The following is a 70091-nucleotide window of genomic DNA, read 5'->3' on the forward strand; positions in this document are numbered from 1 at the left end:
GGGGGGGTGGGGGGGGGGGGGGGTGGGGGGGGGGGGGGGTGGGGGGGGGGGGGGGTGGGGGGGGGGGGGGGTGGGGGGGGGGGGGGGTGGGGGGGGGGGGGGGTGGGGGGGGGGGGGGGTGGGGGGGGGGGGGGGTGGGGGGGGGGGGGGGTGGGGGGGGGGGGGGGTGGGGGGGGGGGGGGGTGGGGGGGGGGGGGGGTGGGGGGGGGGGGGGGTGGGGGGGGGGGGGGGTGGGGGGGGGGGGGGGTGGGGGGGGGGGGGGGTGGGGGGGGGGGGGGGTGGGGGGGGGGGGGGGTGGGGGGGGGGGGGGGTGGGGGGGGGGGGGGGTGGGGGGGGGGGGGGGTGGGGGGGGGGGGGGGTGGGGGGGGGGGGGGGTGGGGGGGGGGGGGGGTGGGGGGGGGGGGGGGTGGGGGGGGGGGGGGGTGGGGGGGGGGGGGGGTGGGGGGGGGGGGGGGTGGGGGGGGGGGGGGGTGGGGGGGGGGGGGGGTGGGGGGGGGGGGGGGTGGGGGGGGGGGGGGGTGGGGGGGGGGGGGGGTGGGGGGGGGGGGGGGTGGGGGGGGGGGGGGGTGGGGGGGGGGGGGGGTGGGGGGGGGGGGGGGTGGGGGGGGGGGGGGGTGGGGGGGGGGGGGGGTGGGGGGGGGGGGGGGTGGGGGGGGGGGGGGGTGGGGGGGGGGGGGGGTGGGGGGGGGGGGGGGTGGGGGGGGGGGGGGGTGGGGGGGGGGGGGGGTGGGGGGGGGGGGGGGTGGGGGGGGGGGGGGGTGGGGGGGGGGGGGGGTGGGGGGGGGGGGGGGTGGGGGGGGGGGGGGGTGGGGGGGGGGGGGGGTGGGGGGGGGGGGGGGTGGGGGGGGGGGGGGGTGGGGGGGGGGGGGGGTGGGGGGGGGGGGGGGTGGGGGGGGGGGGGGGTGGGGGGGGGGGGGGGTGGGGGGGGGGGGGGGTGGGGGGGGGGGGGGGTGGGGGGGGGGGGGGGTGGGGGGGGGGGGGGGTGGGGGGGGGGGGGGGTGGGGGGGGGGGGGGGTGGGGGGGGGGGGGGGTGGGGGGGGGGGGGGGTGGGGGGGGGGGGGGGTGGGGGGGGGGGGGGGTGGGGGGGGGGGGGGGTGGGGGGGGGGGGGGGTGGGGGGGGGGGGGGGTGGGGGGGGGGGGGGGTGGGGGGGGGGGGGGGTGGGGGGGGGGGGGGGTGGGGGGGGGGGGGGGTGGGGGGGGGGGGGGGTGGGGGGGGGGGGGGGTGGGGGGGGGGGGGGGTGGGGGGGGGGGGGGGTGGGGGGGGGGGGGGGTGGGGGGGGGGGGGGGTGGGGGGGGGGGGGGGTGGGGGGGGGGGGGGGTGGGGGGGGGGGGGGGTGGGGGGGGGGGGGGGTGGGGGGGGGGGGGGGTGGGGGGGGGGGGGGGTGGGGGGGGGGGGGGGTGGGGGGGGGGGGGGGTGGGGGGGGGGGGGGGTGGGGGGGGGGGGGGGTGGGGGGGGGGGGGGGTGGGGGGGGGGGGGGGTGGGGGGGGGGGGGGGTGGGGGGGGGGGGGGGTGGGGGGGGGGGGGGGTGGGGGGGGGGGGGGGTGGGGGGGGGGGGGGGTGGGGGGGGGGGGGGGTGGGGGGGGGGGGGGGTGGGGGGGGGGGGGGGTGGGGGGGGGGGGGGGTGGGGGGGGGGGGGGGTGGGGGGGGGGGGGGGTGGGGGGGGGGGGGGGTGGGGGGGGGGGGGGGTGGGGGGGGGGGGGGGTGGGGGGGGGGGGGGGTGGGGGGGGGGGGGGGTGGGGGGGGGGGGGGGTGGGGGGGGGGGGGGGTGGGGGGGGGGGGGGGTGGGGGGGGGGGGGGGTGGGGGGGGGGGGGGGTGGGGGGGGGGGGGGGTGGGGGGGGGGGGGGGTGGGGGGGGGGGGGGGTGGGGGGGGGGGGGGGTGGGGGGGGGGGGGGGTGGGGGGGGGGGGGGGTGGGGGGGGGGGGGGGTGGGGGGGGGGGGGGGTGGGGGGGGGGGGGGGTGGGGGGGGGGGGGGGTGGGGGGGGGGGGGGGTGGGGGGGGGGGGGGGTGGGGGGGGGGGGGGGTGGGGGGGGGGGGGGGTGGGGGGGGGGGGGGGTGGGGGGGGGGGGGGGTGGGGGGGGGGGGGGGTGGGGGGGGGGGGGGGTGGGGGGGGGGGGGGGTGGGGGGGGGGGGGGGTGGGGGGGGGGGGGGGTGGGGGGGGGGGGGGGTGGGGGGGGGGGGGGGTGGGGGGGGGGGGGGGTGGGGGGGGGGGGGGGTGGGGGGGGGGGGGGGTGGGGGGGGGGGGGGGTGGGGGGGGGGGGGGGTGGGGGGGGGGGGGGGTGGGGGGGGGGGGGGGTGGGGGGGGGGGGGGGTGGGGGGGGGGGGGGGTGGGGGGGGGGGGGGGTGGGGGGGGGGGGGGGTGGGGGGGGGGGGGGGTGGGGGGGGGGGGGGGTGGGGGGGGGGGGGGGTGGGGGGGGGGGGGGGTGGGGGGGGGGGGGGGTGGGGGGGGGGGGGGGTGGGGGGGGGGGGGGGTGGGGGGGGGGGGGGGTGGGGGGGGGGGGGGGTGGGGGGGGGGGGGGGTGGGGGGGGGGGGGGGTGGGGGGGGGGGGGGGTGGGGGGGGGGGGGGGTGGGGGGGGGGGGGGGTGGGGGGGGGGGGGGGTGGGGGGGGGGGGGGGTGGGGGGGGGGGGGGGTGGGGGGGGGGGGGGGTGGGGGGGGGGGGGGGTGGGGGGGGGGGGGGGTGGGGGGGGGGGGGGGTGGGGGGGGGGGGGGGTGGGGGGGGGGGGGGGTGGGGGGGGGGGGGGGTGGGGGGGGGGGGGGGTGGGGGGGGGGGGGGGTGGGGGGGGGGGGGGGTGGGGGGGGGGGGGGGTGGGGGGGGGGGGGGGTGGGGGGGGGGGGGGGTGGGGGGGGGGGGGGGTGGGGGGGGGGGGGGGTGGGGGGGGGGGGGGGTGGGGGGGGGGGGGGGTGGGGGGGGGGGGGGGTGGGGGGGGGGGGGGGTGGGGGGGGGGGGGGGTGGGGGGGGGGGGGGGTGGGGGGGGGGGGGGGTGGGGGGGGGGGGGGGTGGGGGGGGGGGGGGGTGGGGGGGGGGGGGGGTGGGGGGGGGGGGGGGTGGGGGGGGGGGGGGGTGGGGGGGGGGGGGGGTGGGGGGGGGGGGGGGTGGGGGGGGGGGGGGGTGGGGGGGGGGGGGGGTGGGGGGGGGGGGGGGTGGGGGGGGGGGGGGGTGGGGGGGGGGGGGGGTGGGGGGGGGGGGGGGTGGGGGGGGGGGGGGGTGGGGGGGGGGGGGGGTGGGGGGGGGGGGGGGTGGGGGGGGGGGGGGGTGGGGGGGGGGGGGGGTGGGGGGGGGGGGGGGTGGGGGGGGGGGGGGGTGGGGGGGGGGGGGGGTGGGGGGGGGGGGGGGTGGGGGGGGGGGGGGGTGGGGGGGGGGGGGGGTGGGGGGGGGGGGGGGTGGGGGGGGGGGGGGGTGGGGGGGGGGGGGGGTGGGGGGGGGGGGGGGTGGGGGGGGGGGGGGGTGGGGGGGGGGGGGGGTGGGGGGGGGGGGGGGTGGGGGGGGGGGGGGGTGGGGGGGGGGGGGGGTGGGGGGGGGGGGGGGTGGGGGGGGGGGGGGGTGGGGGGGGGGGGGGGTGGGGGGGGGGGGGGGTGGGGGGGGGGGGGGGTGGGGGGGGGGGGGGGTGGGGGGGGGGGGGGGTGGGGGGGGGGGGGGGTGGGGGGGGGGGGGGGTGGGGGGGGGGGGGGGTGGGGGGGGGGGGGGGTGGGGGGGGGGGGGGGTGGGGGGGGGGGGGGGTGGGGGGGGGGGGGGGTGGGGGGGGGGGGGGGTGGGGGGGGGGGGGGGTGGGGGGGGGGGGGGGTGGGGGGGGGGGGGGGTGGGGGGGGGGGGGGGTGGGGGGGGGGGGGGGTGGGGGGGGGGGGGGGTGGGGGGGGGGGGGGGTGGGGGGGGGGGGGGGTGGGGGGGGGGGGGGGTGGGGGGGGGGGGGGGTGGGGGGGGGGGGGGGTGGGGGGGGGGGGGGGTGGGGGGGGGGGGGGGTGGGGGGGGGGGGGGGTGGGGGGGGGGGGGGGTGGGGGGGGGGGGGGGTGGGGGGGGGGGGGGGTGGGGGGGGGGGGGGGTGGGGGGGGGGGGGGGTGGGGGGGGGGGGGGGTGGGGGGGGGGGGGGGTGGGGGGGGGGGGGGGTGGGGGGGGGGGGGGGTGGGGGGGGGGGGGGGTGGGGGGGGGGGGGGGTGGGGGGGGGGGGGGGTGGGGGGGGGGGGGGGTGGGGGGGGGGGGGGGTGGGGGGGGGGGGGGGTGGGGGGGGGGGGGGGTGGGGGGGGGGGGGGGTGGGGGGGGGGGGGGGTGGGGGGGGGGGGGGGTGGGGGGGGGGGGGGGTGGGGGGGGGGGGGGGTGGGGGGGGGGGGGGGTGGGGGGGGGGGGGGGTGGGGGGGGGGGGGGGTGGGGGGGGGGGGGGGTGGGGGGGGGGGGGGGTGGGGGGGGGGGGGGGTGGGGGGGGGGGGGGGTGGGGGGGGGGGGGGGTGGGGGGGGGGGGGGGTGGGGGGGGGGGGGGGTGGGGGGGGGGGGGGGTGGGGGGGGGGGGGGGTGGGGGGGGGGGGGGGTGGGGGGGGGGGGGGGTGGGGGGGGGGGGGGGTGGGGGGGGGGGGGGGTGGGGGGGGGGGGGGGTGGGGGGGGGGGGGGGTGGGGGGGGGGGGGGGTGGGGGGGGGGGGGGGTGGGGGGGGGGGGGGGTGGGGGGGGGGGGGGGTGGGGGGGGGGGGGGGTGGGGGGGGGGGGGGGTGGGGGGGGGGGGGGGTGGGGGGGGGGGGGGGTGGGGGGGGGGGGGGGTGGGGGGGGGGGGGGGTGGGGGGGGGGGGGGGTGGGGGGGGGGGGGGGTGGGGGGGGGGGGGGGTGGGGGGGGGGGGGGGTGGGGGGGGGGGGGGGTGGGGGGGGGGGGGGGTGGGGGGGGGGGGGGGTGGGGGGGGGGGGGGGTGGGGGGGGGGGGGGGTGGGGGGGGGGGGGGGTGGGGGGGGGGGGGGGTGGGGGGGGGGGGGGGTGGGGGGGGGGGGGGGTGGGGGGGGGGGGGGGTGGGGGGGGGGGGGGGTGGGGGGGGGGGGGGGTGGGGGGGGGGGGGGGTGGGGGGGGGGGGGGGTGGGGGGGGGGGGGGGTGGGGGGGGGGGGGGGTGGGGGGGGGGGGGGGTGGGGGGGGGGGGGGGTGGGGGGGGGGGGGGGTGGGGGGGGGGGGGGGTGGGGGGGGGGGGGGGTGGGGGGGGGGGGGGGTGGGGGGGGGGGGGGGTGGGGGGGGGGGGGGGTGGGGGGGGGGGGGGGTGGGGGGGGGGGGGGGTGGGGGGGGGGGGGGGTGGGGGGGGGGGGGGGTGGGGGGGGGGGGGGGTGGGGGGGGGGGGGGGTGGGGGGGGGGGGGGGTGGGGGGGGGGGGGGGTGGGGGGGGGGGGGGGTGGGGGGGGGGGGGGGTGGGGGGGGGGGGGGGTGGGGGGGGGGGGGGGTGGGGGGGGGGGGGGGTGGGGGGGGGGGGGGGTGGGGGGGGGGGGGGGTGGGGGGGGGGGGGGGTGGGGGGGGGGGGGGGTGGGGGGGGGGGGGGGTGGGGGGGGGGGGGGGTGGGGGGGGGGGGGGGTGGGGGGGGGGGGGGGTGGGGGGGGGGGGGGGTGGGGGGGGGGGGGGGTGGGGGGGGGGGGGGGTGGGGGGGGGGGGGGGTGGGGGGGGGGGGGGGTGGGGGGGGGGGGGGGTGGGGGGGGGGGGGGGTGGGGGGGGGGGGGGGTGGGGGGGGGGGGGGGTGGGGGGGGGGGGGGGTGGGGGGGGGGGGGGGTGGGGGGGGGGGGGGGTGGGGGGGGGGGGGGGTGGGGGGGGGGGGGGGTGGGGGGGGGGGGGGGTGGGGGGGGGGGGGGGTGGGGGGGGGGGGGGGTGGGGGGGGGGGGGGGTGGGGGGGGGGGGGGGTGGGGGGGGGGGGGGGTGGGGGGGGGGGGGGGTGGGGGGGGGGGGGGGTGGGGGGGGGGGGGGGTGGGGGGGGGGGGGGGTGGGGGGGGGGGGGGGTGGGGGGGGGGGGGGGTGGGGGGGGGGGGGGGTGGGGGGGGGGGGGGGTGGGGGGGGGGGGGGGTGGGGGGGGGGGGGGGTGGGGGGGGGGGGGGGTGGGGGGGGGGGGGGGTGGGGGGGGGGGGGGGTGGGGGGGGGGGGGGGTGGGGGGGGGGGGGGGTGGGGGGGGGGGGGGGTGGGGGGGGGGGGGGGTGGGGGGGGGGGGGGGTGGGGGGGGGGGGGGGTGGGGGGGGGGGGGGGTGGGGGGGGGGGGGGGTGGGGGGGGGGGGGGGTGGGGGGGGGGGGGGGTGGGGGGGGGGGGGGGTGGGGGGGGGGGGGGGTGGGGGGGGGGGGGGGTGGGGGGGGGGGGGGGTGGGGGGGGGGGGGGGTGGGGGGGGGGGGGGGTGGGGGGGGGGGGGGGTGGGGGGGGGGGGGGGTGGGGGGGGGGGGGGGTGGGGGGGGGGGGGGGTGGGGGGGGGGGGGGGTGGGGGGGGGGGGGGGTGGGGGGGGGGGGGGGTGGGGGGGGGGGGGGGTGGGGGGGGGGGGGGGTGGGGGGGGGGGGGGGTGGGGGGGGGGGGGGGTGGGGGGGGGGGGGGGTGGGGGGGGGGGGGGGTGGGGGGGGGGGGGGGTGGGGGGGGGGGGGGGTGGGGGGGGGGGGGGGTGGGGGGGGGGGGGGGTGGGGGGGGGGGGGGGTGGGGGGGGGGGGGGGTGGGGGGGGGGGGGGGTGGGGGGGGGGGGGGGTGGGGGGGGGGGGGGGTGGGGGGGGGGGGGGGTGGGGGGGGGGGGGGGTGGGGGGGGGGGGGGGTGGGGGGGGGGGGGGGTGGGGGGGGGGGGGGGTGGGGGGGGGGGGGGGTGGGGGGGGGGGGGGGTGGGGGGGGGGGGGGGTGGGGGGGGGGGGGGGTGGGGGGGGGGGGGGGTGGGGGGGGGGGGGGGTGGGGGGGGGGGGGGGTGGGGGGGGGGGGGGGTGGGGGGGGGGGGGGGTGGGGGGGGGGGGGGGTGGGGGGGGGGGGGGGTGGGGGGGGGGGGGGGTGGGGGGGGGGGGGGGTGGGGGGGGGGGGGGGTGGGGGGGGGGGGGGGTGGGGGGGGGGGGGGGTGGGGGGGGGGGGGGGTGGGGGGGGGGGGGGGTGGGGGGGGGGGGGGGTGGGGGGGGGGGGGGGTGGGGGGGGGGGGGGGTGGGGGGGGGGGGGGGTGGGGGGGGGGGGGGGTGGGGGGGGGGGGGGGTGGGGGGGGGGGGGGGTGGGGGGGGGGGGGGGTGGGGGGGGGGGGGGGTGGGGGGGGGGGGGGGTGGGGGGGGGGGGGGGTGGGGGGGGGGGGGGGTGGGGGGGGGGGGGGGTGGGGGGGGGGGGGGGTGGGGGGGGGGGGGGGTGGGGGGGGGGGGGGGTGGGGGGGGGGGGGGGTGGGGGGGGGGGGGGGTGGGGGGGGGGGGGGGTGGGGGGGGGGGGGGGTGGGGGGGGGGGGGGGTGGGGGGGGGGGGGGGTGGGGGGGGGGGGGGGTGGGGGGGGGGGGGGGTGGGGGGGGGGGGGGGTGGGGGGGGGGGGGGGTGGGGGGGGGGGGGGGTGGGGGGGGGGGGGGGTGGGGGGGGGGGGGGGTGGGGGGGGGGGGGGGTGGGGGGGGGGGGGGGTGGGGGGGGGGGGGGGTGGGGGGGGGGGGGGGTGGGGGGGGGGGGGGGTGGGGGGGGGGGGGGGTGGGGGGGGGGGGGGGTGGGGGGGGGGGGGGGTGGGGGGGGGGGGGGGTGGGGGGGGGGGGGGGTGGGGGGGGGGGGGGGTGGGGGGGGGGGGGGGTGGGGGGGGGGGGGGGTGGGGGGGGGGGGGGGTGGGGGGGGGGGGGGGTGGGGGGGGGGGGGGGTGGGGGGGGGGGGGGGTGGGGGGGGGGGGGGGTGGGGGGGGGGGGGGGTGGGGGGGGGGGGGGGTGGGGGGGGGGGGGGGTGGGGGGGGGGGGGGGTGGGGGGGGGGGGGGGTGGGGGGGGGGGGGGGTGGGGGGGGGGGGGGGTGGGGGGGGGGGGGGGTGGGGGGGGGGGGGGGTGGGGGGGGGGGGGGGTGGGGGGGGGGGGGGGTGGGGGGGGGGGGGGGTGGGGGGGGGGGGGGGTGGGGGGGGGGGGGGGTGGGGGGGGGGGGGGGTGGGGGGGGGGGGGGGTGGGGGGGGGGGGGGGTGGGGGGGGGGGGGGGTGGGGGGGGGGGGGGGTGGGGGGGGGGGGGGGTGGGGGGGGGGGGGGGTGGGGGGGGGGGGGGGTGGGGGGGGGGGGGGGTGGGGGGGGGGGGGGGTGGGGGGGGGGGGGGGTGGGGGGGGGGGGGGGTGGGGGGGGGGGGGGGTGGGGGGGGGGGGGGGTGGGGGGGGGGGGGGGTGGGGGGGGGGGGGGGTGGGGGGGGGGGGGGGTGGGGGGGGGGGGGGGTGGGGGGGGGGGGGGGTGGGGGGGGGGGGGGGTGGGGGGGGGGGGGGGTGGGGGGGGGGGGGGGTGGGGGGGGGGGGGGGTGGGGGGGGGGGGGGGTGGGGGGGGGGGGGGGTGGGGGGGGGGGGGGGTGGGGGGGGGGGGGGGTGGGGGGGGGGGGGGGTGGGGGGGGGGGGGGGTGGGGGGGGGGGGGGGTGGGGGGGGGGGGGGGTGGGGGGGGGGGGGGGTGGGGGGGGGGGGGGGTGGGGGGGGGGGGGGGTGGGGGGGGGGGGGGGTGGGGGGGGGGGGGGGTGGGGGGGGGGGGGGGTGGGGGGGGGGGGGGGTGGGGGGGGGGGGGGGTGGGGGGGGGGGGGGGTGGGGGGGGGGGGGGGTGGGGGGGGGGGGGGGTGGGGGGGGGGGGGGGTGGGGGGGGGGGGGGGTGGGGGGGGGGGGGGGTGGGGGGGGGGGGGGGTGGGGGGGGGGGGGGGTGGGGGGGGGGGGGGGTGGGGGGGGGGGGGGGTGGGGGGGGGGGGGGGTGGGGGGGGGGGGGGGTGGGGGGGGGGGGGGGTGGGGGGGGGGGGGGGTGGGGGGGGGGGGGGGTGGGGGGGGGGGGGGGTGGGGGGGGGGGGGGGTGGGGGGGGGGGGGGGTGGGGGGGGGGGGGGGTGGGGGGGGGGGGGGGTGGGGGGGGGGGGGGGTGGGGGGGGGGGGGGGTGGGGGGGGGGGGGGGTGGGGGGGGGGGGGGGTGGGGGGGGGGGGGGGTGGGGGGGGGGGGGGGTGGGGGGGGGGGGGGGTGGGGGGGGGGGGGGGTGGGGGGGGGGGGGGGTGGGGGGGGGGGGGGGTGGGGGGGGGGGGGGGTGGGGGGGGGGGGGGGTGGGGGGGGGGGGGGGTGGGGGGGGGGGGGGGTGGGGGGGGGGGGGGGTGGGGGGGGGGGGGGGTGGGGGGGGGGGGGGGTGGGGGGGGGGGGGGGTGGGGGGGGGGGGGGGTGGGGGGGGGGGGGGGTGGGGGGGGGGGGGGGTGGGGGGGGGGGGGGGTGGGGGGGGGGGGGGGTGGGGGGGGGGGGGGGTGGGGGGGGGGGGGGGTGGGGGGGGGGGGGGGTGGGGGGGGGGGGGGGTGGGGGGGGGGGGGGGTGGGGGGGGGGGGGGGTGGGGGGGGGGGGGGGTGGGGGGGGGGGGGGGTGGGGGGGGGGGGGGGTGGGGGGGGGGGGGGGTGGGGGGGGGGGGGGGTGGGGGGGGGGGGGGGTGGGGGGGGGGGGGGGTGGGGGGGGGGGGGGGTGGGGGGGGGGGGGGGTGGGGGGGGGGGGGGGTGGGGGGGGGGGGGGGTGGGGGGGGGGGGGGGTGGGGGGGGGGGGGGGTGGGGGGGGGGGGGGGTGGGGGGGGGGGGGGGTGGGGGGGGGGGGGGGTGGGGGGGGGGGGGGGTGGGGGGGGGGGGGGGTGGGGGGGGGGGGGGGTGGGGGGGGGGGGGGGTGGGGGGGGGGGGGGGTGGGGGGGGGGGGGGGTGGGGGGGGGGGGGGGTGGGGGGGGGGGGGGGTGGGGGGGGGGGGGGGTGGGGGGGGGGGGGGGTGGGGGGGGGGGGGGGTGGGGGGGGGGGGGGGTGGGGGGGGGGGGGGGTGGGGGGGGGGGGGGGTGGGGGGGGGGGGGGGTGGGGGGGGGGGGGGGTGGGGGGGGGGGGGGGTGGGGGGGGGGGGGGGTGGGGGGGGGGGGGGGTGGGGGGGGGGGGGGGTGGGGGGGGGGGGGGGTGGGGGGGGGGGGGGGTGGGGGGGGGGGGGGGTGGGGGGGGGGGGGGGTGGGGGGGGGGGGGGGTGGGGGGGGGGGGGGGTGGGGGGGGGGGGGGGTGGGGGGGGGGGGGGGTGGGGGGGGGGGGGGGTGGGGGGGGGGGGGGGTGGGGGGGGGGGGGGGTGGGGGGGGGGGGGGGTGGGGGGGGGGGGGGGTGGGGGGGGGGGGGGGTGGGGGGGGGGGGGGGTGGGGGGGGGGGGGGGTGGGGGGGGGGGGGGGTGGGGGGGGGGGGGGGTGGGGGGGGGGGGGGGTGGGGGGGGGGGGGGGTGGGGGGGGGGGGGGGTGGGGGGGGGGGGGGGTGGGGGGGGGGGGGGGTGGGGGGGGGGGGGGGTGGGGGGGGGGGGGGGTGGGGGGGGGGGGGGGTGGGGGGGGGGGGGGGTGGGGGGGGGGGGGGGTGGGGGGGGGGGGGGGTGGGGGGGGGGGGGGGTGGGGGGGGGGGGGGGTGGGGGGGGGGGGGGGTGGGGGGGGGGGGGGGTGGGGGGGGGGGGGGGTGGGGGGGGGGGGGGGTGGGGGGGGGGGGGGGTGGGGGGGGGGGGGGGTGGGGGGGGGGGGGGGTGGGGGGGGGGGGGGGTGGGGGGGGGGGGGGGTGGGGGGGGGGGGGGGTGGGGGGGGGGGGGGGTGGGGGGGGGGGGGGGTGGGGGGGGGGGGGGGTGGGGGGGGGGGGGGGTGGGGGGGGGGGGGGGTGGGGGGGGGGGGGGGTGGGGGGGGGGGGGGGTGGGGGGGGGGGGGGGTGGGGGGGGGGGGGGGTGGGGGGGGGGGGGGGTGGGGGGGGGGGGGGGTGGGGGGGGGGGGGGGTGGGGGGGGGGGGGGGTGGGGGGGGGGGGGGGTGGGGGGGGGGGGGGGTGGGGGGGGGGGGGGGTGGGGGGGGGGGGGGGTGGGGGGGGGGGGGGGTGGGGGGGGGGGGGGGTGGGGGGGGGGGGGGGTGGGGGGGGGGGGGGGTGGGGGGGGGGGGGGGTGGGGGGGGGGGGGGGTGGGGGGGGGGGGGGGTGGGGGGGGGGGGGGGTGGGGGGGGGGGGGGGTGGGGGGGGGGGGGGGTGGGGGGGGGGGGGGGTGGGGGGGGGGGGGGGTGGGGGGGGGGGGGGGTGGGGGGGGGGGGGGGTGGGGGGGGGGGGGGGTGGGGGGGGGGGGGGGTGGGGGGGGGGGGGGGTGGGGGGGGGGGGGGGTGGGGGGGGGGGGGGGTGGGGGGGGGGGGGGGTGGGGGGGGGGGGGGGTGGGGGGGGGGGGGGGTGGGGGGGGGGGGGGGTGGGGGGGGGGGGGGGTGGGGGGGGGGGGGGGTGGGGGGGGGGGGGGGTGGGGGGGGGGGGGGGTGGGGGGGGGGGGGGGTGGGGGGGGGGGGGGGTGGGGGGGGGGGGGGGTGGGGGGGGGGGGGGGTGGGGGGGGGGGGGGGTGGGGGGGGGGGGGGGTGGGGGGGGGGGGGGGTGGGGGGGGGGGGGGGTGGGGGGGGGGGGGGGTGGGGGGGGGGGGGGGTGGGGGGGGGGGGGGGTGGGGGGGGGGGGGGGTGGGGGGGGGGGGGGGTGGGGGGGGGGGGGGGTGGGGGGGGGGGGGGGTGGGGGGGGGGGGGGGTGGGGGGGGGGGGGGGTGGGGGGGGGGGGGGGTGGGGGGGGGGGGGGGTGGGGGGGGGGGGGGGTGGGGGGGGGGGGGGGTGGGGGGGGGGGGGGGTGGGGGGGGGGGGGGGTGGGGGGGGGGGGGGGTGGGGGGGGGGGGGGGTGGGGGGGGGGGGGGGTGGGGGGGGGGGGGGGTGGGGGGGGGGGGGGGTGGGGGGGGGGGGGGGTGGGGGGGGGGGGGGGTGGGGGGGGGGGGGGGTGGGGGGGGGGGGGGGTGGGGGGGGGGGGGGGTGGGGGGGGGGGGGGGTGGGGGGGGGGGGGGGTGGGGGGGGGGGGGGGTGGGGGGGGGGGGGGGTGGGGGGGGGGGGGGGTGGGGGGGGGGGGGGGTGGGGGGGGGGGGGGGTGGGGGGGGGGGGGGGTGGGGGGGGGGGGGGGTGGGGGGGGGGGGGGGTGGGGGGGGGGGGGGGTGGGGGGGGGGGGGGGTGGGGGGGGGGGGGGGTGGGGGGGGGGGGGGGTGGGGGGGGGGGGGGGTGGGGGGGGGGGGGGGTGGGGGGGGGGGGGGGTGGGGGGGGGGGGGGGTGGGGGGGGGGGGGGGTGGGGGGGGGGGGGGGTGGGGGGGGGGGGGGGTGGGGGGGGGGGGGGGTGGGGGGGGGGGGGGGTGGGGGGGGGGGGGGGTGGGGGGGGGGGGGGGTGGGGGGGGGGGGGGGTGGGGGGGGGGGGGGGTGGGGGGGGGGGGGGGTGGGGGGGGGGGGGGGTGGGGGGGGGGGGGGGTGGGGGGGGGGGGGGGTGGGGGGGGGGGGGGGTGGGGGGGGGGGGGGGTGGGGGGGGGGGGGGGTGGGGGGGGGGGGGGGTGGGGGGGGGGGGGGGTGGGGGGGGGGGGGGGTGGGGGGGGGGGGGGGTGGGGGGGGGGGGGGGTGGGGGGGGGGGGGGGTGGGGGGGGGGGGGGGTGGGGGGGGGGGGGGGTGGGGGGGGGGGGGGGTGGGGGGGGGGGGGGGTGGGGGGGGGGGGGGGTGGGGGGGGGGGGGGGTGGGGGGGGGGGGGGGTGGGGGGGGGGGGGGGTGGGGGGGGGGGGGGGTGGGGGGGGGGGGGGGTGGGGGGGGGGGGGGGTGGGGGGGGGGGGGGGTGGGGGGGGGGGGGGGTGGGGGGGGGGGGGGGTGGGGGGGGGGGGGGGTGGGGGGGGGGGGGGGTGGGGGGGGGGGGGGGTGGGGGGGGGGGGGGGTGGGGGGGGGGGGGGGTGGGGGGGGGGGGGGGTGGGGGGGGGGGGGGGTGGGGGGGGGGGGGGGTGGGGGGGGGGGGGGGTGGGGGGGGGGGGGGGTGGGGGGGGGGGGGGGTGGGGGGGGGGGGGGGTGGGGGGGGGGGGGGGTGGGGGGGGGGGGGGGTGGGGGGGGGGGGGGGTGGGGGGGGGGGGGGGTGGGGGGGGGGGGGGGTGGGGGGGGGGGGGGGTGGGGGGGGGGGGGGGTGGGGGGGGGGGGGGGTGGGGGGGGGGGGGGGTGGGGGGGGGGGGGGGTGGGGGGGGGGGGGGGTGGGGGGGGGGGGGGGTGGGGGGGGGGGGGGGTGGGGGGGGGGGGGGGTGGGGGGGGGGGGGGGTGGGGGGGGGGGGGGGTGGGGGGGGGGGGGGGTGGGGGGGGGGGGGGGTGGGGGGGGGGGGGGGTGGGGGGGGGGGGGGGTGGGGGGGGGGGGGGGTGGGGGGGGGGGGGGGTGGGGGGGGGGGGGGGTGGGGGGGGGGGGGGGTGGGGGGGGGGGGGGGTGGGGGGGGGGGGGGGTGGGGGGGGGGGGGGGTGGGGGGGGGGGGGGGTGGGGGGGGGGGGGGGTGGGGGGGGGGGGGGGTGGGGGGGGGGGGGGGTGGGGGGGGGGGGGGGTGGGGGGGGGGGGGGGTGGGGGGGGGGGGGGGTGGGGGGGGGGGGGGGTGGGGGGGGGGGGGGGTGGGGGGGGGGGGGGGTGGGGGGGGGGGGGGGTGGGGGGGGGGGGGGGTGGGGGGGGGGGGGGGTGGGGGGGGGGGGGGGTGGGGGGGGGGGGGGGTGGGGGGGGGGGGGGGTGGGGGGGGGGGGGGGTGGGGGGGGGGGGGGGTGGGGGGGGGGGGGGGTGGGGGGGGGGGGGGGTGGGGGGGGGGGGGGGTGGGGGGGGGGGGGGGTGGGGGGGGGGGGGGGTGGGGGGGGGGGGGGGTGGGGGGGGGGGGGGGTGGGGGGGGGGGGGGGTGGGGGGGGGGGGGGGTGGGGGGGGGGGGGGGTGGGGGGGGGGGGGGGTGGGGGGGGGGGGGGGTGGGGGGGGGGGGGGGTGGGGGGGGGGGGGGGTGGGGGGGGGGGGGGGTGGGGGGGGGGGGGGGTGGGGGGGGGGGGGGGTGGGGGGGGGGGGGGGTGGGGGGGGGGGGGGGTGGGGGGGGGGGGGGGTGGGGGGGGGGGGGGGTGGGGGGGGGGGGGGGTGGGGGGGGGGGGGGGTGGGGGGGGGGGGGGGTGGGGGGGGGGGGGGGTGGGGGGGGGGGGGGGTGGGGGGGGGGGGGGGTGGGGGGGGGGGGGGGTGGGGGGGGGGGGGGGTGGGGGGGGGGGGGGGTGGGGGGGGGGGGGGGTGGGGGGGGGGGGGGGTGGGGGGGGGGGGGGGTGGGGGGGGGGGGGGGTGGGGGGGGGGGGGGGTGGGGGGGGGGGGGGGTGGGGGGGGGGGGGGGTGGGGGGGGGGGGGGGTGGGGGGGGGGGGGGGTGGGGGGGGGGGGGGGTGGGGGGGGGGGGGGGTGGGGGGGGGGGGGGGTGGGGGGGGGGGGGGGTGGGGGGGGGGGGGGGTGGGGGGGGGGGGGGGTGGGGGGGGGGGGGGGTGGGGGGGGGGGGGGGTGGGGGGGGGGGGGGGTGGGGGGGGGGGGGGGTGGGGGGGGGGGGGGGTGGGGGGGGGGGGGGGTGGGGGGGGGGGGGGGTGGGGGGGGGGGGGGGTGGGGGGGGGGGGGGGTGGGGGGGGGGGGGGGTGGGGGGGGGGGGGGGTGGGGGGGGGGGGGGGTGGGGGGGGGGGGGGGTGGGGGGGGGGGGGGGTGGGGGGGGGGGGGGGTGGGGGGGGGGGGGGGTGGGGGGGGGGGGGGGTGGGGGGGGGGGGGGGTGGGGGGGGGGGGGGGTGGGGGGGGGGGGGGGTGGGGGGGGGGGGGGGTGGGGGGGGGGGGGGGTGGGGGGGGGGGGGGGTGGGGGGGGGGGGGGGTGGGGGGGGGGGGGGGTGGGGGGGGGGGGGGGTGGGGGGGGGGGGGGGTGGGGGGGGGGGGGGGTGGGGGGGGGGGGGGGTGGGGGGGGGGGGGGGTGGGGGGGGGGGGGGGTGGGGGGGGGGGGGGGTGGGGGGGGGGGGGGGTGGGGGGGGGGGGGGGTGGGGGGGGGGGGGGGTGGGGGGGGGGGGGGGTGGGGGGGGGGGGGGGTGGGGGGGGGGGGGGGTGGGGGGGGGGGGGGGTGGGGGGGGGGGGGGGTGGGGGGGGGGGGGGGTGGGGGGGGGGGGGGGTGGGGGGGGGGGGGGGTGGGGGGGGGGGGGGGTGGGGGGGGGGGGGGGTGGGGGGGGGGGGGGGTGGGGGGGGGGGGGGGTGGGGGGGGGGGGGGGTGGGGGGGGGGGGGGGTGGGGGGGGGGGGGGGTGGGGGGGGGGGGGGGTGGGGGGGGGGGGGGGTGGGGGGGGGGGGGGGTGGGGGGGGGGGGGGGTGGGGGGGGGGGGGGGTGGGGGGGGGGGGGGGTGGGGGGGGGGGGGGGTGGGGGGGGGGGGGGGTGGGGGGGGGGGGGGGTGGGGGGGGGGGGGGGTGGGGGGGGGGGGGGGTGGGGGGGGGGGGGGGTGGGGGGGGGGGGGGGTGGGGGGGGGGGGGGGTGGGGGGGGGGGGGGGTGGGGGGGGGGGGGGGTGGGGGGGGGGGGGGGTGGGGGGGGGGGGGGGTGGGGGGGGGGGGGGGTGGGGGGGGGGGGGGGTGGGGGGGGGGGGGGGTGGGGGGGGGGGGGGGTGGGGGGGGGGGGGGGTGGGGGGGGGGGGGGGTGGGGGGGGGGGGGGGTGGGGGGGGGGGGGGGTGGGGGGGGGGGGGGGTGGGGGGGGGGGGGGGTGGGGGGGGGGGGGGGTGGGGGGGGGGGGGGGTGGGGGGGGGGGGGGGTGGGGGGGGGGGGGGGTGGGGGGGGGGGGGGGTGGGGGGGGGGGGGGGTGGGGGGGGGGGGGGGTGGGGGGGGGGGGGGGTGGGGGGGGGGGGGGGTGGGGGGGGGGGGGGGTGGGGGGGGGGGGGGGTGGGGGGGGGGGGGGGTGGGGGGGGGGGGGGGTGGGGGGGGGGGGGGGTGGGGGGGGGGGGGGGTGGGGGGGGGGGGGGGTGGGGGGGGGGGGGGGTGGGGGGGGGGGGGGGTGGGGGGGGGGGGGGGTGGGGGGGGGGGGGGGTGGGGGGGGGGGGGGGTGGGGGGGGGGGGGGGTGGGGGGGGGGGGGGGTGGGGGGGGGGGGGGGTGGGGGGGGGGGGGGGTGGGGGGGGGGGGGGGTGGGGGGGGGGGGGGGTGGGGGGGGGGGGGGGTGGGGGGGGGGGGGGGTGGGGGGGGGGGGGGGTGGGGGGGGGGGGGGGTGGGGGGGGGGGGGGGTGGGGGGGGGGGGGGGTGGGGGGGGGGGGGGGTGGGGGGGGGGGGGGGTGGGGGGGGGGGGGGGTGGGGGGGGGGGGGGGTGGGGGGGGGGGGGGGTGGGGGGGGGGGGGGGTGGGGGGGGGGGGGGGTGGGGGGGGGGGGGGGTGGGGGGGGGGGGGGGTGGGGGGGGGGGGGGGTGGGGGGGGGGGGGGGTGGGGGGGGGGGGGGGTGGGGGGGGGGGGGGGTGGGGGGGGGGGGGGGTGGGGGGGGGGGGGGGTGGGGGGGGGGGGGGGTGGGGGGGGGGGGGGGTGGGGGGGGGGGGGGGTGGGGGGGGGGGGGGGTGGGGGGGGGGGGGGGTGGGGGGGGGGGGGGGTGGGGGGGGGGGGGGGTGGGGGGGGGGGGGGGTGGGGGGGGGGGGGGGTGGGGGGGGGGGGGGGTGGGGGGGGGGGGGGGTGGGGGGGGGGGGGGGTGGGGGGGGGGGGGGGTGGGGGGGGGGGGGGGTGGGGGGGGGGGGGGGTGGGGGGGGGGGGGGGTGGGGGGGGGGGGGGGTGGGGGGGGGGGGGGGTGGGGGGGGGGGGGGGTGGGGGGGGGGGGGGGTGGGGGGGGGGGGGGGTGGGGGGGGGGGGGGGTGGGGGGGGGGGGGGGTGGGGGGGGGGGGGGGTGGGGGGGGGGGGGGGTGGGGGGGGGGGGGGGTGGGGGGGGGGGGGGGTGGGGGGGGGGGGGGGTGGGGGGGGGGGGGGGTGGGGGGGGGGGGGGGTGGGGGGGGGGGGGGGTGGGGGGGGGGGGGGGTGGGGGGGGGGGGGGGTGGGGGGGGGGGGGGGTGGGGGGGGGGGGGGGTGGGGGGGGGGGGGGGTGGGGGGGGGGGGGGGTGGGGGGGGGGGGGGGTGGGGGGGGGGGGGGGTGGGGGGGGGGGGGGGTGGGGGGGGGGGGGGGTGGGGGGGGGGGGGGGTGGGGGGGGGGGGGGGTGGGGGGGGGGGGGGGTGGGGGGGGGGGGGGGTGGGGGGGGGGGGGGGTGGGGGGGGGGGGGGGTGGGGGGGGGGGGGGGTGGGGGGGGGGGGGGGTGGGGGGGGGGGGGGGTGGGGGGGGGGGGGGGTGGGGGGGGGGGGGGGTGGGGGGGGGGGGGGGTGGGGGGGGGGGGGGGTGGGGGGGGGGGGGGGTGGGGGGGGGGGGGGGTGGGGGGGGGGGGGGGTGGGGGGGGGGGGGGGTGGGGGGGGGGGGGGGTGGGGGGGGGGGGGGGTGGGGGGGGGGGGGGTTGGGGGGGGGGGGGGGGGGGGCGGGGGGGCGGTGGGGGGGGGTGGGTGGGGGGGGGGGGGGGGGTGGGGGGGGGGGGGGGGGGGGGGGGGGGGGGGGGGGGGGCCTGGTCCGGGGGGGGGGGGGGGGGGGGGGGGGGGGGGGGGCGGGGCGGGGGGGGGGGGGGGGGGGGGGGGGGGGGGGGGGGGGGGGGGGGGGTGGGGGATGGGGAGGGGGATGGGGATGGGAATTGTAGTCCACGAACATCTGGAGAGCCACAGGTTGCAGACCCCTGGACTAAACGCTGGCACAGCTTTCTTTGCCTGATATCCTAGGAGTAGGTCCACTTTATACCCATTTATTCCCGCCCCCCCAATTCATGCGAAATGGGAGCGCAGGTTAGCGAAGAAGGCGACAGGAGCCTGGAGGAAACGGGGTGCGCTCCCCCGAAGGAGTCCCCCCACCACCAACCACTGGCTTTTGCGCATCTTGCAATCCTGATGGCCGAGGCGTCTGACACACTGTGGCCCCTTCCGCACAGGCAGAATAATACACTTTTAATGCACTTTGCGGCTGTGCGGAATAGCCAAATCCACTTGCATACAATGGTGAAAGTGGATTGACAGTGCAGTATTCTGCAAGGGTGGAAGGGGCCGTAGTCCCCCCACCCCCATCCTGGAGCAGGTTTGGAATCCGGATCTCCCCCCAAAGAGCAGCTGACTCCCGGGAAAGGCTGCAACGTCACGCGCATTTCTGCAAGGAGGGCCCCAGATCTCCAGCAGCGTCCCTTCCTTGCAGGCATCCCTTTTCTTGGAAGGAAGCCGCACGCAGGCTTCCTCAAGGGGAGCTAGTGCCGAGGATCCCTCCTCACCGTCGCCTCCTGCTAGAAGCCACCCCAACCCCTTTGGGGGGCACTGCCTTTGGAGACACCCCCAACCCACCAGGAGGCTCCTGAGTGCAGAAACCCACAGCGCAGGGTATGGGGCTTACTTGGCACCGCCGAGGAAGCGTTGCAGGAGCCCCACCAGGAAGAGCAGCCGGCCTCCTTCTGCTCCTGGGGCTTCCTTAGCAAGTTTTCCGCCCAGATTTAGGGGAGGAGTTGCGGCTGGGAGAGATGCCCTTAAAGGGCCAGCGCAGACGTACGCTCCCGGAGCCGGATTGGCCCCGCGCAGTTAGGAATCATCAATCAGAGCCCAAAAGCGCTTGAGCAGATTTGATCTGGGGCCCCTTCCGCGCATGCAGAATAATGGACTTTCAATCCACTCTTTGCAGCTGGGCAGAATAGCAAAATCCACTTGGAAACAATCGTGAAAGTGGATTGAAAGCGCATCATTCTGCATGTGCGGAAGAGTCCTGGGTTGCGATTTTGCAAGTGTCTGTCCCAACTCAGTCCTCAGAGGGTTAATTGTTTGTATGTCATCAAGTGGCTGAATGAAGCCACTGTTTAGGACCTGATCTATTGATTAGCTGTTGGCCATTCAGATAGCCATGGCTTACCTGTTAGTGAGCAGCTACATCAGACGTTAACTCTGTTGTGGGCTTTCCGGGGTGTAATGGCTTAAAACAAGCCACCTACAGAACGTATATGTATACAGTGGTGGAATTTGGCAGGTTCGCACCACTTCGGCAGAACCGATTGTTAAGACGGTGCTTGTAAACAACCAGTTGTTAAATTATTTGAATCCCACCACTGTTTGAATATGTATTTTATTTGTGCAAACCCTTAACAGATTCTTTCTTTTACAGGAGAGAAAGGGGGGGGGGGGATATAAATCCAACTCGTCTTCTTCTTTTCCTGGGCCCACTAAAAGCCTCCAATTTTCTCCTAACCCACCAAAAACTCATGAGGCCCCACCCCCCAATTTAACCCAAACTTGTTCCTGGAATATCCACCAACTGACTATTTTCCTTTGTTTTTCAAGACCACCATTTGGCCCCCTGCCCTGTGTTTCTGCTGTCATGCAACAGAAAGAAGAAACATTCTCCTTGCTGAAATTGACAATTTCCTTGTGGCGGAGTGAAAAAAGCCCTTAAGTGTTGCAGCCCAGGCAAGTGAGCAGCCATTTTGGTACAATAAGAGATTTCTTTGATTGGCTGCTGCCAGAAAGGAAGTGTAGAAAAGTGAAAAGGGGCTTAGAGCAGGTTGCTGCGCTGAGGATGGGAAGAAGGTTTTCTGGAGGCAGAAGGTACTAGGAGTTAGGATTCCTGTTGGGTTTCTGTCTTGCTTTCCGATTCCTGGCTTTCTGCCTTGCTTCTCTTTGCTTTCTGTATATTTCCCAGCATTTTACTCAACTCATACTTATGCTTTTCTCAAGGTGCTTGCTGCAGAGATAATTGGGTTTGAACCTCTTTCCTTTCCCTAGCACACAAGTCAGTGGTGCCATTTTTATTAGTAGGTTGTTTGGTTCTGGTGGGTTGTCTCAGGTGGATCTTGTTTGTTTGTTGTTTGTTTTAGATCCCCTCTCATGCCTGTCCTGCAAGTTCATTTCACTTTCCTCTCCATAACCCCATAAAACTGTGCAGTGAAACTAGGACTGGCCCAAGGTCATTGAAGGGCTTTCCTTGATGAGTGGAGATTTGAGTGGAGCTCTGCCAAGCCTGAGCCCACCACTCTAACCACTATTCGGTGCGACCTTTCCTAAGAAGGTTTTGCAAAACTTGAATCCAAACTTGATGGCATCCTTATACTGGAGCTCTCTGACTCGTCTCATTTGGGTGCATCCGTGGGCGCCTTTATGATGACTTTTTGCCAGTCTTAGCAGAGTTCTTCAAGATTGCCAACTGACCTGAAAAGCAGCAATGGTGTAGTGGTTAAGAGCAGGTGCATTCTAATCTGGAGGAACCCGGTTTGATTCCTTGCTCTGCCGCTTGAGCTGTGGAGGCTTATCTGGGGAATTCAGATTAGCCTGTGCACTCCCACACATGCCAGCTGGGTGACCTTGGGCTAGTCACAGTTCTCCTGAGCTCTCTCAGCCCCACCTGCCTCACAGGGTGTTTGTTGTGAGGGGGAAGGGAAAGGACATTGTCAGCCCCTTTGAGTCTCCTAACAGGAGAGAAAGGGGGGATATAAATCCAACTCTTCTTTTTCTTCTTCAGAAGAAGCCTGGCTTGGTTTGCTCTAATGAGTCTCAACTTCAGCTTGAGCATGTAAGAAATTGACCGGTAAAGCTTCTCCCACCAAAATTTTACTGAATTAACTCTGTACTTCCCTTGCACATATTTTGAATGTGCATTGAACGTGAATGAAAAACTTCACATAAAGGTGGTGCTAGGTTGGCCATGCTGGCAGGGGCTGATGGGAATTGTAGTCCATAACATCTGGAGTGCCAAAGGTTCGCCACCATGGAGTTCAAAAGCTGGTAGGCCTGTTTTCCTTGCTTGCCTAAGGAATCTTCCTTGCAAGATTTGCATGCGTTTTAAGCAATAATTAAAAATGCTAAGGTGAAACTTGTGGGCAGTTCTGGTTGCTTCCCCAATCCCCAGTAGGGAGTGGTGTTCCCTATGTTCGGTACGGCCTCTGTAAGCAAGGCACACATTTGAAGCTATGTGGAAAGCACTTCTTTTCCCCTGTTGTGCTGAGAATTTGTTTCTGCTACTGAGCCAGATAGATGTATTGGAAAAAAATCATAAGGTTGCTGGTTGAATTCATAGCAGGGCTTCTACGCAATATTGCGAACAAGTTGAGGAGGTGCAACGTCTTCCATCGCTCTGTCTGCATGCTCTGAAAGTTTCACCCACTGAATTTTGGCCTGCCATACTGTTAGTAAAGACCTAGGGCTGTTCCTTGGGATAGCCACAACCCAGTAGCAGTTTGAAACGATCACCATTTGCAGCATTCCGTGGAGGCAGGGCTGCGAGCGCTCTCTCGGGATTACAAGGATATGGATATGATAGACTGAGTTGCTAAGTCCTGCCACAAGCGATGAGAAATCGTGATTGTAATATATCACTCCCTTAATGAGTGAAACTTGAATTTTATCAATCTGATTTTATCCTATAGATCAGTGGTGGCGAACCTTTGGCACTCCAGATGTTATGGACTACAATTCCCATCAGCCCCTGCCAGCAATTGGCCATGCTGGCAGGGGCTGATGGGAATTGTAGTCCATAACATATGGAGTGCCAAAGGTTCGCCACCACTGTCCTAAGTCGATTGTCACCTTTCTCAGTCCGTTAACACGAATGACCTTAGAAAGGCACAACTCTATTTAGGATGGCGTTATTCAACCATGCTGCCTGGGGTCTTTCATCAGGGACGTAATGGAGCAAGCCTTGGACTTCCTCTAAGTCAGTGATGGCAAACCTTTTTGAGTCCGAGTGCCCAAATTGCAACCCAAAACCCACTTATTTATCGCAAAGTGCCAACGCGGCAATTTAACCTGAATACTGAGGTTTTCGTTTAGAAAAAATGGTTGGCTCCGAGGCGTGTGTTACTCGGGAGTAAGCTTGGTGGTAGTTGGTGGCTTTGCTTTGAAGCAACCGTGCAACTCTTCCAACAGGTGAATCACAACCCTAGGAGGGTTTACTCAGAAGCAAGCCCCATTGCCAACAACCGAGGTTACTCCCAGGTAAAGGATCATGCTTTAGTTCTTCGCATGAAAATCAGTGAGGTTTAACAGTGCTTAACAGGGTTATCTACACTGCTTCCCCAAAACTAGGTCTTAGGTTTAATGCTAATAATTGAGCCCAGCGGCCCAGGACAGTCTAGATGTGTGTATGGGGGTGCGTGCCCACAGAGAGGGTTCTGAGTGCCACCTCTGGCACCCGTGCCATAGGTTCACCACCACTGCTCTAAGTGCTTGGCTAAGCCGTGCCCCTTCTCCACCTCGATGCCAAGAACGGCCAAAAACAAACCAGCTGGAACAGCATCTCATTACACTGGGACTGAGAGCTCTGATTCACCCCGAACACAGTTATAGTTTCAAAACCACAGGTCTGGCCTTTCTGCGCAGTCTTTAAAGAGCAGCGCCGCGACGGCAGGCTTAGCGAGCACTAACGCATGATTTCAAGCCAGATTACCCTGGAATCCATGTCAGAAAGAAACATTCTTCCTGTTTGTTCACAGCCCACAGCATTTCCCCACGTGGTTCGTGCTTTCACCGGTGACAAGATGACGATTCACATTTTTGCCAAAGGAGCCAGTGAGTCATCGTGTTGAAGCTTCCGAAGTGCACACTTGGCAAGGTTCTGACCAAAGTAAGTTTGTGTTTGTTCACATCTTCGCGGGAGCTCTGCTGGAGGCATTAAGGAGCCTGTGACGGGAATCACAAAGCACGCTGGAGGAGAAAATGTCGTGGCCCAGTTTGGATGAGAGCGTGCAAGGTTTTGAGCATCACAGAACTCTTTGTGAAAAGGGAATGGGAGAAACACAGGTAAACCCCTAGTCCAGTGGTGGCGAACCTTTGGCACTCCAGATGTTATGGACTACAATTCCCATCAGCCCCTGGGACTACAACTCCCATCAGCCTTTGGAATCATTGGCCATGCTGGCAGGGGCTGATGGGAATCGTAGTCCATAACATCTGGAGTGCCAAAGGTTCGCCACCACGGCCCTAGTCTAACCTATCCTGTGCCAAGGAAATATCTTTTGCCACCTGTGTGTTTCTACTGTCTAAGGTCAACTGGTACAATTTATTAGTTTACTGCAAGATGTTTACCTCATGTTTCCATCCTCTATGGCACAGGTGTCAAACTTGCAGCCCTCCAGATGTTATGGACTACAGTTCCTGTCATCCCCTGCCAGCATGATTCTGGCAGGGGATGATGGGAACTGTAGTCCACAACATCTGGAGGGCTGCAAGTTTGACACCTATGCATCTATGGTCTTTGAAAAAGCTTACAAGTTTCATTACAACTATACGGCCAAGTTGTTTTGTAGGCAAAAAACAACAACAGTGTCTTTGGATCAATTGTCCCAAAGGACAATCCCAGAGACTTTTCCTTTGGAATCATCTTCATGGAAGATCTGTTGAGAGCTCTAAGAGGAAGAAAAAAAAGAGTTTGGATTTATATCCCCCCTTTCTCTCCTGCAGGAGACTCAAAGGGGCTTACAATCTCTTTTCCCTTCCCCCCTCACAACAAACACCCTGTGAGGTGGGTGGGGCTGAGAGAGCTCTGAAAAGCTGTGACTAGCCCAAGGTCACTCAGCTGGCATTTAAAAACAAACAACATTTATTGTAGCACAAGCTTTCATGAGTCAGAGCTCACTTCCTCAGATGTCTAGGAACGTACACCCATAATAAATATATGTAGTGATTTTGTCTTTTTTTAAATGTTGTGCTGAAATGTCACCAACGGTAAGTGTCAAAGGCTTTCACTGCCAGAATCACTGGGGTGTTGTGCAGCTGTGTTCCAGTAGCATTTTCTCCTGACGTTTTGCCTGCATCTGTGGCTGGCACCTTCAGAGGATCTGATGATAGTGAAGCAAGGCCAACCCCACCTTCACGGTTTTTGTTTAGAAATCAAGCTCAGATCAGGGAATTGACCCCAGGCGTGATTCAGATCAGATAATTGACACCAGGAAGGGGAAGGGGTGTGAGACTTCCCTTTACATCATTTTTTTGAGTGGTGTGATCCCAGGTGGGATGCCATTTCCTTGCTCCATTGCGGAAACAAACGCGTTTCTGGGCTTGATGGGCCAATAGTCCAGTGATCCAATAGGAGCCAGTTTTGTAAATTCAAGGCACTCTCGTCTTTGAGTTGGAAGGGGCTCTATAGATCCACTTGTCTAGCCCCTAGCTCGGTTCAGGATATTCAAAACTAGAGCATCCTAGACCAGTGGTGGCGAACCTATGGCACGGGTGCCAGAGGTGGCACTCAGAGCCCTCTCTGTGGGCATGCGCAGAGTTCCCCCTCCCCACATCTAGGCTGGCCTGGGCCACTGGGCTGGATTATTAGCATTAAACCTAAGACCTAGTTTTGGGGAAGCAGTGTAGGTAACCCTGTTAAGCACTGTTAAAACCCACTGATTTTCATGCGAAGAACTAAAGTGCAATCCTTTACCTGGGAGTAAGCTCGGTTGCTGGCAATGGGGCTTGCTTCTGAGTAAACCCTCCTAGGGTTGTGATTCACCCATTGGAAGAGTTGCTCGGTTGCTTCAAAGCCAAGCCACCAACTACCACCAAGTTTACTCCCAAGTAACACACGCCTCGGAACCAACCTTTTTTCTAAACTAAAACCTCAGTATTCAGGTTAAATTGCCATGTTGGCACTTTGCGATAAATAAGCGGGTTTGGGGTTGCAATTTGGGCACTCGGTCTCGAAAAGGTTAGCCATCACTGTCCTAGACAAATGGCTGCTCAGCCTCGGTCTGAAGACTTCCAGTGGAGAATCCATCCCCCACCCAGATAACTGACTCTACTATGGCATTTCTCTTCCCATTCGGAAGCATCTCATAATGTTGAGCCCAAATCTACCCTGTTATAATGTATGCCATTAAACCTATTAAATCTCATCTTGCTCTCTGGAGCACCAGAAAGGAAGCCTTCTAAATCACAACCCTTCAAGTACTGGAGCTATGCAACTCGAGGGAAACATTACCCAATCCCATAAACCTTTCTTCATAAAACTTGTTTGTCTGGTTCCCCCGACCTTTATGGAGAACTAGGTTGGAACTGCATTTAGAGTGTCGAATTAGGATCTAGGGGAGCTGAGTTCTAATCTCTCTGCCATGGAATTTTTCTGGATGACCCTGAGCCCATCGCACTCTCTATTCCTAATCTGCACCACCGGGTTGTTGGGAGGAGAAAACAGAGGTGAGGAGTACAATATCAGGCGCTTTGGATCCATAGTGGGAGAAAGATGGGGTGTAAATGAATAAATAGCAAATAAACGTGTTCAAATGAACTCCACAATGCCCAGAAATATCTCCTTGTTGCCTGTATCACAAGAGACTACAGGCACAACTTGGGGTTAGTCCAAGAGTCCCCAACCCTTTTCAGCCTGTGTGTACCTTTGGACTTCTGAAACAGTGTGGTGAGCACACCTGCAAAACTGTGGCCATAAACTGGCCACCACAACTCACCTTCGGTCACATAGTGAAAATCTTTCTGCTGGGGTGGCAGCTGCTGCCAAAGAAGCCTTTTCAAAAATCTGCACGGCCAATCAAATGCCCAATAGCCAATAAGAAGTCTTGAGGGGCAAAAGTCCCACCTGGCCCTACTCACTTTCTAAAAAAAAACATTTAGTAGGCTTCAGGAAGGTCATCAGCAAGCAACATGACCTCCCTCTTCTTTTCTGTCTTCCATCTGGATTATCTGTTGTTACCATTGTCTTTCCCTTCCTCCTTTGGGCATTATTGTCTTAGGCATTTTTAATTACTGATCATGTGAATGTTTTAGACACCATCTGTAGGCATAAGTTGGATTTTATTGTATGGTTTATTATACCTTATTATTAGATTTAGATATGGTGATAACTATTGTGATTATTGTATATGTTTTAATGTTGGAAGCTGCCTCAAGTCTGCCAGGGGAAGGGTAGCCTTCAAGTATAATCACTCACTCACTCACTCACTCACTCACTCACTCACTCACTCACTCACTCACTCACTCACTCACTCACTCAATCAATCAATCAATCAATCAATCAATCAATCAATCAATCAATCAATCAATCAATCAATCAATCAATGTTGGTGAACTCTGGGATTGCCAATGATCACAGTGCATGGTTTAACACTACAGCCCCTCTCTTTTTTATCACTTTGCAAGTTTACCTGCTCCAGACATTATCCCTTATACATGTAGCATTCCGTAGGTCTGCCAGTAAACAGACTCAGATCAGAACAAAATCAATTTATTGATTGGAGCTCCAATAGGTTGCTCTGCAAGATCTTTGCCAAGATCAGGGATGTAGGTAAGGGGGGGGGGTTTTCCCGGGTTCAACCCCCCCATTACACGTCCGAAGCTCTGCCCCCCGTTTGTGGTTTTTTGTATTTTTAGTGTTTTTTCAGTTTTTGGCCTGCAGGGGGTGCTGTTTTTAGGCTAGCAGCACCAACATTTCAGGGATTTGTTGGGAGACTCTCCTGATGATACCACCCAGGTTTGGTGAGGTTTGGTTCAGGGGGTCCAAAGTTATGGACTACCAAAGGGGGTGCCCCATCCCCCACTTTCGACCCCTCCCCATACTAAATCAATACCTACGTCACTGGCCAAGACTATACTTTCATGGCATAAGAGACGCTGCGCCCCCTCCTAATCCCTGTGGCTAAACAGCATCTACCCCCTTAGCTCATTCACAACCTTGCTCCACCCGTCAAGGCCATCCCCAGATAATGAACCAGGTGCCCTGCCTGAGAAAGACATTGCAACGAGGCCTGCACATTCCTGCATAGCGAAGCTCTAACATAAGTAGCAGAACACAAAGCAAGAAGGAGCTGTTCAGGTGTCACAACCTTCTGGCCTTCCCTGGAGACGTGGTAAGACCACAAAGTGAAACAACAGATCTTGACAGCGCCCAACAAAGAACAGTTCAGTGGTCCTCTTGGCTTTTCGGGAGCAGCGAATCACAAAGCATTAAGAGCTGGAACTGTCCATGGTGCTGCTGATATAGCACTCTCAGCGGTCCATCACTTTCAATCTGTCATTCATCACCTCTACTGCTTAGTCTTTGGAGGCCCAGCCTGGTAGTCATGGGTGCCTTTTCCCCCCAGTTGGCGTAGGCTACAGCCATGCCTGGGATGTCTCAGTCTTCTGTTTGGGCTTACAAGTTCACAGATGGGGGGAAAATCGATACTATCTGTTTCCAAACACAGCACTCACTGCACGTTGTTCTCTTCCTATTGGAGCTGGCATATGGCTTTCAGTTACCATGTGTCTTGTGAGGGGAAAACAGCCTGGAAAGTTTGTGGAAGCCACCGATGTGTTATCTGGCGATAGCAGAGCAAACAAAAACCTCCATCTGTCTGTTGACATTCACTTAATGGAACCAGACTCAAAAGCCCAGGATCAAAAGAGATCGGGCATCTCTTCCTGAATCATTTCACGCTGCTTTCATTTTCCTCCGCCAGGAGAGTGCTGCATGTACAGTCAAGTGACTAAGTACAAGATACAGAAAAAGAGACAGCAGCCAGTCTTTTAGCCACCCCTGCCCATATTCCCAATGTTTATAAAGCTATATTTTGTCGGCATCCCAGAGACCCCCTTGAAGAGGCAGAACCCCTTTCCTTCTCTGGGCAGGTGGCTGGCTTGGTCTGGAAGTTCTCATCTTATGCGCAGGGGTCAGCCATTTTTCTACTCGCTATCATGCTCTTTTGGATGGGATACAGTGTTCTGAGGGAACCTTCATTTCTGTCAGCACAAAACCACCGTTTTTGAAAGCCGGACGCTGGAGCCAGTCAGCTGCTGCTGCATCATCTGATTCATGAGGCAGTCCAGTGATAGCATCTCTGTCTCTGTCTGATACTTAACGTCTCCTTCCATTCTATCTAGTTTCCATGGCAGCTGCATCCTTTTCTGGAGGGGGGTGGGCGGGCTTTGTCTTTCAGTGACATCCTCCCTGTCATCTCCCTTTTCTGCCAGGCAGAAGCCAATAGAAGGCATCTCTGGATGCCAGAAACATAACTGGAACTCAGTGCAGGTGTGTATAAGGAGGAGGGAACTGAGAAAGGCCTTAGAACAACAAGGAAATAATTTTGAAATCACAAGGTTGATGATAGAATCATAGAGTTGGAAAAGACCACATGGTCATCCAGTCCAACCTCCTGCTATGCCGGCACGTACAATCAAAGCACTCCCAACTCCCATCCAGCCTCTGTTTAAAAACCTCCAAAGAAGGAGACACCACCTCCCTCCCAGACGGCGTATTCCACTGTCAAACAGCCATTATCAGAAAGTTCTTCCTAATGTTTAGGTGGAATTTCTTTTCTTATAATTTGAACCCATTACTTACTTACTTACTTACTTACTTACTTACTTACTTACTTACTTACTTACTTACTTACTTACTTACTTACTTACTTACTTACTTACTTACTTACTTACTTACTCATTGAGTTTTATATACCGCCCTACCCCCGGAGGGCTCTGGGTGGTGCTCAACATAACTTTACAACAGCATACAACCGGAACTGATGGAGCAAACAACAAATACAAAATATAATAAACAACACAGGTTCCATTAACTATAAAAAACTAAAAAACCCATTAGCAGCAGTGGCGTAGGAGGTTAAGAGCTCGTGTATCTAATCTGGAGGAACCGGGTTTGATTCCCAGCTCTGCCGCCTGAGCTGTGGAGGCTTATCTGGGGAATTCAGATTAGCCTGTTCACTCCCACACACGCCAGCTGGGGGACCTTGGGCTAGTCACAGCTTCTTGGAGCTCTCTCAGCCCCACCTACCTCCCAGGGTGTTTGTTGTGAGGGGGGAAGGGCAAGGAGATTGTAAGCCCCTTTGAGTCTCCTGCAGGAGAGAAAGGGGGGATATAAATCCAAACTCTTCTTCTTCTTCTTCTTCTAAAAATACAGCGGTGAATACAACAAAGCGGCGTCCAGCGATAAAACTTTTATTAAAACCCTCCCAAGGCTTCATGTCCTAGTTTCTGGAGCAGCATCTTCAACATGACATATCTTTAAATATTTAAACATGGCCACCATATCAGCCCTTAGCCATCTCTTCTTCAGACTTACCCAGCTCCCTAAGTCTCTTCTCATTGGGCATGGATTCCCGACCTTACCATTTTGTCCAAGCTTGTCTGGGATTAAAATGAGAATGTATTTTACCAGCCAATTACAAACATTTCTGTAGGTCAAATCAGGCAAGATACTGAAAGATCTGTGCTAAGAAGATTTATGTCTGTGTTTGAATTATCTTTTTTTAAAAAAAGAAGATGCTTGCATGCCATTTGGGGGCAGTCTTTTTAATAGCCATAATTACCCCTTCACTGCACAGTCATGTAATTTCACTTAATTACATTTGTAGTGTATGTCCTTAAAATCACACCGCTGGAGCACTTAATTTCATGACAGCCCACAATGAACCTCCATGAAAACAATGCTTTCACAATGTTCCATTCACAGCATTTGAAACACAACACTTGACGCTGCTGCCTCTTACATCTTTTCTTGAATGTGGCCCTGGAAAACAAAAATGGGGAGGGTGACATAATTGTTAAAGGTGCCCTGACCTAGATAGCCAAGACCCAGGCTAACCTGACTTCGTCAGCTCTCAGAACCTAAGCAGGGTTGGCCTTGGTTAGTACTTGGATGGGAGACCACCAAGGAGTACCAGTGTTGTTATGCATAGAAGGCAATAGCAAACCACCTCTAAGAACATAAGAAAGAGCCTGCTGGATCAGACCAGAGTCCATCTAGTCCAGCACTCTGCTACTCGCAGTGGCCCACCAGGTGCCTTTGGGAGCTCACATGCAGGATGTGAAAGCAATGGCCTTCTGCTGCTGCTGCTGCTCCCGAGCACCTGGTCTGCTAAGGCATTTGCAATCTCAGATCAAGGAGCATCAAGATTGGTAGCCATAGATCGACTTCTCCTCCATAAATCTGTCCAAGCCCCTTTTAAAGCTATCCAGGTTCGTGGCCATCACCACCTCCTGTGGCAGCCTGTTCCAAACACCAATCACACGTTGCGTGAAGAAGTGTTTCCTTTTATTAGTCCTAATCCTTTCCCCCAGCATTTTCAATGTAGGCCCCCTGGGTTTAGTATTGTGAGAACCTCTGTTTGTGTCTTGCCTTGAAAATTCTATTGGGTTGTCAGAAGTTGGCTGTGACTCGATGTCACTGAAGAAGAAGAAGAGTTGGATTTATATCCCCCTTTCTCTCCTGTAAGGAGACTCAAAGGGGCTGACAAACTCCTTTCCCTTTCCCCCTCACAACAAACACCCTGTGAGGTAGGTGGGGCTGAGAGAGCTCCGAAGAACTGTGACTAGCCCAAGGTCACTCAGCTGGCATGTTTTGGAGTGCACAGGCCAATCTGAATTTTCCAGATAAGCCTCCACAGCTCATGCAACAGAGTGGGGAATACTCCAGTTTAGAATACACCTGCTCTTGACCACTACACCACTGCTGCTGCTCCCACAATTGCCAAAGACAGTGGTGAAGAAGCAAAAAATTGCAGATATGCCGAACCACACTGGCTGCTAGCTGTTGGCACAGTCAATATTCTTTCATTTCTTTCTTGGACTTCAAAGCAAAGTGTAGCATCTTTTCCCTGCTCCTGGTTATCCTCCTTGATTGGTAGCCATAGATCGACTTCTCCTCCATAAATCTGTCCAAGCCCCTTTTAAAGCTATCCAGGTTCGTGGCCATCACCACCAGGAGCAGCAGTGGTGTAGGAGGTTAAGAGCTCGTGTATCTAATCTGGAGGAACTGGGTTTGATTCTCCGCTCTGCCGCCTGAGCTGTGGAGGCTGATCTGGGGAATTCAGATTAGCCTGTACACTCCCACACACGCCAGCTGGGTGACCTTGGGCTAGTCACAGCTTCTCGGAGCTCTCTCAGCCCCACCTACCTCCCAGGGTGTTTGTTGTGAGGGGGGAAGGGCAAGGAGATTGTCAGCCCCTTTGAGTCTCCTACAGGAGAGAAAGGGGGGAATATAAATCCAAACTCTTCTTCTTCTTCTTCTTCTTCTTCTTCTTCTTCTTCTTCTTCTTCTTCTTCTTCTTCTTCTTCTTCTTCTTCTTCTTCTTCTTCTTCTTCTTCTTCTTCTTGATACTACTTGCAATGTCCTACCTGGAGACACAGATTCATCTTTTGGCAACATGGCCTCTACAGTCCTTACTGTTCTACTCAGAAACTTACCAAATGAGTGTCTCGAGATTGTCAGACATGCAGAGGTCTTGGAAGTGTGATCATCATTGGATGCAGAATAGGGACATGCACTGGAGCAATGATAGTTTTCGTTCTGTGTTGTAATTCCAGAAAGAGAAGGCACATGGGTTTTCAGAATTGTTGCATGCCATGAAGACTCATCAGGTTCCGATTCCATAAAGATCAGATCAGACATCTAGGCACTGTTGCCCCACATAGTAAATGGCAGATTTTCCTGACTAAATTGTTCCCAGTAAACGATAGTAAAATATCATGGAAGCTAGTCCAGCCTCTCTTCTGACTGCCCACATTTCAAGCACATTGGACAAAGGAGTCCATTTTTACAGCCCTTGAAAAATGGCCACCAGTTTTCAGGACTGGCAAGAATTTTGTTGTTGTGGGCTGTTGTTGTTGTTGTTGAACAAACTTGTTAACTGTATATAAAAGCAATCCTTCCCAAGTATCTTACGGAGGCACCCACCTGTCTTACCAATGAATCTGCAGAGATTTTGGACAGAGGTAAATTCATGTCGTATTGCAACTAGATCTTTGGCAGTCTGTGTGTGGTGTTGGGGGCGGGGCCAGACCATGCTCTCTCTCTTGGCGGAGGCTTGAGCTGAAGAAAAAATGTCATCGTATTGTCGAAAGCTTTCACGGCCGGACTCAACTGGTTGTTGTGGACTTTCCGGGCTGTGTGGCCGTGGTCTGGTAGAACTTGTTCCTAACGTTTCACCTGCATCTGTGGCTGGCATTTTCAGATATGTATCACAGAGGGAAGTCTGGACACCGTGTGTAACAGACTTCCCTCTGTGATACACCTCTGAAGATGCCAGCCACAGATGCAGGTGAAACATTAGGAGCAAGATCTACCAGACCATGGCCACACAGCCCAGAAAACCCACAACAAAAATGTCATTCTCTGCAAAGCAATAGAAAGGCAACTGCATGAGCAGTGTGAACTTTTCTGAACTTTTAGGGATCAATAAAAAAAGAAACTTCCCACAAACAAAGGAAAGGAAGAAGATCAAAACAAACCAGAGAATAATCCACACCGCATCCACACGACCAACAAAAATGACATATCTCCCAAACTACCCTTTCCAATGAACAAATATTGCCCTCTTTCACTACACCTCATAGGAAATGGATGGAAGAAAGTGATAGCATTAACATCAATAATGATATAAACGGATGGGCCATGCCTGGAATGAACAGAACCCTTTCTCTCAACAGCCTGGTTTGATTCTTTCAATTATGAACGTTTTAGTATCATCAGTAATGATATAAATGATACTAAAAACATTAATAATGGAAAGAGTCAAAAAGAGTCTGTTGAGAGAAAGGGCTCAGTTCATGCCAGGCAGGGTCCATCCAGCCAAACAAGCCATCTCTCTCGGGATTTGAGAAGCAGCAGCTCAGCGCGCGTGCAGAGTACCATGGCTAGTAGAACCAACAGCTGTCATTTAAAATTTCCCTCCCCTCCGAGAAAGATTACATGATTGGCCAAGCAGCTCTCCGAAATAGCCCCAGAGGTAATCGTCTCTGCTGTTTCCCAGGGAACTGGAGGCAAGCAGGCAGGCTCCAATTAATTCATAATGTTAACAGTCCCCGGAATTGTTCCAGAAAACCTTTGGCTGGCTCAGATTCAGCCTGATTCAATGCCAAGTAAGGTGGATCAGGTTTAAGATCATCAGGACCTGACAGCACATCTGTTTTATGAAGATCGCTGCTTCCGACCCCAGAGCTTCTCAGAGCGTATGTTGAAAGCCTCAGGGCACGTTTTGAAATGACATACAGCATGAAACCTAGCTGGGATAGGATTTGCTTTTGAAGGGTCTACAGCAGTGGTGGTGAACCTATGGCATGGGTGCCAGAGGTGGCACTCAGAGCCCTCTCTGTGGGCACTCGCATACAGAGTTCATCATGTGGGAGGGGTGGAAAATCACCCCCACACACACACACACACATCTAGGCTGGCCTGGGCATGATCCTTTACCTGGGAGTAAGCTTGGTTGCTAGCAATGGGGCTTGCTTCTGAGTAAACCCTCCTAGGATTGTGATTCACCCATTTAAAGTGTTGCACAGTTGCTTCACCAAGCTTATTCCTGAATAACACGTGCCTCGGAGCCAACCGTTTTTTCTAAACTAAAACCTCAGTATTCAGGTTAAATTGCCGTGTTGGCACTTTGCGATAAATAAGTGGGTTTTGGGTTGCAATTTGGGCACTCGGTCTCAAAAAGGTTCGCCATCACTGGTCTACAGGGATGGTCTGACTGGATTTTTTTAAATAATAGGTTAACGGCTATCTCACAGTCCTGGCTTGGGAGAAGTTCCTAGGTTCAGTGCGTAGTTAAAGGGACTGGTGTAACAGAGTTGGGAGAGTAGTTACTGGTCTATAGTGCTCTGCCTCAGTATGGTGCAATGGTTAGAGGGTTGGAGTATGGTCTAGGAGACCCAGGTTTGAATCTTTACTCCACTATGGAAGCTTGCCATGTGACCTTAGATTTTCTGCCTTCACCTAACCTACCTCATACTGGCTACTTTCTGTTGCAAGAGCAGCAGTGGCACAGTGGTTAAGAGCAGGTGCATTCTAATCTGGAAGAACCGGGTTTGATTCCCCGCTCTGCCACTTGAGCTGTGGAGGCTTATCTGGGGAATTCAGATTAGCCTGTGCACTCCCACACATGCCAGCTGGGGGACCTTGGGCTAGTCACAGTTCTTCTGAGCTCTCTCAGCCCCACCTACCTCACAGGGTGTTTGTTGTGAGGGGGAAGAGAAAGGAGATTGTCAGCCCCTTTGAGTCTCCTGCAGGAGAGAAAAGGGAGATATAAATCCAAACTCTTCTTCTCACGAAAATTGTTGTTGTGAAGATATAATGGAGGATAATGCTGGGAATTCCTTTTAATCCCTACAGGGGTAAAAATAATATCTAAGTAAGTAAATGTTGATGTTTAGCCATAGGTATCTGGGTCAGCAAAATACTTACCTAAGCAATAATTACAAACAGAATTGCTGTTATTAGAGATTGAGCTGTGAAACAGATATCCTTCGGCAAAACCTTTCTCTTTCTCTTGTCCTCTCTTGGAAACAGGAATGCTGATCTGCCATATAGGGTTGTAGTAGGCTTTGTGACGATGATGTGTGTGACATGCATTGGGACTCAGAAGTACCACACAAATGCCAGGTGTTGTTAGTAAGAACCAAAGTTGTGTTTTATTAATTACCCAAGATAGCAAGGTGAAATTTCTTCCTGAATCCAAATACGGCAGTCAATAATGTCTGGAGCATTTATCATACAGTCCAGGAGCATTTTAATTTTTGTTTGAGAACTTTCTGACATCTCCCTGTTTCTCTCTTCCAGTTTACCACTTGATTTCAGGATGACTGAGGATTTAGATCACAGATTCAGTTGTCTCACCTGGGAACAGATTAAAATATTGGATCAAGTGCTCACAGAGGCAATACCCATTCATGGAAGAGGGAATTTCCCAACGTTGGAGGTAAAGCCAAAGGACATCATCCACGCTGTCAAGGAGCAACTGACCAGGAAGCAAATTGTCATCCGGGACATCCGCCTGAACGGCTCCACCGCGAGCCACATCCTCGCCAAGCAAAACGGAACCAGCTACAAAGATCTGGACATCATTTTTGGGGTTGAACTTCCAAGCGAGCAGGAATTTCAGGTTGTCAAGGAGGCCGTCCTGAATTGCCTCTTGGACTTCTTGCCAAAATGCGTCAACAAGGAGAAGATCACGGCACAGACGATGAAGGATGCCTACGTGCAGAAGATGGTCAAGGTGTCCACAGATCACGACCGCTGGAGCCTCATCTCCTTGTCCAATAACAGTGGCAAGAACGTCGAACTCAAGTTTGTGAACTCCCTCAGGCGGCAATTTGAGTTCAGCGTCGATTCCTTTCAGATTATCCTGGACTCCATGTTGAATGTTTACAGCGGCATGGACAGCAAGCTGTCGGAAGACTCTCCTTTGTCTGTGATTGCAGAGAGCATGTACGGAGACTTCAAGGAGGCCATGGACCACCTGAAATACAAACTGATTGCTACCAGGAACCCTGAAGAAATCCGCGGAGGAGGCCTGTTGAAATATAGCAATCTCCTGGTGCGGGATTTTAAGCCGGCAGATGAGGCGGAGATTAAGTCCTTGGAACGGTACATGTGTTCGAGGTTCTTCATTGACTTCCCCGACGTGGCGGAGCAACAGAGGAAGATCGAGTCCTACCTGCGCAACCATTTCATCGGGGAAGAGAAAAGCAAGTACGACTACCTGATGACGCTGCGAGGGGTGGTGAACGAGAGCACGGTTTGCCTCATGGGCCACGAGCGAAGGCAGACGCTCAACATGATCACCATCCTGGCTCTCAAAGTGCTCGGGGAGCAAAACATCATCCCCAACGTGGCGAACGTCACGTGCTACTACCAGCCTGCTCCGTACATCAGCGACAGGAATTTCAGCAATTATTATATTGCCCACGGACAACCCCCCATTCTCTACCAGCCCTTTTCCTTTCACATACACATGCAGAGTGGTATGGTATAAGGTACCACTCCACCAGCTAGCCTTACATCAGCGCCCACCCCAAACTCACTCTTTCGGCCCCTCGTCACTTCGAAATAAAGCCTTCGTTAAAGCCAATTTCCATGACACTTTTGATTTTCAGGACATTCCTGGGGGGTTTTTTTGGAAGAGTTTTATTTTGTTTTTTTTAGTGTGGTTGCCTGCGTGGAGCTACCAATGATCGACCGTCAGACAAGCCCTTGGAAACATCAGCTGCTCATGAAACCTTCTGTTATTTATTGTGCTAACTAGCTATTGACAGTTGAATTTCCAAGCCTAGAGCCCTAAAACTATTCATCCACGTCATTATGTGTCTCTCTCCGTTTTGGTAATCTGCTCGTGGCCTAGCCAGTTAGCAGTAGGTCATCTACTCATGGCCTGGCCATTTAGCAGTACATAGTCTACTCATGGCCTAGCCCAGGGGTGGCCAGCCTATGGCACTCCAGATGTTCATGGACTACAATTCCCATCAGCCCCTGCCAGAATGGCCAATTGACCATTCTGCAGAGGCTGATGGGAATTGTAGTCCATGGACATCTGGAGCACCATAGGTTGGCCACCCCTGGCCTAGCCAATTAGCAGCAGATAGCCTATCAAGTTAGTGGCGTGGCTGGACAGGGGTGGGAGATTCTATTGGCCGGGCCGTAACATAAAAGCAAGTGAATACTTCTGCCTCTCTTTCCAGGGATCCGCTATTGCTTATGATGTCACTCAGGAGGCTGAAAGCAAAGCAATCCCATGAAACAGGGATGAGTTGAATATCTACATTGGTATTGTAGGGTCCGCTGGAGTGATTCTGTCCTGTGTTTTGATCTTGAGAGTCAGTGTGGTATAGTGGATAGAATGGTGGACGAGGACCCTCAGCGATCAGGGTTTGAATTGCCTACTTCTGACATGGAAGCCTTAGGCCCCTCACACACTCTCAGCTTGGTCTACCTCACAGGGATGTTGTTGTGAGAGAATGGAGAAGGGGGGATGTGTTTTAAAGCCTCTTTGAGTCCCAATGGTGAGAAAAGCAGGGCATACATATATAAAGGCAAATGCAACTTGGCTGGTGGTACACATGGTGAAATAGTTGCCCACCACCCATCCTAATCTGTATGCCCCCCACGTTTCAGAGTAGAAATATAGAAGACTTGATCCAGCAAGAAGATCTGTTTTGTGAGTTCCATTGAAGTGAACAGCAGTGCCCATGGGTAGTTCTCATTCATTTCAATGGGTTAATGATGAAAATTTTCGCATGGAACTACACCCAAATGACAATAGCACAGAGAAATTCAGAAAGGAAGTCAAGCAAGCAAATAGAGACCAAACAGCTCTAGTCCAGCCATTTGCCAGCAAGTAAAGATGCATTTCAACAACAACAAAATTGCCACTTTTAAATATTAAATGCTTTATTTTAAGTCAAATGGCAAAAGTTGCCAAGCACAGTCAGGGATAGAGAAACAGCATGAAGATGAATGCTAATACCCTATAAGCTCTCTTAATTTATAGGGATATCCCTATAAGCTTTCATAATTTACCTTTCAAAGACACCTGGATTAAGAAGGCTTTCAAGTCAGGGTGATGCCTAACTTTCAAGTGTTTGGCCCTATCACTCCTTCCAGAAGAAAGCCCTGCTCTTTAATTCTCAGAGTGTGAGGCCAGTGCAGGGCAGCAGACACTCTGTGCATGGTCAGAAGTACCCATCGTTTGTTCTTTATGACTTCATAGGCAGTGGAGCTGGGTGTGATTAAAAGACACGTTTTCCTTTGTTGACATCCCTGTCCATGTCCATAGCACAGACACACCCTGAAGCTAGTCTTGACTTGAGCTTTGATCTGCTGGAGCATTTCTGCAGATGGGATGATGGCAGACTATTGGAGTGCACATTTCTCACCTGCCTCCCCCTTCATCCTCAAAAGTAATCCAGTGGATCCATGCCAAGGGTTTCTTCTCTCCACACACCCCAGGCTGCACTATGGATTCTGGACACAGCTCATCAAGACCATGTTTTGTGCTCCAGCTAGGGTTGCCGAACTCCAGGTGGTAGCTGGAGATCTTATGCTAGTTCAGGTGGAGAAAAGGTGAATTACATGGCACCATCCCCCACCAAGTCCCTCCCCTTGAAACCCCAACCTGGAACTGCCAGCCCTAACTCCAGCTGCAAAATTATCCCCCAAATCTGGGTCAAAGACCAACATCTGGCTAGGCAGAAAATGTTCTGTGGATAGTGCCTGTTATCAGTGGTGGGATCCAGCAGGTTCTCACCAGTTCCCGAGAGTGGGTTACTAATTATTTGTGTGTGCCGAGAGGGGGTTACTAACTGGGTCTGCTTTTCCGTTAGAAATTCCATTAGGTCCAAAAATCATAGTCCTGTTGTTTCCTATGTGGCTGATTAGCGAAGGTAGAAAACGGGATAATTCTCCCTGTTGGGCTGTTTTAAAAACATGTTTTAGAAATATGGTAAAGTTCCTTGTTGAAGGAAAGTCTCCTTCTTTTGATTTCTAGAAACAAAATTAAGTATTTGAAAGTATTAAGTATTTGACAGGCAGTCAATGAGAGGAGAAGTAGTTGTTCCTGTTGGCAGTAGACGATAGGACTTGCTATAATGAGTTTAAATTATGGACAGAAAGATGCCAGCTGGAAATTAGGAACTTTTGTTTTACAGTAAGAGTTTTTTACAGTAACAGAGAAATTATTAATGCCCCGCCCCCGTCATGCCCCACCCAGCCCCATTGGCGCTATGCCACTGTTTGAATCCCACCACCATGGGAACCTGTTACTAATATTTTTGGATCCCACCACTGCCTGTTATATAAAAAGACTCAGGCTGGAGCACGATGCAAGGATGCCACCAAAGCAGCTCCAAGTCTCCTCCTCCTTCTCCTTCCAATAACATCTAGTGAAATTGTCTCCCTCTGAGCTTCTCAATCCCTGCAGCTGGTCGATCAATGAAGTAGAGCAGGGACTGGAAACCTCACAGTACCAGGAATTCATGTTTCATTCAGACATCCCAATCAACTGTGGTTAGATCGAATCCTGACTGCTTTTGCACAGGGGCTTTTTGCTCCCAAAGGGAGAAGGGTACCTCCCTATACCGAAAGGGAACATCCAGTGGATGTTGTCCTCATTCTGAGCAGTACCTGTGCGCCTCTTGGGACTTCTGCATTTAATCCACATCAAATATAAACCTGTTTGGATGAGGCTTAAAAGGGGACCTGTGGGATGGCTGTGAGTGGCGCATCAGTGCAGGCATTCTGCCCTCGGCCAATACAGGAAGGTGGCAGTGTTAAGCTTGACCTTCAAAATGGCAGCGTTATGGTTCATATTTGCTTCCTCCCTTTCGACAGGTTCAAGGGCTTATTTCCCTTTCCCCGCTGAGTCACAGCACAACTCAAGGAGAAGGGAAGGGGGTCGAGAGGTAGCGACAGCAGCCAACGCACAAAGTGCAGTTTGACCCAATCTTGGTTGAACGTGTTGTCTGAATGCAGCTGAGAAAAGAGGGCAAAGCGACATTCATGATTTTGGGGGGCCACGGCCAGGCACCTGCTGTAACAGTTAGGCCCCTTCCACATCTGCAGAATAATGCACTTTCAGTCCACTTTCACAATTGTTTGCAAGCAGATTTTGCTATTTCACACAGTAAAATCCAACTGCAAAGTGCATTGAAAGTGGATTGAAAGTGCATTATTCTGCAGGTGCAGAAGGGACAGTGGTGTATCTCCCTTGTCCCCGGGCAGAACTCTTCTGGTCACGTGGGGGGCGCAAAATCAGCCCCCCACGTGACCAGGAAGTCCTGCTGTCTCCTCATTTTTGTGTGCCTCAACCCTGCTCTGGACTCCCCCCTCCCTTCCTTCCCCCCCCGCTGGCTGGGCTCCCACCCCTTCCTGCTCCCTAAGCCCCCCCCCCCCCAGCCTCAGTGCTTATAAAAGAATGTCTCTGAGACTGCAGGCTGCTGGCTGGAGTCTGGGGGGGAGGTGGGCACACTAGACCTTGCCCATGTCCATGGTGACATGGATGGGGTCGAGGGCAGTGGGAGGCGGAGCCGGGGTGGGTGGGGCAGAGCCTGGGGGTGGGGCGGGGGGCAGAGCCTGGGGGGCATCCTGAAGACAATTTGTCTCCAGGTGCCATTTACCCCAGGTACGCCTCTGAGAAGGGGCCTTAGTTAAATAGGATAGTTTTTTGTGTGTGCCATCAAGTCACAGTTGGCTTATGCTGATCCCATAAAATTTGAAAGGCAAGAGACATTTGGAGGTGGTCTGCCATTGCCTGTCTCTGCACCACAGACCTGGTGTTTCTTGGAGGTTGTCCACCCAGTTTCTAACCAGGGCTGACCCTGCTTAGTTTATAAGATCTGACCAGATCGGGCCAGCCTGCGGAATAGTGTAATATCTGGCCTTAAGCTCACACTAGCTGGTAATCAGGATGATGCTAGGAGGGAATAGAGTACCCTTTCCAACATATGCTGTCTAGCATTATGTGATCTGTTCGATGGATAGCGTGTCAATGTTTTGTTCCCTATGAAGGGCGTGTTTCCATTTCTCTTGTGATCGTGCAATCTACACTGACTGCCAATTTTTAAATATGTGCTTACCAAAAATGTGATGGTTCTGTGTGCCAAGGAAAAGTGCCTCCCCCCCCCCCCCCCCCCCCCGCTATTTCCTCGTGAGCAAAATTGGGCACAGGATCCCATGAGATGAGATCTTGCGACTGATACATTAAAGATGGCTATTCAGTGTTGCAATTTGGGTCAAGGCGATGCTGGCTCCGGCAGAAAGAGCTAACTGTGGCATGGCTTGTTGCAACGCTGACCCACAATATGGCATCTCCCAGCAGACTGGGGTTTGAGCAGGGAAACTCACTAGCCACAAGGCTCAAGTCACTCAGGCCTCTTCCGCACACGCAAAATAATGCATTTTCAAACCACTTTCACAACTGTTTGCAAGTGGATGTTGCTATTCCGCACAGCTTCAAAGAGCACTGAAAGCAGTTTGAAAGTGCATTATTCTGCATGAGCGGAATGAGCCTCAGTGAGTTTTGCTAGGAGAAAGTGGGAAATTCTTCACAGGGACCATAAGTCCTGCAGTGCAGGTAATATGTAAACCAGCTTCCAGTGCAAAGAAGACCGTTTGTCAGACAACGATCTTGGGCCTCTAGCGCAACTCTATTTGGCCCTCATTCCATTAATTCCTGGAGCCATTCCTGATGTTCAGAGGAAGGGAATCCCCCCAGTTCTGGTGCATCTTGGTTAAGTGGCATTTTTAGGTTATCACAGCAATGTTCCTACTGTAGTGAATATCTACTTCCTTCCATCTTGTGGCCAACAATTTGTGATTTTTAAAAAAATTCACTGTTTTTCATTTTCTGCTGGGACACAATTGAGCCTGTGTCCCCAACCAAGTGTTTCCCAACCTTTTCTAGGTCAGGATACCCTTGACCTCACTCTTCATATCTCATGGTACCCCTGCCGCCACCCTCCACCTTCCCCTCCCATTGCCCCTGCTTGCCACACACCCCACCTTCCCCTCCCAGGGTGAAGGGTAGCAGGGGGGGGGTTGCTGACCTTGTGGCAGGCCCTGCCCCATGGGCCAGCTCCATGTCCTTGCTGGCGCCGGTGGGAGACACCACAAAAATGAGGGGGGGGCGGTAGTGTTGCTGCGGTACCCCTGGGACATGCTCACGGCACCCCAGGGTACCAGGGAACCCTGGTTGAGAATGGCTGCCCTAACCATTTGCCTCAGGCTATGCTGACCTCATTCTGGGATACAGTTCTTTCTACTGCCTTGCCTGATGTAGCAAACAAGAGCCACAATGTTAATCTCTTAGTTGTTAAATTGTGCCAAAAACCCTTTGGGCACTTCCCGCACGGAAAGCCAACCAAAGCAACGTGGCAAAGGAAGAGTTTTTGTGTCTTTCAGAAGGTGAAAACCTGATCCTTGAAATGTAACTAGTGATGACATCCAAGGTAGAGTTCCACTCTTCTGAGTCCACTAACAAATCTGGATTCGGAAGGGTGTAACTGTGCTGTGGATGGCTCTCTAAAGATCTTCCCATTCCTCCCTGTGGTTCCAGTGTAGCTATGAGACCGAGACACCATGGGATGAAGCTGCAGCAGATTTGCAACAGCAGCTTTGTTGTAGTGGGACTTTGGCCAAGACTGAAGAGCTGTCTGTACGAAGCTGTCTCATGTTGAGTTAGACCAGTGATGGCGAACCTATGGCACGAGTGCCAGAGATGGCACTCAGAGCCCTCTCTGTGGGCACGCGCACACAGAGTTCATCATGTGGGGGGCGGAAAATCACCCCCACCCCCACACACATCTAGGCTGGCCTGGGCCACTGAGCATGATGTGCGTGCACCGCGATGAGAAGGGTGGACTCGGCTGGCGGGCCTGGTGCCTGTGTTCTGGGTGGCTGCTGCCCGAGGGAGAGGGCGCAGAGGAGGCAGAGATGCTAGAGAGACACAGAGCAGTGCACGCAGGACTTGCTGGAGGCTAGAGCAGGCTGGCCCCTGCTCGAGCGGGTGGGGCGGAGGAAGAGAGAGCCAACCGGTTTTTTCTAAACTAAAACCTTAGCATTCCGGTTAAATTGCCGTGTTGGCACTTTGCGATAAATAAGTGGGGTTTGGGTTGCAATTTGGGCACTCAGTCTCAAAAAGGTTCGCCATCACTGAGTTAGACCATTGGCCTATCTAGCTCAGTCTTCTCTCTATTGACTGGTAGTGACTTCCCAGTGCTGCCAGCAGCAAGGTGTCTTTTCCAAGAGATCCTTGGCCTCAGTAGAAGAGATTTCTTACCTATTAGGTACAGCTGAGGTCCACTGGTCTTGCAAAACAGATGAACTGTTGGCAGATGGGGCAGGGAAATGGACACTCTGAGAGATATAAAGACCACTGTGCAATACTTGGGTGGCAAGAAAAAATGGTTTCCAGGATAGAAGTGGGGGGGGGGACCCATTTTCCTGCAGAGAACCATAACCACCCACTGTTGAAGGCTTCAAGACAGATGATGGCCCCTCCTGTTTCTGATGCCAGCAAGCCCATTGTCACTTAGGGCTTACGTTCAGACAAAAAGGTGGTGCAAGGAAGTCACTAAAGGCTTCTGTTGAAGCTGGTGCCGACATGTGGTTCTTCCTCTTCCTCTTCTGTCCTTAATGGCCCTTGGATTTTGAGCTGCTTGGTGCCTTCCTGAGAGCACAGCCTGCTGACTGATATGATCCAATGCTCCAGTATAATCGTTCAGCAACTTGAGGGCTGGGTGATCGGCCTGTAGCTTCTGGGGCATAATATGCCCATCTCTGGTGTTAGAAGGCATCTGGTCATCTCTGGTGTTAGAAGGCAGCTTTGCCCCAAAGGATCTTGAAAAATATTGTGGAGAAGGAGAGATTTTCTCACAGTGCAGCCCTTCTAAGTCCACTTAGGTCAATGGACTTAGAAGGATATAATTCTGCTTATGGCTCTGTGCTACTGGTCATCCGATCCAGAGAGAAGGAAAGAGAGAGGATTGTAGCATGACTTCGGAGTACTTTCGGTTTTGACTTTTGAAATGGACTGTAAGGGATACCGTAGCTAGGTGCCGCTTATTTCATTGCTAAGAGGATCATTCACTTGGTGTGCCTTGTAGTACCAGCTACTTCTGTCTTGGAAAAAATCTGCCCGTTGTTCTCTCTTGACAGAAGAAGCTTTCATGGTAAAACATACGGGGTGAAATGAAAATCCCGATAGTGTTCCTGGACCAGCCCCTATAGCCTCATAACTACCTGTCCATTTGTTCAGTTTCATCAGTTATCTTAAATATATCCAAACGATACCAGCAGGTCTGGCAACGAACCCCGGAGAAGTCAACGGGAATGCTCCAATTGACACGAGAGGTCTTTAATTCAGAAGATGTACCATGATAACAAAGGTGTGAAAATGCTATACAGTATAAAAATGCCAATATGCAAAAAAAAAAAAAGTCTCAGGTATAAATTGAAAAACTCTTAATATATTATTCAAAAGGTCTTATATTTCATACATAGAGGTAGTAGATCAAGTTTGAATGTTGCCCGAGGGTAATTATTTGGGATATCTGTATATATAAGATCAATGAGCAGTAATGTTTTATAAACATTTCCTTTTCGTAAGTTATATTATTCTGTAGAAGTCTAAGGAGATCTGGAAATGTTTGTTGATTCTGTTAAAAAAAAACAGAGACAGACAGGGAATTTATATATAAATATCTACATTGCTGCTTGAGAAATGTAAATTTGTAAAATATTATATGGAAACCTCCTCTCCAGGTCTTTGGCACATTATTCCAGGAACATCCCCTGTGAAAGCCCAACAGAATGAAAACTGCTCAGGTGCACCGTTGTGTTCTTGCGGCACTCCAGGTGAAATCGCACAACACCTCAGGCATAGTGGCTGCATTTGAAAAAGGTCTCATGCTCAAGACCTATCTTGAGCATGAAATATGTGCCCCATGGTTATATAGTCTACCACCGTGGTGGCAAACCTTTGGCACTCCAGATGTTATGGACTACAATTCCCATCAGCCCCTGCCAGCATGGCCAATTGGAGTGCCAAAGGTTCGCCACCACTGGTCTACCATACATGACTGAATTGTGCTCAGATTTTTGAGGGGTTGGTAATACTTGGCCCACCAGGTATCACCAACCTGTGCTCAGATTTCTGAGCATTCCTGGAGGTTTGGTAATGCTTGGTTCACCACATATTACCAACTTGTGCTCAGATTTCTGAGCATTCCTGGAGGTTTGGTAATGCTTGGTTCACCACATATTACCAACTTGTGCTCAGATTTCTGAGCATTCCTGGAGGTTTGGTAATAGCTGCCCGGTTCACCACGTATCACCAACCTGTGCTCAGATTTCTGAGCATTCCTGGAGGTTTGGTAATGCTTGGTTCACCGTGTATTACCAACTTGTGCTCAGATTTCTGAGCATTCCTGGGGGTGGGGCGATGCTTGGTCCACCAGGTATCACCAACCTGTGCTCAGATTTCTGAGCATTCCTGGAGGTTTGGTAATGCTTGGTTCACCACATATTACCAACTTGTGCTCAGATTTCTGAGCATTCCTGGAGGTTTGGTAATGCTTGGTTCACCACATATTACCAACTTGTGCTCAGATTTCTGAGCATTCCTGGAGGTTTGGTAATGCTTGGTTCACCACATATTACCAACTTGTGCTCAGATTTCTGAGCATTCCTGGAGGTTTGGTAATGCTTGGTTCACCACATATTACCAACTTGTGCTCAGATTTCTGAGCATTCCTGGAGGTTTGGTAATGCTTGGTTCACCACATATTACCAACTTGTACTCAGATTTCTGAGCATTCCTGGAGGTTTGGTAATGCTTGGTTCACCACATATTACCAACTTGTGCTCAGATTTCTGAGCATTCCTGGAGGTTTGGTAATGCTTGGTTCACCACATATTACCAACTTGTGCTCAGATTTCTGAGCATTCCTGGGGTGGGGTAATGCTTGGTTCACCACGTATCACCAACCAGTGCTCAGATTTCTGAGCATTCCTGGAGGTTTGGTAATGCTTGGGTCACACCGTATTACCAACTTGTGCTCAGATTTCTGAGCATTCCTGGGGGTGGGGCGATGCTTGGTTCACCACGTATCACCAACCTGTGCTCAGATTTCTGAGCATTCCTGGGGGTGGGGTGATGCTTGGTCCACCACGTATCACCAACCTGTGCTCAGATTTCTGGGAGGCACAGTAACATTCGTTCTACCACATATTAGCAACCTGCGCTCAAATTTCTGAGCATTCCTGGGGGCATAAGCAGAGAGCAGCTTGCTGTGTGGCCAGGAACTACCAATGTCTTGCTCTTGATGCGGTAAGTGGGGCCATTACGTCACCAACAGTTGTGCGAGTCCACTTGCTCATTCGCATCTGTGAAGCTTACATAGCACAAGTTCCTGGCGTTGCACCTTATCTATATCTCAGTTCGAACATTTATTGTCCTGGTGGTCCTTTCAGCCGCGTGGAGGAGGGGAAAGGTGCCCAAAGGGGAAACCTTCACCGCCCACCTAATGTAATGTGAAGGTCGGCTGCTCTCTGCACATGGCTCCGATGCATGAAAGCCCAATTTGCATGACCGGAAAGAACTGCATGAAGTGAGCCTCTCTGTGACTCAGTCCTTCTCATGTGGCGACCACTTCCCACACTACATTACGTGTGTGATCAGCTCAAGAGCTGCCAACCGGTTCCTCCATCGTGTAAAAAGGAGCATCAGACCAGTAAGTGTTGAAACCGGGTCATGATCTTATTACCTTCAGGTATAAATCTATACCAAGAGTTCCTTCTGATGATTTTTTTTTGTTCGTTGCCAGTATTGACCCATTCAGCACTGCGTTTCTGTAATATCTTGCTGTTGACAGTGTCGCAAACCTGCCTATTTATGATCCAAACCTGGAAAAGTATAAACCTGCCTGATTTGAATTTGTTGTTTTTTCCACGAAAAATTTGCACAAAGTTTACAGCTTCGAGTAATCTACTGTTGTCGGGACATTGTGCGTAAAAGTCTAAAGTGCTTTTCTTAAAGGACATAATCTATATATCTATATATCTATATCAAAGCCTTGAATTCTTTTCTTTGGGGTTAGACTTGTCATAAGATTGAAAGCGGAGACTTTTTCCGGTATTTTGTTTAGAATGTAATTTTGTGACGTTTCTCTACTGCTAAAACACACGACACTGTTTTGTTTTTTTCCAGAATGGTTAAAAAAAGAGTCGTAGTCCTTTGTCATGGTGGTCTGTTTGTCGTATTACAGTGACCCTGCAATGTGTTTAAAAACAAAGTGTGAAAATTTGTGGGCCGTATTCATCAATGCTGCTGGCATGAAATATGAGCCAAAGCTGACAGTTATAACTTCAGGGTCCCAGTCTAAAGCCCTGTAGATGTTCCCACGCCATGTACTCCCACGCAACAGCAGAAGCCCTGTTGTGCTCATGGAACCCGTGCATGATACAGACTCTATCCTTCAGGTCAATGAAGGAGATACCTCCTTATGCACAGAGAAATACATACACAGGGCTGACATTGCCACTGAAGTGAACGGAGAGGCCTTAAAGGTTCCTCTGTGTGCTGGAAGCCATCCGATTGGGCAAGCTGCTCCTCTTAGAACCCTTGGAGATCCAGGAGGAATTTTGGTTCGTGCAGGTGTTTTAGGACTGGAGTGTGTGTGTGCAAATTTCTTATCCCAGAGTCAAAGACAAATTCTCATAAGGGTCCACGTCTCCTTGATTCTCTTCTGGGAGAGGAGACATATTGCTTCAGCGCACGCTTCTCCGGTTGCACCAGTGCGTGCAGCATTTCTGTCTCCCCTGGTTCCTCCCACTGATGCACAAAGTTGCCACAGCAGGACAAAACCCCTCTGACACACACTCCCTTCAGAAATGTTACCAAAATGCTCAGCAACATTCCAGAGTTAAAATCCAACCTTTGGAAGGTGGAGCTAGTTCGAAAGTTCCCTTTGGCCCTTGCCGTTAGAAGCAGACGATTAAAAGTTCTGAATCTGAGCCCTAGCAAAGAAACCTTAAGAACCACCTTAAGAATCATTAAGAATCATCTCGACGAAGGCCTTGTTTTATAAATTCCGAAATCCAGCTGACTGCAAACACTGCGGAAAGGAAATCAGATTAAAATAGTGCACATTTAATTTTTTCACTTGAAACGATGGTTTTCCCCTCCATGAATTTCAATCTGTGCAGCTGCCCTGCTGCTCTTGAATTCTGTGTGTGGGGGTGGGGGGTGGGGGGTGGGGAACGTGTATTTGAAGAGAAGTTTGTCATTTCTACAGATCCAGTCTGTGCCTTTGGTGGCATGCCACAGTGCAGAATCAGGAGTCTGGATCAGCCTTGGGGACAAAACGGGTCCCCAAATTTGCATTGAATCATTCCTAGGCAAGAGGGAGGAGGAAACTGGACTCTGGGTTCTACAGACCACTCCTTGTTTTGACCAGCATGTCTTTTGTACTAATGTCAAATGCTGATTTGATGTTCCAGAAATGGACATTGTACTGTGGGGACGTGATCCACTTGTTGTGCCATCTAAAATTGTACAAAAAAAAAATATCGAGAAAATGCGACAAAAAAAAATGTACCGATAATGTCTCTTTGTAGGTCATTAGTCCACACGTTGACTAGTGCCTTTGGGTATTTGGGGAAAGATCATTAAAAAAAATGACCTGCTTTTCATCTGAGGGCCTGGTTTCTTTTAAAATTTGAATTCGTTTATTTCTTCTAAGCGTACGATGTCTAAAGTACTGTTGGGGGGCTTCATAGTATAAATAGCGGTTAGTAAAATAATTGATTTCACTGTGATACTTTGCCAAAATATTACCTTCTTTAATTTTTTATGACCATGCTTTTGGAGTCCCCCCCCCCTTCCAACCCTGCCCTACCACATCTCTGAAGATATTTTCCTTTTTTTTTACTTCTGTTTGAACCCAGACTGATAGGTCTTTGGCTTGGGGGGAACGGCCTCTGACCTCTATAGGATCCCGGCCAATCAGAAATCGTGATGAATGTAATAGCATTACAAACATATCACTAAGGACAAATGAGATATGTGCTGATATCAATGATTGCAAATAAAACTGATTTAAAAGGATTGCAAATTACTGGGCTTGGGTTGGGCTAATTCCACATTGGCCAAAAACAGTGGTGTGAAGATGGTGTGAAAACATTTTACAGTGGTGGGATCCAAAAATTTTAGTAACAGGTTCCCATGGTTGTGGGGTTCAAACAGTGACATAGCACCAATGGGGCTGGGCAGGGCATTCCGGGGGCATGGCCGAGCATTCCTGGGCAGGGCTGTGGCAACGACGCTGGCAACCACTGCGCCGGTCCTTGGGCAGGAAACAAATGCATGCAGGTGCAGGCTGCCACGCACGCCGGTGCACCTCCTGCTAGACTGCTTCAAGTTCTGCGCGCTACTGCTGAGGAGCAGAGGAGGGGCGTAACTAAGGCAAAAATCACGTGGCAAAATCACCAATTAGTAACCCCCTCTCGGCACACACAAATAATTAGTAACCTACTCTCGGGAACCTGGGAGAACCTTCTGGATCCCATCTCTGGTTTTACACCATTTTTAAACCCTTTTACATCATTTTCACACCGTTTTCACACTGCTGTTTTTGGCCCATGCGGATTGATCCTAACTAATCAGGAAGGGGAGGACAAACAAATATTATTCAAAACAAAGCTTCTGGAATAGATCAACATTTTTATGCCTTTGGAGTCAGTCACAGAGAATTATCATGAGGGGGTAAATTTTATGCGCTATCGAACAGGATTGCAAAAAACCCTGTTCCCTTCTTCTCTCCTTGGTCATAGTCAATCCAGCAGTTTAGACACACCACAAAATATACAGGAGCACAAAGGAAATGACATGGTGAAGCCAGGTTATTAGTTGATACTGAAAAATATATAGTGATTCTATTTGAAGTTCAGGGAAGATGGGGAATGAAGAACATGAATTTGTCCAACTCTTGATGTTTAGCTGTAGTCCAAAGACCCTTCCATCCCTGCATGGCATAGTGGTTCAGAGTGGTGGACTCCAATCTAGTGAACCAGGTTTCTTTCCCCACTCTTCCACATGAAGCCTGCTGGGTGACTTTGGGCTGGTCCCGGTTCTCTCAGAACTCTCAGCTCCACCTTCCTCCAAAGCACCTGTTGTGGAGAGAGGAAGGGAAGGAGGTTGTGAGCCACTTCGAGACTCCTTAAGGTTGAGAAAAGTGCTTCAGGGTATAAATCCATACTTTTTTTTACTCTTTTTCTTTGGCTTGGATTATCTGAGCCCAGGAAGAATTCCTGCCCTACAACCCTCATCCCCGCTTTGCGGAAATCTCTTTGCCTAGCCCAATTCTGAATCAAGTCCAGGAGAAAAAAATTACCACTACTACTTCAATTAACAACAACAACAACAACAACAATGAATGCATATATTTCCTTATTAAAATTACTATTCCCTTCCTTTTTTATGTAGGTCCAGGGTGGTTTATATAATTTAACTAAGGGTCAAACTGGATAAGCTATTTTTGAGAATCCAGTAGTACACGTACATCTCCACAGCAGGCAAATAGTACCCCCAGGGTCTCTTCATGCTGAGGAAATGGTGTGGAGGGAGGTGAACCCTTTTCTCTTCCTGTGCTACCCTTCTGATCTAAACTGGGTCCCTGCAGATTTGGGAGATGAGCTCCCAGCAGCGTAACCTATGGGTCCTAGTTAGGGGTGTGTGTGGGGGGTGTGGACTTCAAAACCAAACTCTCAGAAAACTGTCCTGTCCAGTTTACACCTTAAAACCACAATAAGCTCACATGAAAACACACACACACAACTGTATGTAGCCCTAGTACCCTCTTGAACATCATGGAGAACAATCACTCCTTCCAGCATCCCTTAAAGACCTCCAGGGAAGATGCCTTCCATAAAGCAAACATTACCTCTGAAAACCTGACCTAGAGAGCCCAGACTAGCCTGATCTCATCAGATCTTGAAACTAATCATAAGAACATAAGAACAAGCCAGCTGGATCAGACCAGAGTCCATCTAGTCCAGCTCTTTGCTACTCGCAGTGGCCCACCAGGTGCCTTTGGATCAGGATCAGCCCTGGTTAGTACTTGGGTGGGAGGCCACCGAGGAAGTCCAGGCTCACTACACAGAGGCAGGCAGTGGCAAACTACCTCCGTATAGCTTTTGTCTTGAAAGCCCTACCACAGAGGTGTCCAACTCTGGCACTTCAGATGTTCATGGACTACAATTCCCATCAGCCTCTGCTGGCATGTCCAATTGGGAATTGGGGCTGATGGGAACTGGGGCTGATGGGAATTGTAGTCTATGAACATCTGAAGTGCCAGAGTTGGACACCCCTGTCCTACCAGGTCTGCATAAGTCAAATATGACTTGACAGCACTTCACACACACACACACACACACTCACACACACACACACACACTCACACACACACACCCTGAAAAGGAGCATGTTCTAGTGAATGCCTGAATGGCTTGAGGAAACTGGCCCAGTGAATGTCAATCGATGCATGGGAACATCAGGACTGAACTGGTCCATTATCTCTCTTACACACATGCTGTACTGCCAGCATTCCTTGAAGCGATTGACCTCATAGCCCAGGGGTGTAAAACTTGCGACCCTCCAGATGTTCATGAACTACAATTCCCATCAGCCCCTCCCAACATGAGCATTGGCTATACTGGCAAGGGCTGATGGGAATTGTAGTTCATGAACATCTGGAGGACCGCAAGTTTGACACCTGTGTCATAGCCCATCTGATGTTACTGGGCTGCCCAGGATGCTGTAGGTCCAACCACAACCGATGCAGCCAACCTGCCAAAGGTCCACATAAGCTGTCTTTTTCAGACCACTGCTGGAAAAGAAGGATTTCAGCTATCACTTCAATAGCTGCCAAGGGTTAACTGAGGACTGCAGCTTGCAGGAGGCGTTCATCAGCTACACAGCAAGGCTGTTCTTTTTCACCACCCGGCAGCTGACTGTGCAGCAGATTGCTGTCTTATAACAGCAGGGACTTAATCCTACCTGCAGCTTCCCAGTTCTTGAAGAGGATAAAACTTGGGAGCTGCAGCAAACTCAACGTACGTCAACATTCTCTTCGGTATCAGGGCCACACACAAGCAGATACAGGAAGGAACATATGAGCCTGAGGACTTCCTAAAATCATAAACCCACCACGATCTGTTTGCTGCATCTAAATTGTGTTTCAGCCTAATAACCAACGAGGTTATGCCAAACAGCTTGGGCATGAAACAATAGCCCTTTGTGCTGTGAATGTTCTCAGCAAGGCTGCTGGCTCCACAATGGGGTTTCCCCACGTTTCTCATTTTGCACATGAGGAAGTATTAGGACTAATAAAAGGAAACACTTCTTCACGCAACGTGTGATTGGTGTTTGGAATAGACTGCCACAGGAGGTGGTGATGGCCACTAACCTGGATAGCTCTAAAAGGGGCTTGGACAGATTTATGGAGAAGTCGATCTATGGCTACCAATCTTGATCCTCCTTGATCTGAGGTTGCAAATGCCTTAGCAGACCCGGTGCTCAGGAGCAGGAGCAGCCGCAGAAGGCCATTGCTTTCACATCCTGCCTGTGAGCTCCCAAAGGCACCTGGTGGGCCACTGCGAGTAGCAGAGTGCTGGACTAGATGGACTCTGGTCTGATCCAGCAGGCTCGTTCTTATGTTCTTATGTTCTTATCATTGCTCTGAGCCCGACTGCTATTTGCCTGCCCCCTGCTTCCAGGTTGGAAGGTTTTTTTGCCATCGATGTCTTTCCTTTGGGAGAAGAAACTCCATCGACGTCTGGATCGGGAGGTTCTTTGCCACCTTTTTTTGGGAGGGAGGAGGTTCCTGCAATAGACCAAGAGTTTGAAATTTTAAAAAAATGTGGGGAGAAGAATCCCCATCGATGTCCGGGGAATGCCTGCTGAGAACTGTGTGAGACTGCTTCTGCATAGCAGGGGAAGGTAGGGAGAAAATCCAAAGCAACCCCCAAACATGTTGGTCTGCTATGTTGTCCCCGTGCAGGTAGGGAAGAAGTTGTACTTTGCCCTCTTTTAGAAACCACGGGGCTTCTCAAGTGGAATCAGGAGCGGGGGGGGGGGGCGCGCATGTGAAATAAAAAATCTGTCTCAGCGGAAAGGTAGGCTCACTTTGGGCCAGATCAGTGGTGTGCCAGGCCTACATGGCACCCAGGGGCATGACCGCCTCCCCGTGCTCCCCCCCTGCCCAGCTCCCCCACCCCATTTACAGGAGCCAGCAGGGAGGGTGGGGGAGGGCGGGGCTCAGGCGTGGCTCAGATGGGTGCCACAGCGGCAGGCTGGCTCCTGGCCTCCTGTGCTGGCCTGTGCTGTGGTGCCTGCCTGGGCCACCTGCCACCAACCCCCCCCCCCCGGGGCTGCAGGGAGGCAAGGGGGAGCTCAGCGGTGAATGCAGTGGTGGGATCCAAAAATTTTAGTAACAGGTTCCCATGGTGGTGGGATTCAAACTGTGGCGTAGCACCAATGGGGCTGGGTGGGGCACGCCGGGGGCGTGGCCGGGCATTCCAGGGGCGGGGCATTCCTGGGCGGGCTGTGACAAGGGCGCAGCCACTGCGCCGGTCCTTGGGCGGGAAATGAATGCACACAGGCGCAGGCTGCCACGCACGCCGGTGCACCTCCTGCTAGACTGCTTCAAGTTCTGCGCGCTACTGCTGACAGGAGGGGCATCACTAAGGCAAAAATCACGTGGCAAAATCACCCATTAGTAACCCCCTCTCGGCACACACAAACAATTAGCAAGCTACTCTCAGGAACCTGTGAGAACCTGCTGGATCCCACCTCTGGGTGGATGGTTTGGGCACATGCCATTTCGTCACATGACACCCAGGGACATGGAATATCTCATGTCCCCATTAACAGTACACCACTGGGACAGATGCAAGTGCGCAAATGGCCAGCCCCCTCCACCAGCTCACATCCAGTCCTTTGGCAAATGCACACATATCCTTTCCCAAACAGGGCTTCAGATGAAGAAGGCATTCTTTGAACGGCATCAGCCTCACTTTCAAGAACATCTTGATGTCCATCTGCTCGTTTGTTTAAATAGGAAGCGGCTGACTCTTTCAGGTTTCATCGCTGCTGTGACTGTTGCTGTTTTCCCAGCCTGTTCAGTAACACATTCCATTCAACTGCAACACAACATGAGTAAATATTTGCAGGTCTTTGCTTTCTGTTATTCTGAATTGCATTCACCCCAACATAAAGTATAGGCAGTTATTAGATTGCTAGTCCCTCTAAAACAGTGGTGGAGACCCTATGGCACGAGTGCCAGAGGTGGCACTCAGAGCCCTCTCTGTGGGCAAGCACGCACAAAGCTCGTCATGTGGGGGGGAAATCGCACCCCCACACACACACACACATTCACACACCCATAGGCTGGCCTGGGCTGCTGGACTTGATGTGCGTGCACCTCAGCAAGCAGGAAGGACTCGGCTGGCGGACCTGGTGCCTGTGCTGCCCAGGGGGGGTGGGGGAGGCAGAGGCAGCAGAGAAGCTAGAGAGGTGCAGAGTGGCACATGTGGGACTTGCTGGAGGCTACAGCAGGCTGGCCACTGCTCGAGGGGGTTATTCAAGTTAAATTGCCGCATTGGCACTTTGCGATAAATAAGTGGGTTTGGGGTTGCAATTTGGGCACTCAGTCTCAAAAAGGTTCGCCACCACTGCTCTAAAATTATTACTGGAGACCTTGAGGTCATCTTGGATTATTTCTGAAAAGTAGCAGCTGGCCTCCCTGCCCCCCCAACCCCCAGATGGGTCCTGCACTGAAACCAACTCCAGTAATTCCTTCAGTAAGAAGGGAAGGGTCTGTGATTACAAAGTGGGGGGATACAGCTGTGCCACACATATCTTACTCTATGTGCCTTAACATACCTTGAGGGTCACCTGTGGTGGAGTCTCCTTCTTTGGAGGTTTTTCAACAGAGGCCTGGTGGCCGTCTGTCAGGAGTGCTTTGATTATGTGTTCCTGCATTGCAGGGGGTTGGACTTGATGGCCTTTGGGGTCTCTTCCAACTCTATGATTCTATGATTCTGTTCCCATATAAAACTACCTCAGCCTGGTATGGTGGTTTAGAGCAGGTGGATTCTAATCTGGAGAACCGGGTTTGATTCCCCACTCCTCCACCTGAGTGGCAGAGGCTTATCTGGTGATTCAGGTGTGTCTCCGCACTCCTACATTCCTGCTGGGTGACCTTGGGCTAGTCACAGTTCTTCGGAACTCTATCAGTCCCACCTACCTCACAAGGTGTCTGTTGTGGAAGGGAAAGGAGCTTGTAAGCCACCTTGAGTCTCCTTTCAGGAGAGAAAGGGGGGATATAAATCCAAACTTCTTCTCTTCTTCTTCTTTAAATTTTTTAATATATATATAGAGGTGCTTTGCCCCCTCTTTTTTCTTTTCTTTATTCTTTTATGTGTGTGTGTATGTGTGTGTGTGTGTATACACACACACACACACACACACACACACACACATAAAAGAATAATACAGAAAAGAAAAAAGAGGGGGCAAAGCACCTCTGAGAAAGAGGGGGCAAAGTTCTTGTCATGTTTTGCCAAGTCTCCAGGACAGGATATGGCATCTGTCCCTGGACTGTTATGCTAACTGTTAACTGCTCTCTCTTGGTTACATTCGGTTTCCATATACACATGACTTCATTTGCAGGCGCACTTCGAGGAACAAAGATTGTCAAACAGAGAGATAAGATAGCTGCTCTGGGAATCTTGCGGAGCTTGAACAACGGCAAAATGGGGGCTGGATTGCTTGGACATTGACGATACGGGGGGCTGGATTGCTTAGCAACAGGTGGGAGGAGAGGAGCTGTATATTTTGGGAAATTTCAGCACTAAGAGGAGTCTCGTCAAAAGACCTTTACCATGCATCATACCTGGAACCAGTCTTTCAATAAAAGATATTTCATTTTTATTGGATGGACCAGGAACACAACAATAACAACGTGAGCTTGTGCAAGTGAACATCTAACAAGGATTCGTTCTGTTTCTTTAACTGATTTTAAATATTGGATTCCTGCCTTTCTTGGCAGACGCCATGGTCATGCACAGCTCAGACTGAGCATGCATGCGTTCATAAGCATAAGCATAAGCATTTATTGTCATTGTGCACGCGCAACAAAATTTACAGCAGCATTCCTCGATGCACACAATTTCAGACTCACACCCCATCCTCACTTTCCCCTTCCTCCACCCATCCCTACACAGCCCCAAACACATCAACACGAAGCTGCAGAGTTTAGCATAGCCACAGCTCTAGAGTAGAAGCTGTCTCTAAGCCTCTTTGTCCTAGTTTTGATAGACCTGTTTCGTCTGTTGGATGGTAACAGTTCAAAATAAAATCGGCTGGATGAGACGGGTCTCTCAGAATATTTTGGGCTTTCTTTAGAGTTCTTCCAAGGAGGGGAGAGGGCAGCCGATAATCCTCTGTGCAGTAGTGATCACCCTTTGGAGCACCTTCCTATCTGCCACTGTGCAACTGGAGAACCATACACAGATGCAGTAGGTTAAGACACTCTCTATAGCACAGCGGTAAAAGGACATCAGGAGTTTTCCAGTCAGTGGCGACATGTTTATTGACTGCTGAAACTGACTTGAACTTTTTGAAATGGAAATCTCACTTGCAAGGGGACAAACTGCCTCTCACCTTGAGCCATTCATTTGGCAGAGAATTTTCAAACAGGGGGAGGGGGATCACGTATGCCCTGGGGCTTACCATGCATAATGCAAATATGACCTTTTAAAAAGGCAAATTAGAAGGAGAGGGAGTGTCATGCAGTTGCTAAGGTGAAATATCACGTACCCCACCTGGCTCCACTCACAACACATTGTGACATTGCAAGAGCATTTTTTTTTAATTAAGCCAATTCAGAACTCTTAGAAAATCAAGGGATATTTTTTTTTTGGCTGAGTCTTTGTAAATGCTACTCACCACTGGATATCTAATTATACGCCTACTGATTTTCCAGCCTTAATTTGGCTCCAAATAAGCTCATAGGAATAAAAATCTAATGTGAATTAGAATTCAGGTTCAGTGCATAACATTTATTGGGGCAGGGATGCAAATAATTTGTTTGAGCAATGTGTCCACAAGGGGATTATCCTTTATGTTTTCCTTTGTATCCTTTTAGACCACTGCTCCCCCCCACACACATCAATGTTGTTTTTTGTGTGTATGCAAAGTGCAGACAAGTCACAGCCGGTTCAGCGCGTAACGTTGCTTGGTGCAAGGATGCAAAATAAATTGTTTGAGCAACAACGTGGGTGAGTGGGTGAGGTTTTAGAATATTGTAGGGCAGTGGTGGCGAACCTATGGCACGGGTGCCAGAGGTGGCACTCAGAGCCCTCTCTGTGGGCACACACAAACAGAGTCACCCCCACTCCTACACATCTAGGCTGGCCTGGGCTACTGGGCTCAATTATTAGCATTAAACCTAAGACCTCATTTTGGGGAAGCAGTGTAGGTTACCCTGTTAAGTGCTGTTAAACCCCACTGATTTTCATGCGAAGAACTAAAGCGTGATCCTTTACCTGGGAGTAAGCTTGGTTGCTAGCAATGGCGCTTGCTTCTGAGTAAACCCTCCTAGGGTCATGATTCACCCGTTGGAAGAGTTGACAGTTGCTTCAAAGCAAAGCCACTGACTACCACCAAGCTTACTCCTGAGTAATGTACGTCTCAGAGCCAACCGTTTTTTCTAAACTAAAACCTCAGTATTCAGGTTAAATTGCCATATTGGCACTTCGCGATAAATAAGTGGGTTTTGGGTTGCAATTTGGGCACTCGGTCTCGAAAAGGTTCGCCATCACTGTTGTAGGGTTTGTAGGATGAGGTTTTACTGTGATTCTACCATTGTTGGATTTTGTTGGATTATTGTGATTCTACCATTGTTGGATTTTTAGTGTAACCCGCCTTGAGCCCGTGGGAAAAGGTGGGAAATAAATGCAACTCATTTGTGCATGCCTGCATAGCTACGCATGGGCGGCAAGTAATTTTTAAAAAGAGAGACGTTTCTGTGTGAAGGCGCAACAGCAACCCACACTGTTTCTGTTGGCTCTAATGACTGCCTGCATGGAATGCATTTGAATACGAAAACAGGGAAACAGGTTCCTTTATCACGACTGCAACCCGTTATGCATTTGCTGTGCGGAATGGGCCTGGGTCAGAACAGGATCAAGATGCTACAGCAAGATAGCTCACCACAGGCATTTGTAAACAGAGGAAACGACGGCATCTGTTTCAATCTAATAAACTGCCAAATAGTTTGCAGACTTCTTTGCTGAGAGACAGCCTGTAAATAAGGCATGTGTGTCACTGTGACCAGGGAACGCAGATCTTCGCGATGTTTTAATTGCCGTGCCTCTCTTAGCTGGTTAAGCCGGGGAGGCAGAGCATTTTGGAGAAGAATGAAAGGCGGGCAGCGCCGAGGCTTAATTGACAGAGCCGCTGGAGGAGGTGTGACAAATTGTCAAACATTAATTTAATTGAAACAAGAACTGAAACATAGCATTCAAACATCAACAAATAACCCTGTGCGTCTTGTTCATTTGTTCCTTCCAAATGTTCCACATCTGTTTTCCAGTTAAAGACCATTCTTTCCCCCCCTCCCACCGTATGTTTTGTTAAAGAAGGAGGGGTGAGTCAATTCATTCTCCCTCTCCTCTTCTTCTGAAGTGAGTCTCACACGCTATTTTTGCTTCCTAGAGCTCCGATATTGACAACGTATATTGGAGTGAAGGCTAGGGTTGGGTGGAGCGGAATACAGCCTGTTTAATATATTTGACCTCGATTTGTTTAGGGAACACATTGTTCCAGAATGTTCTACAAGAACTCTTGGCTTATATTTAGTCTAGTAAACTTTCCCCCCTCGTAGCTTTTCTAAGGAATCACTGAAGCAACTTTGTGAGGCAAATTAGACTCGATATGATTGCCTATTGTAGTATTATGGGAGTTTGCACTCCAATGATACACATTGAAAAAGATGGCTTGGCAAAGGCCATCTGATGCATTGTAGGCCAAGAGGAGAGTTGAATGAGGGATGTGACCAGGGGGGCCAGATCTGGGTTGGGAAATAATCTGGAGATTTTGGGTGTGGAGCCCGGGGGGAATGGGGTGTGGTGAGGTGAGGGACTTCACAGGGCATAATGCCATGCAGTTCTCCCTCCAAAGCAGCCATTTTCTCCAGGGCAACTGATCTTGGTCTTCTGGAGATCGATTGTAATAGAGGGAGCTCTCCAGGGGCCAGCTGGAGGTTGGCAACCCTAGATCTGACAGTTCAGTGCCTGGTTATTGATTAAGCCAGGAGTCCCAAAAATGGCATCAATGAGCATCATGGCACCGACTGACTCATTTCTTGGATCTCATTAACTGTTTTTAGAAAGTGGGCGGGGCCAGATGGAGCTCCTTCCCAGTAGCGCTTCTGATTGGCCACTGGACGTCTGATTGGCTGTGAAGATTTTGTTTTAAAAGTTGCGTCACCAGCAGCTGCCGTGACAGCACAAGGCTCTCCACTGCACGACTGGGGTTATTCAAGACAATATTTTGAAACAATCTGTTCATTTCAAGAAGGCATTCTGTTAAACACAGCTTCAGCCTGAAACGCTGGAGTGTTACTCTTACAGAAATCCATCACCTCACTCCCTAGTATTTTGTGGGTGGCTTCGCCTCTTGCAGCAGTCATTTTTGTAATGGGCTCCACTTCCCATCACCACCTCTTGTGGCAGCCATTTTGTGATTGGTTCCACCTCTTGGGGCAGCCATCTTGTGCTTCCCCCGACTACCCTGGTCCTGGAAAGTTCAAATAGAGCTCCTGGATCAAGTTAGCCTTTTGTCTGTTTTAAAATAGTCGAGCCATACTACTATGCAATTGCTATGGGACACATGCTGGGGTGTCCATTATGAGTTTGTATTTATTTCATTTAGAAAATGTTATGTGCCATCTCTTTAGAGACCTGTTTGAGGCAGTTTACGGCTATGATAATAAACCCAAATCATTAAAACAGACCCATTAAACGATGCCATTAAAACAAGCTAGGACTTAAAGACAGCACAGAATACACAATGATCAGCCTAAAATGATATAAATAAAATGGTCTGGCATCTAGAAGAAGAAGAAGAAGAAGAAGAAGAAGAAGAAGAAGAAGAAGAAGAAGAAGAAGAAGAAGAAGAAGAAGAAGAAGAAGAAGAAGAAGAAGAAGAGAAGAAGAAGAGGAGGAGGAGGAGGAGGAGGAGGAGGAGGAGTTTGGATTTATATCTCAATTTTCTCTCCTGCAGGAGACTCAAAGGGGCTTACAATCTCCTTGCCCTTCACCCCTCACAACAAACACCCTGTGAGGTGGGTGGGGCTGAGAGAGCTCCGAGAAGCTGTGACTAGCCCAAGGTCACCCAGCTGGCATGTGTGGGAGTGCACAGGCTAATCTGAATTCCCCAGATAAACCTCCACAGCTTAGGCTGCAGAGCTGGGAATCAAACCTGGTTCCTCCAGATTAGATACATGAGCTCTTAACCTCCTACGCCACTTGCTAAAAGAAAGCAAGGCAGGTGCCAGGTGAGCCTCTTAGAAGGGGGAATTCCAATGGTGAGGTGCCATCAAGTCTCTCACTACCACCCACCTCACCTCTGAAGGCAATGGGACAGCTTCAGAAAAGGTCTTAAATGGTGGAGTGGACAATATGGCTGGCGAAAGTTCTTCAGGTATCCATGTCCCAAGTCATTTAGCATTTATATTTAAGAACCTCTACACGGCTTTTTATACACCACTTTCCTTCACCATAAGTAGTCTCAAAGCTGCTTATAATCACCTTCCCTTTCCCACACCACAAGCAGACACCTTGTGAAGTAGGTGGAGGCGACAGAGTTCGGAGAGAACTATGACTAGCCCAGCAGGCTTCATGTGGAGTAGTGAAGAAACAAAACTGGCCCACCACATGAGACCCCATGCCTCGTGTGAAAGACTGGGGAATCAAACCAGGCCCTTTAGATCAGTCTGCCGCTCATGTGGAGGAGTGGGGAATCAAACCCAGCTCTCCAGATGAGAGTCTGGAGCTCAAAACTTGTTCTCCAGACCAGAGTCTGCTGCTCATGAGGAGGAGTGAGGAATCAAACTTGGTTCACCAGATTAGACACTTTTAACTGATAGCAGACTTGAACGGTACTACTCAAAGTAGACAAGTGGGCATATACAGCAAACTCCCACCTTCAAGAAGAAGAAATACTCCACACAGCAGATTCTTTCAAAAGAAGGCTTTTACCGTAGAGTTGCTATATATACATGATACTATATACAGAGTATATTAAGCTGTCCAACAAAGTGCTTCGCCAGGCACTTGTTTCCCTAAGGAAGAAACACACAGTACATTGCTGTTGCTTATATACATGGTTCCACCAATCACTGTAAAGGTCACTAGCAACTGGATTGAACCAGTCTGCTTGCTGTTCTCTAGCTGTCAGATCATTCCTTTCTTGCTGACTCATGCCTCTGCTGGATAGGATAAGATCACCATGATCTAACTGTCATGACATTAACCACTACACCAGACTGTATAGCAGCAGTTCTCAACCTGTGGATTGCAACCCCTTTGGGGGGTCGAATGACCCTTTCATAGGGGTCGCCTAAGACTCTCTGCAACAGTGTTCTCCATCTGTAAAAGGATAATTGTTAGGGTTGGGGGTCACCACAACTTAAGGAACTGTATTAAAGGGTAGCGGCGTTAGGAAGGTTAAGAACCACTGCTGTATAGAGACGAGGCTTCGATCTTCCCTCTCTGTGCCATATTTTCCTGACCCAAAATGTAAATTTTGCTAATTGTAGAGAATGCCAGGAAAGCAAGCCAATTATGATGACGAACCTGCAGCGAGAATTGCTAAAGCCCCTTTCAGTGAACATCTGACTTGGGAAGGCGAGAAGCTTGGCCTTCCACTCCCTTTGTTTCTCTGGGCTTACTGGAGTTCGGAGAATGAGTCATCCCATTCATGGCCCGGCACTGAAATAACAACCCAGCTCTTGGGATGCCTATCTAATTATGATGTTTCTATCCTGCCCTTCCTCAAGGTAGCCAACCTGGTTCTCATGCTAGTAAGCCAAATGTATGTTATAATTTCAAGGTGTTGGGTCTGTATTCCCCAAACCCTGTGGTGGCGAACCTATGGCACGTGTCAATCCAACACTATGAACGCAACGTCAAATCAGTATAAACAATCAATAAATCACTCATTGCATTCAGGCTCTACTCACAAACATCAATTAATATTTTTAGGACAATTCATCAAATGTAACAAATATACCATGAATTTTTAAAGATACAGTACATTTCAATTGTCATCATTTCAGCACAATAAACTGGACTATTTCACTTCCAAACCAAATTCAGGAGTCTTCATTTAAGTCACTTTATATTCATTTAGTCATCCATTTCAAATGGTAAGTACCAAGTCCCGTAACACTTATCCATCCAATTCTATTGGCAAGTCCCAAATTCCTGAAATGATGGCGATTTAAATGCACTGCATTTTTAAAAAATTCATGGTATATTTGTTGCTTTTGATGAATTGTCCTAAAAATATTAATTGATGTTTGTGAGTACAGCCTGAATGCAATTGGCCATGCTGGCAGGGGCTGATGGGAATAGTAGTCCATGAGCATCCGGAGTGCCCTAGGTTCGCCACCCCTGCCCAACCCCGTGGTGGCGAACCTTTGGCACTCCAGATGTTATGGACTACAATTCCCATCAGCCCCTGCCAGCATGGCCAATTGGCCATGCTGGCAGGGGCTGATGAAACAGAATCCTAACATCTGAGTGGGTCCTCTCCTACTAGGCTCATACTCACATGCCACCTGGGAGAGAATGAACTTCCCAAGTACGTCACGGAAAGTTCCCAATCTCCTGGCACAGCCTGCAGCTCTCCCCAAATTACAACAGGTCTTCAAACTGCAGCTGCTTTGGAGGAAAGCATTTTGCTTTCCTGAGCTCCCTCCCTAAACCCCACTTCCCGCAGGCTCCACCCCCAAATCTGAAGGACTTTCCCAATCTGGTTGGCAACTCTCACGCAGGGCCCTGATCCAGACTGGAACCATCGCCTGGGGGAAGAAGAGCTATCAGCCTTCTCCCTGCAAAATGCAACCAGCAAAGCAAGAAAAATAAAACACTCTACTGCCGGCTACAATGAAATATGTACCATGTAAATAAACATGTAAAAATACCGAATATAAAGTGCAGCTAACAAACATAAATGAACAACATCACCAGCTATGGCTGGATCTTCCATTCACTCTTAATGCAAAGATGCAGCATTTTCAGTGGAGTTTGCTGTTGCAACTTTATATGAGTCACTGTTCTGGCTTTTCAGTCTTCCAGTTATCCTCTGCTAGGAGATCGTTCTGCCATACCTCTGCTGTGGGAAGACAGCTCAGTCATTCCCAGTGCAAAGATACAAAAAGAAGAATCTACCTTAGATGAGGCTGACCAATGCAACTCTGCATTCCTCACTGTTCTAGGTTTGTCTCCTCCCGCTTAGGAGGCACACTCAGGACAGCAGTTCACACAGAAACACCAGAGGGCAGGCTCCTTTTAGGAGGGTACAATTCTAAACACTTTCCAGTGTAAGGATGATACGCCTCTCTTTTATTTGGAAAAACATGGAATAAACAATCATATTAATAGTATTAATGATCTAAACAGAAGGTAAGCAGGCACAAGCGGATTCCATGGAGCCCTCGATTTATATCCCAGCACATTAGTTAATGTGTACCCATTTTGGTTCATCTGGAGAAGTAATTGTGTTTTGTTAAAGTGGGAAAGGAAGCTAGATTAATAATACATCGTTTGCACAGTCGGGCCTCATTAAGGCGTTCTAAAGGCAAAGTGGAGCCTCTTGCCAAGGCACCATGGCTTTAGTCAAATTGACACCCAACGCCGCATATCAATATGGTCATTGCCCGCCTCGAGATGCGATGAATTTTAACTCCTGGGTTGATTATTGTAAAGCATGCATTAAAGGCTTTTATGAATTAGTAGGTATGCCGATTCATAAAGAGGGCCAGAGGCTGGAGAGCAGTGGAAGACACCGGGGAGGTGGGGGGGATGTTATTTTCGTGGGAGAAACGCAAGGAACAAAGATGCAAATGTAATTAAGGGTTGTTCAGTGTTGTGTTTTTAATGCTAGGCATTAGAAGAAGAAGAAGGAGGAGGAGGAGGAGGAGGAGGAGGAGGAGGAGAGGAGGAGGAGGAGTTTGGATTTATATCCCCCTCTTTCTCTCTCCTGTAGGAAGAACTCAAAGGGACCCTGACAATCTCACTTGCCCCTCCCCTGCACAACAAACACCCCTGTGAGGTGGGTGGGGGGCCTAAGAGAAACTCCGAAAAGCTGTGACTAGCCCAGGGGTAATTAGGGAACCTCGCGGCTCTCCAGATGTTCAGGAACTAGAATTCCCATGTAGCCTCTGTCGGGTAGGGGCTGATGGGGTGTATGGTTCCTGAGGTTATCTGGAAGAGCCGGTCCTGGACTAACTTAATGTCTTAGCCGAAGCGGAATTCCCCAGATAAGCCTCCACAACTCAGGTGGCAGAGCTGGGAATCAAACCCAATTCCTCCAGATTAGAATGCACCTGCTCTTAACCACTACGCCACTGCTGCTCCTAAAATAAGAAGGCAGCACGGTTTCAAAGAGGAGAACAGTTTCCTAAGTCTAGTCCTTTCCTTGTCTGGAGCTACAGAAAGTGCAACTTCTGTTCCTCCTATTCTTGTCCACACCAAATGCTGGAATTGGGTTCTTTTTTTGCCATTAGAAGTCCCAGCTGACTTATGGTTTCAAGGCAAGAGACGTTCAAAGCTGGGTGTTTTCCGTATGGCCAGTATATCCTGGGATAAGGAAGTGAACCATCCCAGTTTGGCCATGACTTCCGCATGGCTTCTGGGTCTCACTCGGGCCCACCCCATGAGATTTGCCTTATCCCACGGCTTTCAAAAAACAATAAAATTGACGGTTCTTTTGAAAAAGCCTGCACCGATCCGCTCCTATTTTTCACCTCCTGCTCTCCCCACCCCTTACTGCAGCCAATCGAAACATCGGAAAAACGGAATCTCATTAAACTAAAGTAAACATCGCATAGGCTTCACATTAAACTTACATTAAATGGCGTAAGCCAGGGGTCTGGCCAGCAGCTTGACCTAGAGCCCATCGCGGCTCTTTAGATCGCTTGCACTGTGGCTCCGTGTAACTTGGGCCCTCTGAGCCTCCTTTGGACAGTCACCCTAAGGGTTAATGGGAAAGAGTCCCCGTTCCTAGAGAGGCATGTATGAAACGGGGGTTCTATTGCTGGTCATTTGAATCATGTACAAAACAATAGGCTTTTTACCCCTCCCCCCTTTTTTTGCTTTGAAGGGTAAAAATGAGCCCCAAAGAAGGGATCTTCTCCCTGCATGAGAATATATACAGTGTTATCTTCATTTTAGATGTCAAAAAGTATTTGCGGCTCCAGGTGTTTTCTTTTCTGTGGAAAACGGGTCCAAATGGCTCTTTGGGTGTTAAAGGTTGCCTACCCCTGACGTAAGCGTTCATGTAGAAAATGAAAATAAACTGCGGGCTCGTGCATATATCATTGGAGTTCTTCCTCCTGGCCTGAACGCGCTGACAAGCAGCCGTGCGAAGGGAGAAACCGGGATAAAAACACCCTGGGATATATAATCCCAGGTCTTTTCCGGGATATTTTGTCCGTGGGGAAAACGCCCTGGTTTGCCATTGCCTGTATCTATGTCACAGCCCTGGTATTCTTTGGAGATCTCCTATCTAAATACTTCTCCTGCTATCTAGGTCAGGCATTTGTTCAATAGTTGAAATAAATAGCACAAAACAGGGACTGGGATCCACGTTCTAAGGTTCTCTGTCCGTGTCATGGAGCTCATTGTGGCCGACCCCAACGTTTGTGCAGACTTTGGTTCCTTGATGTTCAAGTGCTCTGGTTGTTCTCCCGATTCTCTGTGCTTAGTGAAAACAGCTTGGTTTTTCTTGGCGGATAAATGTCACCGATAAAAACAGATTTACATATTTGACTGTGCAAAGCTTTTGTTTTTTATAGCAGGGGATAAATCACGCACCCATGCAAATCGTGCATCAAAGCTGAGATAGAAAACACGATACAAGTAAGACTTGAACAAATGGGTGGAGGGGGTGGCCGAGGACTGGCCCTGCTTCCTATCCCTAGATTCCACTTTCCCCATACAAATCACCACCACCCCCCCAATCTGTTGTTTCCCCCCCCCATAGAAGAAAGCAGAACAGAGATGAGCCTCAACCAAATGGAATCTTTAAGGCCCCTTCTGCACATGCAGAATAATGCACTTTCAATCCACTTTCACAATTGTTTGCAGGCGGATTTTGCTATTCTGCACAGTAAAATAGCACTTTTAATAGATTTTAATAGATTTTATTGGTTTAATAATTTTACTGATTGTAATGAATATTGTTGTGCACCGCCCAGAGCCCCTCGGGGATGGGGTGGTCTACAAATTCAATAAATAAATAAATAAATAAATAAATGAAATCCAACTGCAAAGTGCATTGAAAATGCATTGAAAGTGCATTATTCTGTATGTGTGGAAGGGGTCTGAGCAAGACGGAGCACCTTTATCAGTGGTGGGATCCAAAAATTTTAGTAACAGGTTCCCATGGTGGTGGGATTCAAACTGTGGTGTAGCGCCAATGGGGCTGGGCGGGGCACAATGGGGGCATGGTCGGGCATTCTGGGGGCAGGGCATTCCTGGGCGGGGCTGTGGCAAGGACGTAGCCACTGCGCCGGTCCTTGGGCGGGAAACAAATGCACGCAGGCGCAGGCTGCCACGCACACCGGTGCATCTCCTGCTAGACTGCTTCAAGTTCTGCGCGCTACTGCTGAGAGGAGGAGCGTAACTAAGGCAAAAATCACGTGGCAAAATCACCCATTAGTAACCCCCTCTCGGCACACACAAATAATTAGTAACCTACTCTCGGGAACCTGTGAGAACCTGCTGGATCCCACCTCTGACCTTTATACAGAATAAGCACACAACAGCCTTGGTTTTCTTTTGAGAGGGAAACACTGCCTCAGAATGGTGAACAGATGGTGGCCACTGAGAACAGGAAAATGGCAAAGGGTTAAACACCCAGCACTGTGACCCCAATCTGAATTTTAGCCCCTCTTTATGGCAGATTCTTCATTTAAACAAAATCTAATCACAGTTCTCAGGGGTCACATCTAGCCTGATGATCTTTGGCTTTCTCTTCACATTTCTCATGCGGTGCTCTATGACAGTGGATCCCAATCTTTCCCCCCTCATGTACCCCTTTGCAACCCATTTCCCTAAAACTGCACCTCCATATTAGCAACCCATTACATATTTTTTCCATTCCCCAAAATGCTCCCCCCCCCCAGTTGGGAACCACTGCTCCACAATGAGGTAAAATAGCTCTTCCGCATGCAGAAAGCATCTCTGCTCATGGACTCCAACGGAATGCATTCCCAAAAGCCCACCCTACTGAAATACCAGTACTCTCCTTTTAGAGAACAGTAAATGGTTTAAATGCCTCTCTGGCTATGCTGATTTAAGGTTTCTAGGGTCACTAAGAACATAAGAACATAAGAACTAGCCTGCTGGATCAGACCAGAGTCCATCTAGTCCAGCATTCTGCTACTCGCATTGACCCACCAGGTGCCTTTGGGAGCTCATGTGCAGGATGTGAAAGCAATGGCCTTCTGCTGCTGCTGCTCCCCAGCACCTGGTCTGCTAAGGCACTTGCAACCTCAGATCAAGGAGGATCAAGATTGGTAGCCATAGATCGACTTCTCCTCCATAAATCTGTCCAAGCCCTTTTTAAAGCTATCCAGGTTAGTGGCCATCACCACCTCCTGTGGCAGCGTATTCCAAACACCAATCACACGTTGCGTGAATAAGTGTTTCCTTTTATTAGTCCTAATTCTTCCCCCCCAGCATTTTCAATGAATGCCCCCTGGTTCTAGTATTGTGAGAAAGAGAGAAAAACTAGTTTCTCAATGCACCGTTCTGCAAATATTGTGGAAGGAACACATGATTAAGTGGAAAATTAAAATATTTCGACTTGTTTAGACTACTGCGAGAGGCAAGAGAAATGAGAATACTGATTACGCCTTGGGAAATTGACTCTTGCAGAAGAGCTCTTCATTAGGTTTCCTTTTCCCTCATGGGTGGTGGTTGTTCTTGTTTTTTGTAGTGCCAATGGGCTCCATGCTGGTATAACTGATTAGGACTGCATTACTAACAAAGGACATTTCTTTCCGACTCTGAATTTGGAGACGTTGCTCTAGAGCATTGATTCCCAAAGTGGGCGCCACCGCCCCCTGGTGGGTGCTGCAGCGATCCACGGGGGTGGTGATGGCCACAGGTGCATTTGGGGGCGATGAATAACTGTAATTAATACATATATCTTTCTGTTTAATTGCTATTAAAATTTTAAAAAATTAATTTCCAGGGGGTGCTACGTAATATTTTTTCTGGAAAGGGGGCGGTAGGCCAAATAAGTTTGGGAACCACTGTTCTAGAGTGAGACCCCACTGTGCCTTGAAGTGATGGAGAGGAAGGGCTGACGCTCGGTTCGGAAGAGTCCAAGTTCAGACCCTGGTCTCTTGGAAAGAGAGCCAGCGTGGCATAACAGTTAAGTGCGGCAGATTCTGATCTGGAGAACCAGGTTCTGTTCCCTAGTCCTCCACACGAGCCCTTGGGTCAGTCACAGCTCTCTCAGAACTCTCTCAGTCCACCCAGAGGCAGGCAATGGCAAATCACCTCCCAATGTCCATTACCTTGAAAAATCCAGGGGGCACCATAAGTCAGCTGTGACTTGACGGCACTTTCCACGGTCATCCATCTTGGAAAGAATCTTCTCTGCATAAGACCTTACTTCAAGTCAGGGTAGACAATACTTAGCCAAATAATCCAAGGTCTAACTTAGTATGTTCATGAGTGACCTTAGTAAGTGACCTTCTCTTCTCTTTCAACCAGAGATGTAGCTGCAATGGGGACATCTGGGGTGCCTCACCCTGGGCACCGCCATTGCAGTCACGTGTTGTGGGCGGGGCAGGGGTCAGAGGCGTGTTTGGGCGGGAAAGGGGCTGAAGGGGGCGTGTGGGCAGTTCATACCCTGGGCGCAGTTCCCCCACCCTTTGTCATTGCTTACAACAGCATGCAGTGGTGGAGAGTGGAGTTATCCCTGAATACCTTCGCCCAGCTGCTACTGATTCCTAATGGGTCAGTTCATAGAATCATAGACTAGAATCACAGAGTTCGATGAGACCATCAAGTCTAACCGCCTAACATTTGGAATACACAATCAAAGCAACCTTGGCCAATGGTCCTGTAACCTCTATCTGTGGGTTCTGTGGGGCAGAACTTGGAATGAGTTTGCAACAACAAATTTTAAAAAACAAAATGGTTTACTTTCTTAACATTTAATATCAAACATCAACATTTACATCACACTTCAAGGTCCTGTTCAGGTTTCACTTCAAGTCCTTCTAGTTACAGTCTTCTGATATTGCCAAGTCCAATTCTTCCTGCAAGTGGGTTGGCTCCTGAAGACTCCAAGGGCTTGGTGAACAGGATTCAACATGATGAAGGTTTCCAGGAGAACTCTCACCCATTACAAACACAAAAAACCCTTAACAAGGTGTTAAGGGCTTATACAAATCAAGGTCCGAGTCTGGTAGCCTTGTCTCCTCCAAACTACATGAGCTCTGCAGCCTTCTGCTGCTTTGAGTCTCCACCCCTTACTGGGTCAACCCATTCTGAGCATGGGGGTTACAGTCCCTTACATTTCTGGGGCCATGGGCACTATTGGGATTCCGACACAGGGCTGTGGTTGCATCCATAGAATGGCTGCCACAAGTTGCAAAGCCAACTACAAAATCTCAGGAAACAAGGCAGAAACTGTTTTAATACTATGCTTTTCAAAACGAACAGACGGTTTAAAAATATTTTCTTGCATTTCACACAGCTTACCTTCAGCCACACAGTTAAGATCCTTGAGCTGTGGTAGCAGCTGCTACTGAAGCAAATTCATAAATGTCTGTACAGACAATCAGGTCTCCTGTGGCCAATCAGAAGGCCTCCTTGGCAAAATCCACCCCTGATCCCGCCCACTTTCTAAAAACCCTTGGTGGGCAACTTGAAAGTGGTAGTATTAATCAGCACCAGTAGGTAGCCTGTTGGGGACCAGTTATTGCTGTTAAAGACACAGGATCCTGGGCAAGAGAAAAATTGGCATTTTTGCTCCTGTGTGAAACAGCCAGCTTAAGAGAGTCAGAATAGCTTTTGTGAAACCCAGGCGACCTTCGGTTCGGCCTAAACTACCTGAAAAGGTTGTTGAGGACAAATAGCAGGAAAGAAGAACAATATAAACTGTTTTGGGTCCCAATTGGGAAGAATGACGATGAACAAATGAACTGATAAATTCCTGAAACCAGTCTTCAAGGACAGGAATTCTAATGCAAGGCATGAGAAGAGGAACGAATTGCTGTCACTTGGACGCCACGTGTCCCATTCCTACTTCCCCCAAAGATCATTGGGGAACACAATGATAAATAGTTCGACCATTCACTTACAGACCAATTTAAACCCTCCCCCAGAGGCGTAGCTACAATGGGAACATCTGGGGCGGCTCGCCCCGGGCTTTGCCATTGCAGTCATGTGGGGGGTGGGAGCATGGGCGTGGCAGGGGTGGTGCACATGGGCAGTTCATGTCCCGAGCTCAGTTCCCCTTCCCTTCATCACTCCCCCCCCCCCCAAAAAAAAAGATTGGAATATCCAACTTTTGTCATAGAGGGC

The 70091-nt window shown here is 58.6% G+C and overlaps 1 protein-coding gene across 1 annotated transcript; it reads left to right on the plus strand.

Moving 5' to 3' along the window:
• The first annotated feature begins 22464 nt into the window (after positions 1–22464).
• On the plus strand, positions 22465–35769 carry TENT5D (terminal nucleotidyltransferase 5D). Its single transcript, XM_048514585.1, has 2 exons — positions 22465–22556; positions 34479–35769. Exon 2 carries the CDS (start codon positions 34498–34500, stop codon positions 35671–35673), a length of 1176 nt encoding a protein of 391 aa, XP_048370542.1. The 5' UTR covers positions 22465–22556; positions 34479–34497; the 3' UTR covers positions 35674–35769.
• The last annotated feature ends 34322 nt before the right edge of the window (positions 35770–70091 follow it).

The sequence above is a fragment of the Sphaerodactylus townsendi genome, linkage group LG13, assembly GCF_021028975.2.
Source record: "Sphaerodactylus townsendi isolate TG3544 linkage group LG13, MPM_Stown_v2.3, whole genome shotgun sequence".
Classification (NCBI taxonomy): Eukaryota; Metazoa; Chordata; class Lepidosauria; order Squamata; family Sphaerodactylidae; genus Sphaerodactylus; species Sphaerodactylus townsendi.

What these genes read in the sequence shown, in the direction of transcription:
- TENT5D (XM_048514585.1), top strand. Translation starts at nt 34,498, where the DNA reads ATGACTGAGGATTTAGATCACAGATTCAGTTGTCTCACCTGGGAACAG.